Consider the following 72089-nt stretch of genomic DNA (forward strand, 5'->3'; position numbering starts at 1 on the left):
TGCTTATCGTACTATGTTTTACTTTCAATCGTAACCCTAGAGTTACCAAATAAGTCGTTAATATGGACTCCTTCTTCTTCTCAGGATAAATACTTTCCTTTATCTATTGTAACAAACCGATGGGTCGTGCTCTACTGACCTCTCATTGAATGATGCAATGCTTAGACTCAGGTCTCTTAGAGTTAAATTCCAAAATGGAATATACCTTCCTTCATATTCTAATGTGATATAATCACATTTCAGCATGTAGCATTTCTACCTACAAACTTCTTTTAACAACGAGCGCGACACTATCAATCGCATTAACTTCAACCTTCTGACTTAAGTCAGATGTTACATCTAACTTGGTCCTCTAGACCACGTAACATACCCCTCGTAGTCGAACTCACATTTGAATATGACCACTAGGGTCGGAACAAGAAACATCTTACTAGTCACTACCGAAACAAAGGTAATGACACACTTAAACAAAACGGAATCAATCACTAGCTTCTTGGTAACCTTGTGACTTTCCCTGATCCAAGTGTGAGTCCTGTGCTTCCGGTAGTATATGCATCTACTACCTTTCACACCTACTGATACTCGTCCCAAGTATTGTCCCGCAGTCAATCAACTCACCATACAAGAAAATCAGACAATCATTCAACGCATCAGTTAGCAAAACTAGGGTTTATATTAATTCCTTGAAACGATTACACAAAAGTTCAAGTTTTCCCTATACTATGCCTCTAATAGGCTACATACATGATACTTTTCATATCGCTACTTTATAACTTGATCTTTAGATATAAGATCCTTATTCCTGATTCCTTGCATTGCGATCTGCTTCATCAAGGATCATTTGAAATGCTCTTGCCTTTAGCTTTGGCGGTGCCTCTAGCCTTGCTGCTTGATTTTTCCTTGGGCAGTCTTGCTTGAAGTGCCCCTCTTCGTTACATTCGTAACACACCTTTTTGTTGAAAATACATTCATCGGCGTAATGCCCATGCTTTCCACACTTGAAACATGTCACCTCCACGCCACATTTTCCTGAGTGCTTCTTCTTGCACTTATCGCACCACCTTGCCTCATCCCTTCCTCCTCCTCCAGACTTCGAGAATTTTCTTTTCTCATTAGAACCTGAAGTTCCTTCTAACTTTCTCTTCTCGCCAACTTCAACCTTACTGTCAGTCCTCCCCTTGATCATATTCTCAACAGACTTGGCAACCCAAATAGCTGCCTCTAGAGTAGGTGCCTGACGCACTGGCACCGCATACTCCCAAGGGAGTCCCTTTGCGTACCGGTCGACTTTTTTCAGTTCGTCTGGGACGATGCGCAAAGCAAACTCCATCTTGTCTGTGAAGGCATTAGTGTACTCATCCACTGACATGCTGCCTTTCTTCAATATCAGAAATTTGTTCTCCAATTCTAGCAGGTTTTGGGCCGAGCAAAACTTGCGCTTGAATTGCACCAAGAACTCTGCCCAGGTCAGTTGTAGTGGCTCATTAGGACTTAGGATCTTCCCCAAGGTGTTCCACCAACGAACAGCCCCACCCCTGAACTGACGTACTGCGAAAGCGGTCTGCAACTTGCCTCTGCAACCACATGTCATGAAGGCTAGCTCCATTTCCGATATCCAATCCATAACTCCGATCGGATCCTCCTTTCCAATGAAGGTCGATGGTTTGCAAGTCAGAAAATCCTTATACTTGCATCCCATTCCATCATTCCTTCCATTCTGGTTGTTTTTCCTAACTATCGGTGGGTTGGCTTGACCAACAGATCCACTGAAGTTTCCTCCTTCCGAGTGCCCTTCATTTAATTCAGGCTCTTCCAATTGAATTGACATTTCTTCACGATTCTGTTGAAGCAACCGCCTGGTTTCATCCATCTGACGATCCAACATCGTCTGAATCATCAATTGTACACCAGCCATTGTTATCGGCTCAGGTGCTGCTGCTACGACAGGTATTTGCTCAACCACTGGTGGTCGATTCCTGTTTTCATCAGCATTTCCAACTCCACTTCTTGTTCTCACCATTTTTGATCTATACACCGAATAAGGTGAAATTAGATCCTCATTCACGATAGATATTCAAATCATCCTTATCACTCCGAAACGTTTACAGGCTAGTTCTAATATAGTAGACGTACGCTTAGAATCCTACACACATAAGGTTTCTAGATCCGGTCGGCAATAGACCATAGATCCGAACAAATAATATCATATATGGCAACATATAACATTTAGCACATAAAGCATTTTAGGCAACTTTCCTAAAATAAACTAGTGCTCGTGTCTAAAACATAACAGACACACATCTCAAAATTCCACTTAGCATTCTAAGTTTAAGTCTAGAAATCCTACAAATTCCTAGTTCGCTTAAACTAATGCTCTGATACCAACTGTGACATCCCTATTTTCACGGCCAGAAAAGACCGATTTGTTTATGCTTTGTTTTATAAACCAGAGTGATCGTTTAAAGAAAACGGTTGCGGAATTTGTTCCCAAAATAAAATACGATAACCATTTATCAAAACGTTTCTCAAACAGAATGTATTTTCATTAAATAATAAAACCTCGGGATGTCATGTTCCGATACAGACCAAAAGCATAAACAATATAAAATAGACCTTACAACAGTTATTCATAACTACTGGCCTATAATCCAAAATCTCTCGTCAAGTCCACCAACTTATACTCTTGTGCCATTACCTGTAATGCAAAGAAAACTGAGTGGGTCAGGCTTGGGAGCCTGGTGAGCATATAGGGTTTTCAACCCACAATAATATAATTATTATATTCAACCATCAAACAATCAACTCAATTACTCATCCCTATTATCTTTCTTAGGATTTTACCCTAGGAATTCAACTACTCGTCATTCATTCATTCCTAAGGATTGACCTAAGCAATTTACACAAACTTCCATTGCTACATAAGGCGCATCTGCCAACATTATCCTTTAAGCGCCTCTGCCAGGATTACGTCATACACTATGAGGCGCGACTGCCAGGTTTATGACATTCTCTTTTAGGCGTATCTGCCGACATTATCTTATAAGCGCATCTGCCAAGATTATCCTATAAGCGCATCTACTATTGTTATGACAATCTCTATTTGGCGCATCTGCCAAGATCACGACATTCACTACTTGGTGCATCTACCGATATTATTCTCAAGCGCATCTGCTAGTTTTATGACATTCTTTAATTGGTGCATCTACCAATATCATTCTTAATCATCTTTCATACCTCATCATTTTATCACATACCAACTATCTCAGCTACCCATGTTCTACCCAACATATTTGTAGATATAAAATACATATACAGTTTAACTCATTTAAAAACTATATAAAACATTCATTCCATACTCATCTCAAATAAACAACAATATATAAACACATAACACGTATTTTATAACAAATACTTCATATTTATGTGTTAGAAGAAAATAACTACACACTCACACGCATAAACCACAATATACTTAATACACTCAAACCATACTTGTATTATTATCGTGTTTATGAAAGGTAGTATACACTCACTTGATCAGAAGATGATCGGACAACACTACGACTTGCAGAAGTAGTATTCTTCGGTAGATCTGGAAGATCTCCACAAAAACCGGACTTCTCGCGGGCAGAGCTTCGGCTCGAGAATCGCACTTCACAGGATCTCGGGAGCGTAAAACTTCCTTCTTAACTTGGATATGAGATCCGGGGTGTCGGGATGGCTTCGAGGGTTTACACGCAGAGCTTCGGCACAAAAACGAGGAGAAATGAGCAAATAAGCCCGGAACCCTCGCATCCTATTTATAGGAGGCTGGAGCCTCGGAGTACGTGGGGCGTACGCCTGTACGCGGGGCGTACTGGTCCGAAATCGTCATTGCGTTCGTCATCCGAAGAACTCGAGTGCAAAGGTCGTCATGCTTCGCTGTACGCGGGGCGTACAGCAGTACGCTCGGCGTACTTCGGATATGCCCGGTGACCCCCCCTTCGGATAATACCGGGTTTTTTAATTAAATTTAAATATTAATTATTTAATAAACTTCGTAAATTCATATCTTCTTCATACGAACTCCATTTTCGACGTTCTTTATATCCACGCGTAGGTGAAACTACGCTCTACAACTTTCGTTTAGACTTCGTTGGCTAATTTTGACTTTATTTTTATTATTTATTTTTAGTAGGCCCGGACAGGAAAACTTCGTTATAAATTCATAACTTCTTCGTTTGACGTCCGTTCTCGCCTAACTTTTCATCGCTTCGATACCAACAACGAGATCTTCGATTCTCGTTTAGATTGTTTCGGCTAAAAACTGCTCGATCTCAAATCGAGTATTTCGGGCTGCATACTGCTAAGTCGAAACTTAGAAAAATCATAACTTCCTCATACGAAGTCAGATTTGGGCGTTCTTTTTATGCACACTCATGGTTTAACGTATTATATGACTTTCATTTAGATTGCTAAGGCTAAATATCACTCTAACATAAATTTACTTTTTACGTCGCGCTGTGTCGTGCCGATTCTGTCGCGAAACTTCAACAGGTCATAACTTCTTCGTTATAACTCGGATTTCGGTGCTCTTTATATGTACGGAATCCTTGTAACATATACTACAACTTAGTTAAGATTATTCATTATAAATAATCTTTCATCAAAAATTCATTTTTTGACGCCTATCGTCTCTAAATTGATTAGCCCTGATCTACGGGCGTTACATCTAGGCATTTGAAAAATTAAAACAAGAGAATATTATAGCATATGCAATCTATCCTATACCCAAAGCATATGGGATGCGATTCATAATGTCTAACAAAAAGACACGATACTTGATCAGTCTTTTGCTACAATATTTCTATTTGTTATGTTCTCACAATTCGAACTATAAAGAGGGATGACGTAATCATAATAGAATTTGAGAACGCAACTAACATTTCCATATATATATATATATATATATATATATATATATATAGAATTTCCTTATGTTAAACAATTCCAATATAGCATTCATATATATTCTTGATTAAATTTGATTAAAAAAAATCTCAATCTAAGTTCAAAGATTTGAAATTAAGGATGAATTCCTCTCCCTTAATTATAGCAAAACAACTTTTCAACCCTGCAACTTTGCGATTTGAAACTTTTGTTTTTTTATAATTTGTTGGATTAGGTGTCTAAGCCCATAACTATAATTGATATTTATTTGACCCGAGAGTAGCATAGTCCATTTGGGTTGCATATCACTAGGACAATTTGATAGGATGGACTTTGGAGAAGAGGTTATTTATAATTTGTTAATATACTGTAAGTTCTAATATATTAATATTAAATCATATGGTTAATTAGTATTGATCAAGAATTAATTTGGAATTAATTTTGTGATCAAAAGAGACTAATTAAATATATGGGGATTGATTTGGTAAATCATTCATTCTTATGGTGTGGGCTAATGATCCATGATTCTTTGGGTTGGGCTAACCTAATGTTACAACCCATGGATGATCCACAGAGGTTTAAACCCATGGAGCCTAAGGAATATGGAATGTCATACACATTAGGGTTTACATGGTGTAACCCTAGTTTTTCCACATTATATAAGGAGCCCCTTAGCATCCAAAATCATGCACTAGAGGTTCTAAAAGTTCATGAGCCAATTTGAGTGTAAGAATATTCTCTCAAAAGTCATCCTTTGTCCAAATGTGTGTTGTGATTCCATTTTAGGCGCAACACTTGGGGCACTAAGTTCTTAAGGCCAAACACAACAAGTTCCACAAGCCGCAACCAAGATGTAACTCCATAACTCAATTATATGTTGTTTATATCATTTTGTATGATAGTTGTAAGCTTAATGCATTGGAAACAATATTGCATGTAAAATTAGAGAAAACAAAGATCCAAAGCATTTAGGGTTGTATGTGCACCATAGGATGTTGTAGTATACTAAAACCCATCAATGCTATCAGATCCTAGGATTGTTTTCTATTATACTTGATGTTTTATTGGTTTTCAAAGTGAAAAAATCAAATTTTCTGCCTTCTACCCAGTGAACTCGCCGAGTCCACTGGGTGACTCGCTGAGTCCCCTCATAAAATGGTCAACTCGACGAGTCCAGTTCATGTACTCGTCGTGTTGGTGCTCCAGTGCACAGATTTTTGACTTTTGGCCAGAAATTGGATTAGGATCATTACCCCAAACTGTTTTTTGAACCATGAAATGTGTTTTTTCATAAGGTAATGATCATGCTAGTCCAATTAAAAGATAATTGTCATAGTCTCAAGATATGTATTAGTTTATATGATAGACTAATTTCTTGTAAATAGTTGACGTAAATTATCTGAACTTATGAGTTTAATCTAGATCAGAGAAAATTTATTTGATTATTGTGTTAATTGAAATATTTGATCTAAATGCCTCTTATGAATTCCATAACTTGTCCTCAAGTAATGGAAAATAAAAAGTTTTTCATGAATGTTTTTTATGAACTCCATAACTTGTCCTCAAGTTATAGAATTTCAAGAGTCTCATTTTAAAAGTCATCTTAAATGGTTTTAAGGTTTTCCATAACTTATCTTCAAGTTATGGAAATTGAAAAGTTTTTCCATAAAAACCTCATTAAACTCATAAGTTAGAGAAATGAAAAGTTTTGACAAGTTTCAAAACTTGCCCTCAAGTTTTGGAATTTGTGAAGTCTGACTTTTGAATACTTTAGTTCCAAACCCTAGAGTTTTAAAACTTAAAATTCTACCCGTATACTTTATATTATTATAAGTTTAATAATTATATATATCTATACGACAAGTCAGTCTTACCGTTAGTAGGCCTCATTCACGAAGTCGGTCTATAAAGGGAGTATAAGGTTACTGCCTATAAAATGGCAGTTTAATGGGTGTCCACTCTCACCCACCGCTTCCTTGACTGGTGGAGGGTCGTTAGCTACACTACTAGAAAAACAGCCTTTTACGACGCGCAATTAATGACACACACTGATAGAGGACGCGTATTTGTGTGTGCCCTAAAAGATAATGTCAGTTTTGCAAAATATGAAGGATAGAGGACACAGATTTGTGTGTGCCCAAAAATTAGTGTCAGAAAAGAAAAAAATAGAAATGCGGAGGGCGCCTTTCATAAAATGTGTGTCATCTAAGTGTGTCGTTTTATAATTTTTTAATGAAACACGCGTTTTAAGCAGGATTTCACCCGCCTATTGGATCCTAAAAATTAGAACCCTCCCTCTTCTAATTAGCAAGAAAAAGACCTAGCCTTCGTCTTCATAGCAGAATTGCTCTTGCTTTCGTGATCAAATGCCTTGCGACTACGATGAGATAGTGTGAGATCTATGAGAGATCCAATCCAGAGCATGCTTGTGATTGTGTGGCCATCCTTGGTTAACTCACACACTTTGAAACCCTAATATCATATCATGCCTGCCACTAGCGAGCATCATTTACAAGCTGAAACCCTATTCACATATGGAAACAGAATCATCCTGATACCCTCGTCCTCAAGCTCTTTTAACTCCTTCATACTTCTTCCAGTGGAGTTATTTTCCAAACTAGCAGCTCCTGCCGCTACACCACCACCAACCCTAGAATCTTAGTCGCCATCTATATCTGTTCCATCCCCGAGTTTGATCTCTACATCAATTGCTTTATCACATGCACCTATCGTTGGAATCCCACCTGTGGTACTGGTGATTCCACCTCTAGCTCCCACGATTCCCCCAATCGTAATATCTAGGGTTAACCAGGTGACTTGGGATGAACACATAGAGATGAGTGCACCATGGAAACAAGAGCAAAACGTAAGCTTTTTAAAGTAATTACATAGCATGAAACATGAATCGTGTTGTTAGTTTCAAGTATATGAATCGCTAATTAGTTTGGGATGAATTTTCGGTAATTATCATGCACCTGTCGTTGGTAAATTTGTTTGCAGTCTGCAATTCCAATCGCAATATCTAGGGTTAACCAGGTTAACGCACAGAGATGAATGCACCATGGAAACAAGAGTAAAAGGTAACCTTTTTAAAGCAATTACATAACACGAAACATGAATCGTGCTGTTAGATTCAAGTATATGAATCGCCAATTAGTCTGGGATGAATTTTCGGTAATTATCGTTCTTATTTATTTGACTATCATTTAAATCACTAATTAATTTTTTTTTTTGTAATTTTTGTTCAGGAAATGTTGTTGTTGCTTCTTCCCCTTGTCAATTTGTCTTCCATGAAGAATTTTCTTCTTCCATTCTCAAAAGATAACTCTTTAGGCTGTGCTGGAGATGAAACACTATGCCCTATCTGTCAGGCCAATCCAACAACCGTGTATCTCGCCCTTCATTGCCAGCATAGGTACTTTGCTAAATAAAAATTACCTTTTTACCCTTTACACTAGGGACCGGGACTGAGACCAATGCCAATGAGAATAAATGTGAAATATGGTGGGACGGGGACTTGCTCTTGATATCTCGTCTATGCAAAAGACATAAATGCCCTATGCAAAGAAATGAATGTCAAGGCAATTGATCTTTTCACCTTAATTCAACAACAACCTGACTGGTTGACAACTAGATTTATGTAAGTATATATGCATTATTTGTTCCTAAATTTTACTTTATCATTTCATTTATTAGTGTATGTTTAGACAAGTATGCTGCTACTTCTTTTGTTATCTTCAGGACTTCATAGGAACATGACCTAATATATGGTTTAGAGTATGGGATTGGATCCCGAGGTGCAGTCAAGGTAATTCATTCTACTTTGGAGTCACCTCAAGAAATAGGAAATGTATTTTCACATCATGATTTTAGGAGTTTAGATACTTGAAAAGTCCATATTGATGTGAATTTGATACTTACATGATGTGTTTCATGAATCATCGTGGTAAAGTTGAAGAACGTGTCCATTTCCAAGAGTCTGAACCCTTGATGACACATAGCAGAGCATCTGGATGGTGTCTAGATGATATTAGCTTAAGAAAACTTAGAGAGAACATGATGTGGTATCCTCTATCATTTATCATATGCAACACCAAACCAGTTGGTTATCAGGTAAACTCAACCAATCGTGTTGTGTTTCATGTTTGGGCGTGTTTAGATGGAGTATTACTTACTTTTGTAATATTATAATTATTTAATGGTGCGCAGGATCTTGTGGGGTTGGTGATATCTATTCTTCTTTTAGTAGATTTTATACTTGTGTTACTGATGTTGCTTCAGCTTTACTCAAATTCCATGGTGGATTTATTTTTGGTGTTATCTCTTCTCTCTCTCGGAATTCTCCTTCCATTTCTAGCTGGAATTAGCGCTTTATTTAAGCATACTCCTAAGTGTTCATCAGGGATTGCATGTTTTTATGCACTCTGGAACATCACATCCTTGGTCAATGTTGTAAGTCTAAGTCATTCCCTTCAACACTTGAAAAAAATAAATTACATGAGCCTTTGTAACTATAGTTTCTGAAACAGGTTGTTGCTTTCATATGTGGATATTTTCATTACAAGAATCAACTCCCCCTAAACAACAATCATCTAAATTCTGTCTTGGAGCTTAAGCTTGTAAGCTACTATTTTACTGTTATCTTATTTTATTTACCTTAAAAACCTAAGTCTAGTGGTGGTGGTGTGCAGGGATGATGGTGGATGGTGGATGCTTCCATCTGGATTGATGGTGTGTAAAATTGTACAATCACAACTAATTGATTATCATGTGGCTGATCAAGAAATTCAAGATCGAACATTATACTGTAATGATCCCATAGTTTTTTGGCAGTCATGAAACAAAACATATATCCACATTCCTTTTTTTAATTTATTTATTTGTGTGTGTAGTTTTATAGGAAAGAAAGTACAAAAAAATATAAATTTTAAAACATTAGATTTACCAAAAATCATGAATACACGCACGTATATGGAATGGATGTAGGTTTAGAGTATGGGATTGGATGTCGGGTTTTGAAAAACGAGTAAACTGCTATAATGATCCAATCTCACAATTTCAGGCTTTGATGTACCTCAAACCTGCAACTTGGTCAAAAGGCTGTGGCTGGAATCAGAGTAGGTTTTTTCTCACTACATAAATAAATGCTTGTGTATGAAATACAATTACAATCACAAACTTCTTTTTCAGAGGATGATGCAAGGCTGCTACTAGGGATCCACTAACATGGATTTGGGAACTGGGAAAAGATATGTTTGGATGAAAAGCTTGACCTTTTGAAGAAGATTGACATTAGGTAATGTTATCTAAGTCCTAACTTCTACAAACTATATTATCATTTATGAAACTCATTATTCTTTTTTACAATGATATCTTTGCATTACTACAATTCCAACTCCACTTGTTAACTATATATGTATATATTTGTACTTGATAGAGAGGTACTAGGAAGCTTCATGAACAAACAAAAGAAGTTCAATCTTTGCAGGGGTATAGCAAACAGGAAATATCTTAGCTCACAGAGCAGATGCATAAATCATATGAAGAGCACGTTAAGCAAATCACTGAAATGGTATTCCTATTGCTAAATTTGATATATATATATATATATATATATATATATATATATATATTGGTATAAATACATACAAGGAGGGGACTTATTTGGAATTTGTGATGTATTTATTGTACAGCATCATGCAAAGAAGAAAAAGTGTTATGTGTGCAATACGAAAGAGGATGGTTGCTGGAGGGAAATAATGAACATGTAAGTTTCAACCTTTTTCTTTTAGCTTTCTGATACATCTTATGTACTTTACTAGTGTTATGCAAATTAAATTCACTTTTTGAAGTTAATCAATCTTTGCTGATATGATGGAGTTTCACTTGATTGCTTTTTGTTTTAAATTAATTGCTTTCTACTGAATATTGCTTTGGACTCATAACAGCAGGTTGGGCGCAAGTTTTACACCAATGGGCTATAAGGTGGACTGAGGTGGACTGAGGTGATAGATCAACCAGAGGCGTCATCTTTTTGTACACATTGTGAAGATCCATGTAATGCTTCTTTACTTGGTGGATCACCTATATGGTGTTGTTTATAGTGTCACAGATTAATACATGTTGATTTTCATAGCAGCATGTATCGTGAAACAGGTGATATTTGAGACTTGGGTCCTTTTAAAAGATTGATTTTATCCCCTCTACATGTTAAAGGACTTGGTAGATCATCATCTAGTGGAATCTTGAGTTTCGTTACTTATGGAGCCAATGAGATTGCTTCTTCTGTTCTAGCAAGTATCACAAGTCAAAGTAAGAAAAACAAAGGGAATTTCAATCGAGTGAATTTAGATAAAGATAAAGGTATAGGGGAATCGTCTATCTTCTTGCATGCCTTCTAGAACCTTTTATGCCATTGGTTTCCATTGAGGCAAGTAAATTCCCACTAATCTGTTTCCAATCTGTAAAAATGCCGTTTTTATCCCTTCAAATAGTTCTTTCTATTTGTTTTATTGATACACAGGTACTCAAGCAGCTCAATTTGCCCCTTCAACTATCCTTCTGTGATGATAAGGGAGATATCAAAAAGGCCAAAACGCCTTGGGAGTTCATACCTATTGGCCACAAAATCGGGACCCCTGTTCCATTATTCAAGGAATTGGTAATTAACTAATTATCAATAACAAAAACTCAATATTAAAAATATTTCTTTTTAATTTTTTTTCGTGTGTAGAAAGATGAAGAAGTGGAGTTTTTCCGGAATAAATTTGCTGGCAGTCAAGCTGACCGAGCTGATTGGGCTGTTAAGGAAGAAGCTGAAGCAAAAAAAAAGTAACGTAAAAGTTGAAGAACACAAAAATTTCAGGTCATTATTATTTTTCCCTAAAAACCCTAAACCTCTGAATATTTAGTGATAAAGCAAAAGGGTTGGTAATTATTATTATTATTATTATTATTATTATTATTATTATTATTATTATTATTATTTTATTTAATTTTAATAATGTTTGCAGATAAAAGTGGAAAGAAAGAAAAGGGGGAAAGTCTAGTGTTGGTGAAAAAGCAAAAACAAAGGGAGCTGTTGTGGAAAAGGAAGTAACAAAGGGAGATGATTCTTTTCTATCATTAACTAAAATAACATGAATTATGCTTTGATTTGTTTTTTTTACTGATGTGTTGTTTTTTGGTGACCACCAGCCACCACCGGAAGACCACCGTTGAAGCCAACCCGGAGAAATCCCGCTGCCACTGCCATATAACATGTATGTTTTTTTATGTTATTTTATTTTGGTTGGATAATCTTATAAATTTCTGATATCTTGTATACCTCGTATGATTATTTGTATAATTGTTTGAATTTGATTATGTGAAAATCATCTACTAAAGCAAGGTTGGTGTAAGAGTTGATGACGAGAACATTGTTCGAAGACCTTCAGTGAGTTATGATGATGTCCCTTAATAGCAATGTAGTATTAGGTTATATAGTTAGCGATGATTATTTGTATTTGACATTTTAGTGCAACGAATTATCTTTCTTATTTATTATATTATATTTTGTATTTTGTATGACATTAATTTTTGTGCAATCGATTGTATTTTTTTGTATATGGTATTTTATTTTCTATTATGGGACATGAAATGCAAATTTAATTTTAAAATTACTAAATCTATAAATAATTTTTTTAAAAATAAAAAATAAAAATTACGATACGCAAAAATGTGTGTCATCTTCATTTATGACATGGCCTTTCTTGACAGTTGCTTTAATGATATGCAATGCGTGTCATAAATGCGCGTCGTAAATGCGCGTCGTCTATAGACGACGTGCAAAAGCGTGTCGTCTCTCGTTATGATAGTGCCTTCCTTGACGCGCATTTACGCGTCGTCTGAGCGTTTTACGACACGCAATGAGCGTCGTAAAAGGCCTTTTTTCTAGTAGTGCTAAACGGGTAGGATAGGACATTAATTCTCATTGTAAGTATAATTATAAAGTAACTAAACTTTTATTAAATTCCCAATCTTAGTTACTTTAGGAAAAATGTGAATTTGGTGCTAACCCATGAAATTGCACTTTACACCTTGTTAAGTCATTAGTAGAGTGTGTGTGCTTAACTGGCACACTAATCTGGGACTGACAATGTGTGGCGAAGGGTAGCATGATGTTAATCATAAATCAATGGAGTGTGTGTGGTTAACCGGCACATTGATTAGGTGGTTGTAACATTAAGTGTACCAAACTAATTTTCATGGTTATTCACACATTGTTTGCGATCCTCGGCATCCAAGTCACAAACTTGAAGGGCACAATCAAGATTTAAACATGCCATTGAAAAAATCGATGAATCTCAAAGGATCTAGGAATTTCAATCCAATTAAAACTTAATAATCACTTTCGTTTTTTCATGGTGGAAATTGGTAAATCGGCATTTACCTACCTTCAAATATTTTGCAATTAGATTACGACATCCCTCTTCCGAATTGTAAAATATTGTGTTGGGTCCTAGCCTTAATATTTCATTTGGGTGTTATATTAAGGACTTAAATCAACTAAATTGAATTTCTCCCATTGTAGATGCCTAGTTCAGACAACTATGGTCTTCCCAAGTCTTTTGGAATAAGCTTTCCTCTTGAAGATGATGTTCCACGGTTAGATCTTGGAAGTAGAAATCATACTTCACGTCCTCCACCTCCTCCAACTATTCTCCCTAACCTACAAGTTCAAAGACTTGAACAATTCAAGGTCAATCAAGCCCTATTGACTAGCAAACACCAAGATGGAAGGTATGTGTGTACTCATATCTTGGAGATGAAGTCACATATTGACAAGCTGAGAGTATTGGGTGTTATTGTCTCAAAGAAGTTGCACTACTAGAAAAACAGCCTTTTTACGACGTGCAATACATGTCGTAAAACACTCAGACGACGCGCGAATGTGCGTCAAGGAAGGCCCTGTCATAACGAGAGACGACACGCTTTTGCGCGTCGTCTATAGATGACGCACATTTATAACGCACAATGTGTATCATTAAAACCCGTGTCAAGAAAGGCCATGTCATAAATGAAGATGACACACATTATTGCGTATCGTAAATTTAAATGTTTAAAAAAATATTTATATATTTATTAATTTTTAAATTAAATTTACATGTAATGTCTCATAATAGAAATAAAATACCATATACAAAAATACAATCCATTGCATAAAATTTAATGTCATACAATTCTATTTCTTACAATATATAAATTTGCATTCATCTAATCTAATGTGTGTTTCATACTAACAATTCAATTGAAGAATGAAACCCTCGCATTTGTAACATCTTATCTATTTCAGCTTAAGATTTCTTTTCCTCTTCTAACTCCAGAGCTATTCGCTTTCATCAACCCTGTAAACGTCAACACAAAATCACTTGACATTTTCATTCTACTTTTAAAATTAATTCTTATCAGGACAATCTACTTTTAAACCTACCAATCTAGCAAAGCTTCCAAGATAATGAAGGGTATTTATGTTAATCTCTGAGCAACCTCCTTAGCAATAACCCTCTCTTTTGCTTTGGTTTTAGCCTGTGATTTTGACCCTATTATCCCAACACCCCACTTCTTTCTATACTCATCATACTTATCATTGAAATTGGCCTAAAACAAACAACATAAATTCATTCATCATATCAGAATCAACCATAAAATTTTCCATATAATTTTTGAATAAATAAATTTTATAAAAAAACAGATACCTTGATGGCTTCCAAGATTCTGATGAACTCCATCTCATCTTCATTCTTGACTGTAGTCAAGCACAGAGTTGCTGCAGTTTTCTGATGAACAATCTCCCATAACATCCACAATAAACATGTTAACTCAAGCAAAACAATCAAAGGATATTTAAGTAAAAATACGTGTAGTTCAATTCCCAAACGACATTTTCCCTTCACAGATGCATCTTTCTCATTTTCTTTCTCCAAAAACACTCTAAATTAGTGTTAAGGTAGCATCTTCTTTTCATCACCACACGGGTTGTATGATCAGAAGGACCTAAAGGAAAATGCAAAATAAAGACAATAAACAACCGAATCCAAAAGGTATTAATGGTATATGGAAAAAAATAGTAGATATACTTTGAGAAAGGAAGTAAGAAAATACAGAACCTAGAAGAATGAATGTCCACACATTGTCACAAAATCTGTACATACGTGTACAAATGCCCCTGTCGTTATATAAACCAAATCATCAGCATCCATACACCAAGGGTATAATCGTCATTTAACTCTTACATGCTTAAGCCAAATCCTAAGAGTGAATGTATCAATACATTATTAACTCTTTGCCTTATGTAACTTATCTCATGTTCAAAGTGATGATATTATGAAATTTTTTAACTGGAATGTAAAGGGTATAATGGTCATTTTCTCTCCACACGAGAATTAAAGAGATGAAAATGATTTACCTTAATAGAGACGTTGGTCTTAAACTGATTGTCCAGAGCTTCAGCCATTGACTACAACCAATGAAACATGAAGTGATAATGATATCTCATAGATTAAATAATCATCAAAACACATACTACCTTCATACTAAATTAACACATAGTTAAAAAAGAAGAATAATAAGAAGAAGCTCTGAAGAGTTAAGAGACCTTATCAAACTGAACAAGAACTTGAATAGCAAGCTCAGGACCAAGAATCCCACTTGATACCATCTCATCCAAAGTTTCAGTCAAACACCTTATTCATGATTCTAAGATAGTGGCATCACTACTAGAAAAACAGCCTTTTACGACGCTCATTGCACGTCGTAAAACGCTCAGACGACGTGCAAATGTGCGTCAAGGAAGGCCCTGTCATAAAGAGAGACGACGCGCTTTTGCGCGTCATCTATAGACGACGCGCATTTACGACGCACAATTATGACACACAGTGCGTATCAAGAAAGGTCTTGTCATAAAGGAAGACGACGCGCATTTGCGTGTCGTAACCTTACGACGCGCGTGTTTATGACACTCAATGCGTATCAATGAAGCCCCTGTCAAGAAAGGCCATGTCATAAATGAAGATGACACACATTTTTGCGTATCGTAATTTTAAATGTTTAAAAAAAAATATTATTTATAGATTTACTAATTTTCAAATTAAATTTGCATTTAATGTCTCATAACAAAAAATAAAATACCATATACAAAAAATACAGTCCATTGCATAAAATTTAATGTCATACAAATAGTCGATCCATGGAAAGATAAAACAAATCAATAGAAGTTGTTTTCTCCCTATACATGATTATCACATACTAAATAACAAACTTTATTTCATATTCATACATATGATTACATTATTCATTAAAAAAACATATACCTACATCTTTGCCTAAAATGTTATTACATGATGCAAGTTGGCCACTTAATTGATGGATCACCAAGAGGAAGACCAACAACTACCCTAAAATGTTCCATGATGTGTCCATACTCATGTCCTGTAACTTTAAATATTAAATAATGTAAAATACCTCCTAAAAATAAAATTGCACAAGAAACAACACATCATAATGAGAAATTACTAACATGAATGGAAGAAATACACTATAAATTTGTTTTACCAAGAGTGGCATGGACGATCAGGTGCTACAAGTTTGTCCAAGCTGCCAAACAAAAGCCAAAACATTGGAAACTATGCAGCTACAAAAGCCAAAACATTGGAAAAAGTTGAAGCAGAGCTTCTTAGAATCTCCATATTTTTCACAGTTCATGAAGGATTTGGCAGTGCCTGCAGATAGCTCAGAGGCAAAATTTTGACATAGAAAAATGTAGCATGCTTCTTTTGAAGTGTGACATAGCTCAGGGGAAAAAGGTAATTTGACAGAGAAACATGATTATCTTACCATGTATGAGCAGAAGGCAAACGATAAGAGCTTCCATAAACTTTGTGAATCTGGATGGTGGTGCTAGTCTTTGGAGTAGCTTGAAATCGATTCCCAAATCCAGGCGTCACCTCCTTTCATACAGCCAATAAACATGTTCGTATCAGAAACAACTAATAAACCATGTTAATTCTTCAAGAAAATTTAAATAAATACACAAAGTATATGGACAACTTTATATAAAATGTAGCTATTTGGAATTCCGACAGCCATGCAAGCTCTCTTATAATGGGGGTTACTCATTTCTAAAAAGAGACCTTGAAGATTCCTCCTTGTCTTACAGATAAAGGAAATGTAAGAAAAAAATTAAGTCTCACAAAGTATATGGACAATTTTATACAAAATTCTATTGAAACAGATAGAAACTTGGGAGTATTTATATTAGGTCATATCCTAAGAAGGCCCATAAACAAGTGATATGCTTAAACAATCCTTAATTGTTTTCCAGAGTGTGGTAGTTTGTTATTAACATGGAAGGCTCATAAACATCTATTATACATCATCCTACTTTCCTTTCATCTTATTACAACATTCTACTTTCAGAAATCTACCCAGTTTTAGCAAATGTATTACAAATACAAAGTGACTTCGCCGCTTAATTAGGAAAAAAAATTTAGAGTATAATGTCCTAATAAGCAAAACAATTATAAGTAGAATATCAGACATATTATATTCTTTAAGAAAATCCATGACATCAGGAGACAAGGGTGATGGCTAAGTTTGTCTGTTTAAATTTATCATCAAAAAACAAAAAAGTTTATTTGAAAAGACTAAATTCTAACATGTATTGCATGGCCAATATGTCGGACAACCACCATTTGAAACTTTCCCTGCATTTGTCCTATCGTGAGAGCCCTAGTACAAAAACTTACCATCTTACCCTTCCACCAATAATATTGACTTTTTATTTAACAATTATTATATATTATATTGTGAGGGCCCTGATGCAGTCATATTCTTAATTAAAATTTAAACATCATTTATCCAAACAACACTGAATGGGAAGAAAAAGAAAGAATCTGTCAAGTCTATCTATTCCAGCCAACAACAACAACTTTGGGACAGGAGATGACAAAAAATTTTCCGAGAGGCCTTCATACCTGAATACTTTTTATTTACAAAAATAGAAAGTTAAACATAATAAAAAAAATTCCTTCAATGACTACAAATATCAAAGAGTTCATTTTTACCATCCTCTTCAATATTGCTTTGTTTCCTCCAATCGTGCTCTGTGTCGATAGCTGTACATACAACAACAAGATCAGTTAATTTGCACAAAAGGAATTCAATATATTTGTAAAAAATATTTACAAGGGAGTTGAATTACTAATCTGTTAACTTTTGTTTCTAAATTCCAACAAATAATTTACAAGAATCAAGATATGTTGTATAAAAATTAGGAATGACAAAAGAAAAAAGAAATTAGTTTTCAAAAAATAAAAAACCTAAAAACTTACCACTGCTGTGAGTCATCGTACTTTACAGTCGTGGGAATTGATATTTGAGCAGAATCGATGTTTCTTAAAGGGCCTGATCTCACATTCCACTCAATCTATAAGTATTTACAAATTACAATTCAAATTTATATAAAAAAATTTAACAGTTTTTTAGATTCTTACATATATATGAAATAAGTGAAGTCAAAAGGCTGATTTTACAGCTTTCTTAAGAGTTGGAAAATGTTGCACTCTATTTGATAGAATTTTCTGCATATGCATCAATGAAGCCATAGTTGTCCCCTGAAATTGTAATTTTGAATTTTAATATTTTAAAAAAAGTTGAAAACAAAAAGTTTATAGTAAAATACACTTGATAGGAGTGAAACTACCTTTTTCTTTTTCATCATAATCTTGGCAGCAGCCTGAAAGAAATATCTACATATAGCTTCCATGATTAAGTGCATGCTTCTTTTTGACTTGATAGACTTAATATTTGTTTTTTAACCTGTTAAATAGTGTGTCAAATTTAAGTTGTTATTGATTAAACAGCCATTTACAATTTCAGTTTGTAAAAGTTCTTGATTAAACAATCAGTTCTTGTTTAGCATCACTTCCAAACAGAAAGGGTAAAATGGTCATTCACTAACATCCAGACGATTAATCTTAGCAAAAAAATTTGCTTGAATCTAGATTGGTGTTCTTATATGACTCACAGTTTTTTCATTCCACTCATCTGTACTGTGTACTAAGGTATTGAACTTTTAAGCAAGCAATTTCTCAAATGCCTGCAGAAAATTAATTAAAAAAATAATGTCAAGTTTCTGTATGAAGTTAATAACTACAATTATCCCCCTTTCTATAACATTGCCATGAAATCAACTTATAGTCTTACCACCCGTGTCTGGTTTTGCAGATTGGGAAAGGTTGTACTTGGTCCAGTCAAATCAGTTATCCTCCTGAAAACCAAAATGCAAAATTAAAGTAAGTTTCATTGGTGGATGAAAAATTAGTTAAATTTTTTGACAGAAAATGGAATCAGAATTCTTGTAAGTTTGTCAACAAAGATCTTGTAGAAGGAGTAGGTCCCTCCATCGATCTTCCTTGCCAATCACTGCATGATAAATGATTTTATTAAAATAAAAAACCAGAAATATTTGGAAAATGGAAAAGATTTATCGAACTAGGAACAAGAAAAGCAAGATAATATACTCACAGTCTTATGATCCTTGTCCAGTTTCCAATAGGATCAGGGGGGAAGAGATGTGTGCGAAGACCATCGATTCAAGAAGAAATACAATTTACAATTCAGTAATGGGAATAAAAACAGGTAGAATGCTATAACAATTAACAAAAACAAATCAAAGAATGTTTGTTGGCATTTCTTGTAGTAGCCCTAATGTTCTTACACACTCTTCATATTATCAACAATAGTTAAAAAAAATAGAAATTATTACATGTTTCGGATTGGAGCTGTAAAAGGTAGAACAAAAGGAAGATGATGTAGAACACCAGCCTAAAATTCTTTAGACTACCCATCCCCTTTAAAGAATCCTTCCTCTAAATTGAACCTACAATTACAATTTACAAGTAGGGTTAATGTCATAAATTGTGTTGTTTGTCACAAAACACCATTGGTTTATAAAAATGCTAAGCAGGCAACTGTAACTTTCTTTGTGCTCACAAAATAAAATTATTTCAATGGTGTTCTTTCAACAAAAACAAACAGTTTGCGACAGACCTGTTTATGGCATTTTGTTTTTTAAATCAAAGGTATTTTGTAAAAATGAAAAATAGTTGGTCACTTATTTTACTAACCCTTACAAGCATAATCAGTATGTGAATATACCAGAGCAGAGCAAAATACACTTTATTTTTTGTGGGTGCATGTGCAAGTTTAGTAACAATGTAACATGGATAACAAAGAACCCATTATTCTAACAACTAGAGTTAATGTGAAATAAGTTCACATCTAAAACTAAATGAGATTTAATTACAGCTAGGGGTGAGCATCGGAACCGGAACTGAAACCGCGTTGGAACCGTCGGTTCCGGTTCTGGTTCTTTTTTTTTCGGAACCGTTATCCGCTGGGTAACCATCGGAACCGGTTTATATATATATATATATATATATATATATATATATATATATATATATATATATATATATATATATATATATATATATATCATATTTGGAATTGAGGGATGTCATATTTGCTATTGCTGCGATGTCCAGATTAAAAAAGAGTTTACATAAATTCAAAATTAATGTATTGTAAGTGAGAAGCCAAAAGAAACTGAACTTGTTATGTTATTTTGGGATGGCTACTTATACTACATAGATGCTGCAACAAAGTAACATGACTTGTTTCTAAATAGAATGGAGAGACAGTACACGACAGTATATCATTCCCGCATAGTAAAAAGCAAATGGTTGGTTTGTGGTACTTAAAAACCAATGGTTAATTTCTAAATGATATGTTTATATAACTTTTTAATAATTAATGATTTGTAATTGTTGATTTATAATGGAATAATAATAATAATATTAAAAGCTTAAAACAACCGGGTACCGGAGCCAGTTCCGGTTCCAGTTCCTACATTCCATGAACCGCCGGCTCCGGTTCTGGTTCCGGTTCCAGACAATTAAGGTGGGTACCCGCCTATGCTCATCCCTAATTACAGCAAAACCACTAGACTTCATGCACCCACAACAAATAAAGTGTATTTTGCTTTGCTATTTTTAACAATTTATTGATAAGTTTGGGTAGAAGTAGAACTGGCTTTCCAAACGTAGCAATAATAAAGATTATAATTGCAGGGCCAATGTATTTTTCTTTGCTATTTTTTAACAATTTATTGATAAGTTTGGGTGAACTTACATAAAGTAGAACTATATGAAATGAAAGATCAAATTTGGCATGATATGATGTTCAAGTAGATATGTAACGAGTGTATACCTTCCAGTAATCCAAGGACCTAACGACGCATCTCGACACAAACCTAAGCAAGTAAAATGTAAAATTACATTTACACCATAAAAAAATAATCTGAAAGATCCCCTGGGTTGCAATTAATATATCTGTTTCTAGTGGTTGGGAGTCATATGTAAGCATGGCCTATAAAATATGGAAGGATGAGTGTTTAAATTTTGATTTAGCTATGTTGTATGATTTTCATGAAACCACGAGTAAATGAGCACCTTTAATCCATAAAGTAATCCCACGCATACATTTGTGACACTGGTTGAATGTAAAACATGTCTCCTTCCAGTTTTAAGAGACTGCTCAAGTATGCCAAGAAGTGATAACATCCCACTACTATCCTGGGGTGATTCTCAGATCAAGTTAAATTGAAATCCAGGAATCAATGATAATAAAGAGGAAAAATTAATGCACAAAATGATACAAAGAAAACACTACCTGAGTAACAAACATGACTCCAAAGCAAAGGAGCATTTGGTTCACCAACATCTTGCTAATAGTCTCTGGCTGCATATTCATTCACCCAATAAGTGTACATCAAAGAGTATGATTTTTTTTATTCTCCATTTGGATCAACAAAATATACCTGAGGGAAACTAGGGAGCTCATTCTCCCATACACATGGCAAAACGCCATCTTTTCCACCTTGAAATGCCCAAAGTTCATCTTCGAACCAATCCCTATATGCCAACAAGGATAGTATAGACATACTATAAACATACATTAAGTATCAAGCATTAAGGATCCATAACACAACCTGAATTCTAAATAGTATGTTGTTTCTTTTTCCTGTCTATATTTTATCTCCTTTTGTCATTAAATACTTCTTTTTTCCGATTTACTTTCTTTTTCAATTTGCCTACACTAAAAACATATGCAAACAAAAATGAAATAAGGATCAAAATTCTAAATCTCTTTTAGGGTGAAAGCACATGTCGATCAGTTAATTTGACTGTTGAAAGCAAACAAGTAATTAAAACCCCACTCATCTACTGTTCTACAATTAACAAGAAATAATAGGCAATCAAGATTCAAGAATTCAGAGAAAAAAAAACTATTAACCATAGAAAATGATCTTTTTAAGGAAATAACTTTATTAGAAACCAAGATTCAAGAATTTGGAAAAAAAACTTACTCAGATCTGTAAGGAGGGTCAACGGAAATCAAACTCAGGACTCAAGAAGTTGGATTCCATAAATATGAAATCTCATATGGAGATCAGGCATTCAAGTTTCAACGAGTTTTATACTTTCAGTCAATCACACATTTGAGTAATCGATTTTTAGCAATTCCAGGCTTTCAGCGGTTGATCCAGTTTGGTTTCCGTGATGGGCTGATGGCGACTGGAAGAAATCTTGACCTAAAATCAAAATTCGATGGAAGAAATCAGAAATTATAACATCAGATGGGAAGAAATTTGTGAAAAGAGTTGAATTCGTTTGAGATACCGATGTTAATCATTAGAAATACCAATCGAAAAGAGAACAGTGAGTCACTTCCTTTTTTGGCGTTGAATTTTTGGTAGGGCAATCTGATGAGAAGCGATTGTTTGAGATATCGATGTTAACCTTTGCTTCTTTTTTCCATCCTTGTACACATTATGCAGGGAAATATGGTCATTCTTGCTCTATAAGCACAAAACCAATTGATTATGAGGAGAAGCGAAGAAATGGTGAGGGAGCAAGGTTTGAATTATTTCACCACCAAACACCCTCGCACATACTGGGTTGAGAGAAAACGAGAGAAGAGGAAGCTTAGAATAAAATAAAACCCTAGCACATCCTAGAGAGAAGGGAGGTGGCGATGCCTTAGGGTTTGTAGAGAGAAGGGAGATCTAGAGGAAAAAGCGAAGAAGCGGGCACTTAAAATTTTAGAATTTTTGAGGATTTCATTCTCCGCCTTTAAAAATGCGCGTTTGATAAAAAAAATATAAAGCGACATTTCTAGAGGACACACATTTAAAACAAGTGCCCTCCGTGTTTGTATTTTTTTTTTGTTGGACATTAATTTTAAGGCACGTAAAAATGCGTGTCTTCTATCCTTCAAATTTTGGAAGGCTGACATTATTTTTAAGGTCACACAAAAATGCGTATTGTAAATCAGCGAGTGTCATTGTTTGCGCGTCATTAAAGGGTATTTTTCTTGTAGTGCATGTGACTCAGTTACATAGATATTAAAGAGAAGAATTTGGAGAAGTGTGAATCGAACACCTTATTCTTTTTGTCTAATTTACACTTTACCCAATCATTTGAAACTCAGATCCATTGGTGTATGCATTACTATCCCGCATCATTGATTTATCACTAAGACTCATAATTAGGCGTTACAGCGTGATACTAGATTGCCGCTTCCAGCTCCTCTGCATATGTAATCTAGAAACTAAAAGTATTAGGCTTAAAATTGATATGTAAAAGATGAGAAGATGAGAAGATAGATGTACCCTGGCATTAAAATTGATACAAACCTTTGTTGGTCAAGTATGGATGTTTGATATGGGTGTTCTGGTCATCAATCTCGTTTTCTTGATTTGTTAGACCATCTGCTGATAGACTCATGCCTGTTGCTAGGTCGGAATGTTCAGATGGAGCAGAGTTAACCCTACCTCCGGCGGCAGGAATGCGAGGGTTAGTTAACCTAGCCACGATTTGAGGTTCGGGAGTAGTGCTTCTAGACAAAGAACCACCGAGTGCAGATGCGTAAGTAAGAGAAGCTGATGACATTGCGTGAGGATGGTTTGGGCTCGAAATGTAAAGATTACATGGAAACCAGATCTTGGTGAAGTCCAAAATATGCAAAGAAATAGTGTGTTTGTCGCCCCTTATGTGTTTTGAACCAGGCAAGAGGGATAAGATGGAAATACGAGAGTGAGATAGAAAAAATTAGGGTCAGATTTAGGAACCCTAAATCATCGGCTCAAATTGATAACTAGGAGGTAAGAACCCTAAATCCTCAGCTCATTAGGGTCGAATTAAGAGTGTAAGAACTTGTTGGAACCGAGAATTAGGTTTTTGGTGGAGGTGATGGATCGAGGAATTGAGGAAGCTGTGGATGAAGACGAAGGCCCTAATTCGAAGAGGCGGGGAATTTTTAGGATAAATAGGTGGGGGTTAATTTTTTGGATTTCATTTTCCCCCCTAAAAACTCGTGTTTCCTTAAAAAATATAAAGCGACACAGTTACACAACACACATTTTTTTATAGGTGTCCTCCGTATTTCTTTTTTTTTCTTTTCTGACACTAACTTTAGGGCATGCAAAAATGTGTGTCCTCTATCCTTTAAATTTTGGAAAACTGACATTCATTTTTAGGGCACGCACAAATGCACATCCTCTATCAGTGTGTGTCATTAATTATGCGTCGTAAAAGGCTATTTTTCTAGTAGTGTTGGCTGTAGACTGGGTTCTTCAATCACTTCCCGAGTTATATAGTAAGTTCATTAAGGACTACTATGTGACAGACCACGACATGACCCTTATTAATCTTACCTATTTGTTTATTGCTGCTGAATCAGCAATGATTTGGCGCACTGTAAAAGAAAATTTGATTGGAAGATCTACTTCTCAAACTTCTACAGAAATTGACAATGGTAACATTGGAAGTCCAGAAAATATTTCTCTTCCCAATGGAAAGGGATCGGCCATAGTCAACCCGGATGGCCAAATGGTAAAGAGAAAGGCTAAGTCTGAGATTGTCTCATGTTTCAATGCAAAAGAAGCCATTTGTTTCTACTGCCATTTGAAGGGACATTGGAAGCGAATCTACCCTGACTACCTGAAAGATCTGAGAGAAGGTAAAATCAAAAAGTTTGACTATGCTTAGGTAATTCTACTGTCTGACTCTATTAAGTTCCTAATTGTTGATTCTTCATACATGATGTGACAAGGTTGCATTTTGATGTTTCGTAGGATCATGTAAAAGGAAGGAAGCTTAAAGCAAGAGTATGCTGAATCTGGTCACGAAGATGGATTTCAATCGCATGGTTCAATGATCGGAATTTTGAGTTGCCGCTTAAGAGTTATAATAGATTGCTTAGAAATTTGTAATAACATAGTTTTCATTTATAATTGCATTGTAAGGAAAATTTTTTGCACATTTTATAAATAAATAAAATGTTGTTTTTATTTTATTATATCTCCTTGCAATTACATTTGTGAAAATTGATGTTTGTATGTTTCTATGTTAGCAATATGAATTTGATTCTTTCGTTTGTGGTAGTGTCGAGAATTTGCCAAATAAGGAAAGATTCTCATCACCCAAGTTTCAATTGGATAGAAACTTGGAATCATGCAACTTGTATTGTGTAATGAATGAGAACTTTCATCTTTGGGAAATTAAGACTAATTCGTTGTTCATATGTATATGTGAGTCAAGTGAAGGACTAGCGGATCGGGTATACTTGGTTGTGTGCTGGTCAGGTCCACCATAAAGAACGATAAGAATATTTGTCATTATTTACTAAATTTTAGTAAATATGGTTATACTTATGAGTTTAAGTATAATTCTGAACATTAGAGAAGTTTCAATGTATGGCAGAACAAATGAGAAGAATCAAATTAGGCAGAAAGATAAAAGTCTCTCCAATCTAAAAAGATGGGAGAGTACTTTAGTATCGTGTTTTATGATGATATTAATGATTATGAAAAAACATATCACCATTGATCCCCTAAGGTTATCTTAGTGCATTTGTATGGCTAAGAAGAGGAATTGTGAATTGTTGAAATGGTTAAATCAAGAAGATGAGTCATACTTCGTTCCAAGAACAAGTCTTAGAGTCATACTCCAAGATTGTAACTTGAGTGACATAATCTTTAGAAAGGTTTATAACACTTGTCAAATGTAGAGTAAAATGCTTTTTACTCTTGTACATTTGAGATTGGTAAGTTGTGATGTTTTGGATAAAACAAAGACCAACTAAGACCAATGGTGTAAAGTGTTTGTCTTGATAAGAATCCGCACTGACTCTTGAAAATTTGTTTGTCAAGAAATGGTTCATGAAAAGAGAATCTTGTATGTCAAGAGGTCAGTGAGAGTCTTAAAGATCTTGAAAGTTTCAAGAACTAATCAAGAGTAAACCTATTGTTAAACACTAGCACACGACTTGAGGTTTGTAACCTATCGTGTTGACACATTCTTGTTTTTGTGCCCATTCCAGTTAATGTTGACTATGCATGTAAGTTCTATGATTTCTCAGTTGTTTGCATAATAACCTATGAAGCAATGGTAGGCCCTTGTGCTGCCAGGTGGCGAGAAATTAAGATTGAACAAGTTCAGTCCATATAAGTTTGGATTTGTCACTAACCTTGTCTTATGATTATGGTTTGACAAATTCACATGGATAGGAACACATGCACCATAAAATCTAAGTGTCATAAGGTTTCTCTCGAATTCATGAAAATGGTTGTGAGGAAACACACTAAGTAGATTTTAAATAGTTAGCAATTGTGACATTTGCATTCTTAAATTTGATTATGATTACAGCATCCCTCATCATAGTTTGAATTGTGAGAAATGACAAAGGTCTAAACATTTGAGACTTATTACTGTAAGTTCTAAAATTGTTTAGACACACATGTGAGCTATATAAGGAAAGGTGTATGAGTTTGAGAAGCCTAGATAAAGTCTTATCGAAGCATCTCGTATTAGAAATCTGAACTTTGGAAAGGACGTCAATAAGTATTGATTTCTAGAAGTCCACCTGATTTTAGAATACATGTCAAAGCTAGTGGGAGCATAAGTGTAACAACGTAAATTCCAAACCAAAAATTTCATTTTTGTCACAACCATTTTCACATAAAATGTTTTATAAAGTATCCAATATTAGTTATCAAAACATATCATATCCCAAGATCACAAAAATCAAATCCTCTCTCTAGTGTGTACGAGTCACGCCGGCGCCTTCCCACGGTCCTCGCTAGTACCTGAAACACATAACACAACAACTGTAAGCATATTGCTTAGTGAATTCCCCAAAATACCCTTACACACATATGCCTTTCTGGGCCATACTCTACACGACCTTCCGGTCCATGTGTCTTAGGGGACTTCCGTCCTAGTCCTAGTAGACCTTCCGGTCCTACTCGTATCGACCTTCCGATCCATGACTCCCTCACCTTCCGGTCCACGTCATAATGCCTTCCGGCCCATATCATACATAGCATACATATCACATACATAATGCATACAGAACGTGCAACGCATAGCATACAAAACATGCAACTCATAGCATACAAGACCTTCCGGTCACACATAGGTACCTTTCCAGGTACAGTATAGTGAGAAGACTCACCTCAGATATCTCGATAAGTCTTTGTCTCGGTAGAAATGTGATCTAGCCTATGCCTAATCACATAAAGAAAATACTCCCATAAATACAACTGAACTCAGCCCTAAAAGTCAACAAGGTCAACGGTCAAACTTTGACCCGACTCGGCGAGTGCACTAGGGCGACTCGGCGAGTCTACACGTGTCAACTAACTCACTCTTAGACCCTCTCTTGGCACGTCGAGTACTCCCCTGACTCGACGAGTTCCACCTGGCAAGAATCGCGGGGCCGCCCCGACTCAATTCGCTGAGTCCCAAGAACAACTCGGCGAGTTCCAACTTGAACTCAGACCCCTGACTCTCCCTGGCTCACCGTGTCATTCCCCCAAATCGACAAGTCCACTCACTGAGTGATTAACGGGCAACCTTCAAACTACTCGCCGAGTCTGTTCTTCGGACTCGGCGAGTTCATGCCATGCACAAACTCAAAACGACTTCTGAGGTTAGATCTATTCCATACAATCATAGATCTAGCCTCCCCAAGCACGATAAACACGTAAAGTTCGGACCTTGACCCACATATATCATAGAAATGGTCCAAAATGGTGATTTAGCTCCAAAAATGACATTCTAAGCTCATGACTTCCAAAATGGCTCATAAAGCTCCAAGGGTTAAGGTCTCTAGACCTCTTTGAGTCCAGATCCAAAGCACAAACTCGAAAGGGGACTAAATACTCTACATACTCTTCTTCTAAAGGGTTTAAAAACCCTAACTCTATGAATCAACACCCAAAACTGGAGAAGTTCCGAAGGAATACCTTAATATGAAGCCTTTGATCTCTGAAGACACTAGATTTGCACTTCCTTCAACCTTCTTTGCCTTGGTCACCTTCTCCTTCAAATTTCACCAACAAAAGATCAACAATAGCCTCTCTTCACCTCACAAACGATCTAAGACTCTCTCTAGGGTGTGGTAGCCGCAATGGACGACCATAAGGGCCTTTATATAGGTCTCAAACCCTGGAAATTAGGGTTTCATTAAACAGCATGGACTCGCCGAGTCCACTCATGAACTCGCCGAGTCCAGCTGTGAACTTGCATCCGAATCCACGACCATACTCGGCGAGTCTAGACGCCAACTCGCCGAGTTCCCCCACAAAACCCAAAAATAAAGGGACAAAATCTCATACCTGGAAATCCTGGTGTTACAATAAGTGTTATGCTAGTAAGATAATAATTATTATGCTAGTGGGAGCATACTTATTATGGAAAGTGTTGCAAGTTAGCAATGTTAATTATAGAAAAACAAAAGGTTTCAAATCGCAAAGTTGCAAGGTTTAAAAAGTTGTTTTCCTATAATTAAGGGAGAGAAAATTATACTTCATTTCAAAATCTAAAAGCTTAGATTGAGTTTTTAATCAAATTTAGTCAAATATATATGAATGGTATGTTGGAATGGTTCAACATAAGGAAATTCTATATATGGAAATGTTAATTGCATTCTCAAAATTTGATTATGATTACGGCATCCCTCTTCATAATCAAATTTATGAGAACATGACAAATAGAAATATTGTAGCAAAATACATGTCAAGTATCATGTATTTATGAATCATGTCCAATATGCTTCGGGTATAGGATCGATTGCATGTGCTATAATATTCATATGTTCTAAATTTTCCAAATGCCTAGGGCATTAAGAGGGAAAAAGGAATAGAATCGGGTATGACTAAAGTGGTTAAACATCTATTAAGGACAATCTAAGGTTCGCCAAAGATTGGTTGCTTGTGGACAGTTGGAAGTATATTTTGAATTTTAGAAGGACCATATTGACATACTCTGAGAAGAGGTAACTCTTGTTCAGAAATGATAGTCAAAATGGGAATATGGAAATGTTTCCATAAGAGGAAGTTATTCTTTAAATCTATGTAAGATTAGGAAACTTAATGCAAGAAGGATGTTCAAAGGAAGGTTTTGAATTTGAGACTTTGTTTCCATGGAAGTGCTCTCCATTGGAATACTTTGTAATGTCCGTTGCCAAGTCTCTATGACTTTTATGCATAGTCATTAAAAGAGGATCGTTGCATATAAGTTTAGAATCTAACAAATTACAATAAATGGTAAGAATTTGATATTCTTACATTTACAGTAAGGATTTGGAATTATGAAATGAGCATCATTGAAATGTTGTCAATTGATCTATTTCACAAAGTAAGGATCGTAGATAAACATAGTGTGCATGTTTGGAGCATGTGACGACTATTGTTTTAATTCAAGTATTAAGTTGATTATTCGAAACATTATACAATGAATAATGAGTAATCAATATGGCATTCAAAAGTTTTAGGGACATATAGGATTATTATTATTCTTGTGTTTCACTTTGCATGTTTTGACTTCCCAAATAACTACGTTATTTAAACCATCCACAGTCAATCATAATTTTGAAGTAGGTATTGAGGCAAGACTGCCATGAATGGGTTTGTAGTTTGTCTAGGTGTTTTATACATAGCTGCAGTGTTGATGAGTACTCATGGAATAAGATCCGAGTATTGGATTCAATCCACGCTCATCTGAATCACTTCATGGATTTTATCACGAGTTATTGTGAGACGATAATATGTTATATTCTTGAAACAGAGACATGTGAGTTGTAGTTGCGATTCGGTTGCACATTGACACATGTAAACGCACCAGTAACTTGGTGTTATAAAGCGTATTGGTGTGTGTAATTAGATGAGTAAGTACAAGCAATCATTTGGGTCGAATTTTATCCATTACATTTACCCCATGTGGATAAAAGTGATATCTGTGGGCCCCTCGATGATTTAATGACGACAAACCTAAGTTTTTAGCCAAGTCTGGACTAATTTGATTTGTTCAATTAGTCGGTCGTCAAGAATAAGAAATCAAGAAAAAATAGATGGAGATAGAGAATGATTATAATCCATGTCTCAGTCCATATGATATCTAGAATGGAGGTATATTTGATCCCTTATCTAATGGATGTGTCATTGACTAGGTCAGAGTTCGACAACGACTTTTAAGAGCTACGATTGCTAGTCAGGATTTTGGAGTCGTACTTGCAATAATAGTTATTAGACTTATCCAAGTGGGACACTATTGGATTAGGTGTCTAAGCCCATAACTATAATTGGTATGTATTTGACCCGAGAGTAGCATGGTCTATTTGGGTTGCATATCACCAGGACAATTTGATAGGATGGACTTTTGAGAAGAGGTTATTTATGATTTGTTGATATATTATAGGTTCTAATATATTAATATTAAATCATATGATTTAATTAGTATTGATCAAGAATTAATTTTGTGTTCAAAAGAGAATAAAATAAATATATGGGGATTGATTTGGTAAATCATTCATTCTTATGGCGTGGGCTAATGATCCATGATTTTTTAGGTTGGGCTTAACCAATGTTACAACCTGTGGATGATCCATGGAGGTTTAAACCCATGGAGCCTAAGGAATATGGAAGGTCATACACATTAGGGTTTACATGGTGTACCCTAGTTTTGCCACACTATATAAGGAGCCCTTTAGCATCCAAAATCGTGCACTAGAGATTCTAAAAGTTCATGAGCCGATTTGAGTGTAAGAATATTCTCTCAAAAGTCATCATTTGTCCAAAGGTGTATTGTGATTCCATTTGAGGTGCAACAGTTGGGGCACTAAGTTCTTAAGGCCAAACACAACAAGTTCCACAAGCCACAACCAAGAGGTAACTCCATAACTCAATTTTATGTTGTTTATATCATTTTGTATGATAGTTGTAGGCTTAATGCTTTGGAAACAATATTGTATGTATAATTAGAGAAAACATAGATCCAAATCATTTAGGGTTGTATGTGCACCACAGGATGTTGTAGTATACTAAAACCCATCATAATTAACATTGCTAACTCGCAAAACTTATCGTAATAATTGTGCTCCCACTAGCATAATAATTACATTCTTATTAGCATAACACTTATGCTCCCACTAGCTTTGACATGTACCCAGAAATCAGTTGGACTTCTAGAAATCAATACGTATTGACTTTCTTACCAAAGTTCTTATTTATGATACGAGATGCTTCGATAAGACTTTATCCGGGCTTCTAAAACTTAAACATATTTCCTTAGATAGCTCGCATGTGTTTCTAAACAGTTTTAGAACTTACAACAATAAGTCTCAAATGTTTAGACCTTTGCCATTTCTCACAATTCGAACTATGAAGAGGGATGTCGTAATCATAATCGAATTTGAGAATGCAAATACCACAATTGTTGTCTTCTTAAAATCTACTTGGTGAAAGCGTTTCCTCACAATCATTTTCATGAAGCGTAGAGAAACCTTATGATACTTAGATTTTATGGTGTATGTGTTCCTATTTATGTGAATTTGTCAAAACATAATAATAAGACAAGGTTTGTGACAAATCCAAACTCATATGGATTGAACTTGTTCAATCTTAATTTCCTGCTACTTGGTAGCACAAGGGCCTACCATGTCTTCCAATTTTTAAGCAGCTCACCCATACTGGTCAATGAAACTTTCATTGATCCAGGTGTTTTGCCTTATGCAAACAACCGAGAACTCATAGAACTCACATTCATAGTCAACTTTTAACCGGAATGGGCACAAAAACAAGAATATGTCAACACAATAGGTTTCAAACCTCAAGTCATGTGCTAGTGAAAAACAAGAGGTTTTATTCTTGATTAGTTCTTGAAACTTTTTCAAGATCTTTAAGACTCCCACTAACCTCTTGACATATAAGATTTTCTTGTCATGGACCATTCCTCGACAAAACAAATATTCAAGAGTTAGTGCGGATTCTTATCAAGATAAACACTTCACACAATTGGTGTTAGTTGGTCTTTGTCCTTACCAATACATCACAACTTACCAATTTCAAATGTACAAGAGCAAAAACATTTTAGTCAACATTTGATGAGTGTTTTAAACCTTTTTACGATTATGTCACTCAAGGCACAATCTTGGAGTATGACTCTAAGACTTTTTTTTGGAACGAAGTATGACTCATCTTCTTGATTTAACCATTTCAACAATTCACGATTCCTCTTCTTATCCATACAAATGCACTATGATATTCTTAGAGGATCAATTGTGATATCGTTTTCATAATCATTAAGATGATCATAAAACACGATACTCAAGTACTCTCCCTTCTTTTTAGATTGGAGAAACTTTTATCTTTCTGGTTAATTTGATTATTCTTATTAAGTCTGCTATAAATTGAAACTTTTCCAATGATTCAGAATTACAATTAACCTTGTAAGCATAACCATATTTACTAAACTTTGGTAAATCATGACAAATAGTCTTATCGCTCTTTTTGGTGGACCTGACCAGCGCACATCCAAGTGTACCCGATCCCCTTGTTCTTTACTTAACTTACATATACATGTGAACAAGGAATCAGTCTAAATTTCCCAAAGATGAAGTTCTTATTCACCACACAATACAAGTTGCATGATTCCAAGTTTTTATCCAATTGAAACTTGGGTGATGAGAATCTTTCCTTATTTGGTAAATTATGACAGTCCTACGAAAGAATCAAATCTATTTCCAATATTGCTATCAGTGGAAACATATAAGCAACGATTTTCACAAATGCCATTGTAAGGAATCTTAAAATAAGATAAAAATAAAAAAACTTTTCTTTATTTATAAATGTGCAGAAAAATTGTTCTTACAATGCAAATACATATGAAAACTATGTTGTTATCTATTCCGAAGCAATCTGCCATAACTCTTAAGCAGTAGCTCTAAATTTTGATCATTGAACCATGCGATCGAAATCCATCTCTTCACGATCAGAATCAAATTACTCTTCCTTTAAGTTTCCTTTCATTTCTTCGATTCTACAAAACATCAGAATGTAATTACATTATATCATGTATTAAGAATATCCAATTAGGAACTTAATTGAGATAGTGGATTTTACCTGAAGTAGAGTCAAACTTTTTAACTTTACCATATTTGCGATCTTTCAGGTAAATATGGAAGCTTCGCAACCAGTGCCCCTTCTCTTGGAAATAGAAACATATGGACTCTTTGGGAATGGTACATATGACTATCTCAAACTTAACCTTTCTCTTTACCATTTGGTCAAATGACTTGAGTATGATTGATCCCTTTCCATTGGGAAGAGAAAGCTTTTCAGGGCCTATAATGTTCCCATTGTCAATGTTCATGGAAGTTTGGGGAGTAGATCTTTCAATCAAATTTGCTTTACCAGTGTGCCCAATCATTACTGATTCAGCACCAACAAGCAAATAGGCAAGATCGATAAGGGTCATGCTGTGATATGGCATATAGTTGGCCTTAATGAACTCACTATACGACTCAGGGAGTAACTGAAGAACCCAGTCAATAGCCAACTTCCTCGACATCGACTCCTAACCTTCCCAACCTGTCAATGTGTGATTTCATCTCCAGGACATGTGCACACCCAAACCTTCCATCTTGGTATTCGCTAGCCAATAGGGCTTCAGTGACCTTGAACTTTTCAAGTCTTTGAACTTGTGGGTTAAGGAGAATTATTGGAGGAGGTGGAGGAAGTGAAGTATTATATTGTGGAATATCATCTTCATGTGGAAAGCTTTTTCCAAAAGATTTGAGAAAACCATAGTTGTCTGAACTAGACATCTACAAGGGAGATTCAAGTTAGTTGATTTAAGTTCTTAATATAACACCCAAATGAAATATTAAGGCTAGGACCCAACACAATATTTTACAATTAGGAAGAGGGATGTCGTAATCCAATTGCAAAATATTTGAAGGTAGGTAAATGACGATTTACCAATTTCCACCATGAAAAACGAAACTGATTATTAAGTTTTAATTGGTTTGAAATTCCTAGATCCTTTGAGATTCATTGAGCTTTTCAATGACATGTTTAAATCTTGATTGTGCCCTTCAGGTTTGTGACTGGGATGCCGAGGATCACAAACAAGGTGTGAATAACCATGCAAATTAGCTTGGTACACCCAATGTTACAAATCACCTAATCAATGTGTTGGTTAACCACACACGCTCCATTGATCTATGATTAGCATCAAGCTACCCTTTTCCAAGCACTGTCAGTCCCAGATTAGTGTGTCAGTTAACCACACACGCTCCACTAACGACTTAACAAGGTGCAAAGTGCAATTTCATAGGATAGCACCATATTCACATTTTTTCTAAATTAACTAATATTGGGAATTTAATAAAAGTTTAATTACTTTATAATTATCATTATACTTATAATGAGAATTAGTGTCCTATCCTTCCCATTCGGCTAACGACCATCCACCAGTCAAGGAAGCGAAGGGTGAGAGTGGACACCCATTAAACTGTCATTTTATAAGCAATAACCTTATACCCCCCCCCCCTATAGACTGGCTTTGTGAATGAAGCCTACTAATGATAAGACTGACTTTTCTGATATATATATATATATATATATATATATATATAATTATTAAACTTATAATAATATAATAGTATAAGGGTTGAATTTTAACTTTTAAAACTCTAGGGTTTGGAAATAAAGTATTGAAAAGTGAGACTTTACAAATTCCAAAACTTGAGGGCAAGTTTTGAAACGTGTCAAAACTTTTGGTTTCCATAACTTATGAGTTTAATGAGGTTTTTATGAAAAAAATTTCATGTTCTATAACTTGAGGACAAGTAAAACCATTTAAAATGACTCTTAAAAATGAGACCTTTCATTTTCCATAAACTATGAGTTTTATTAACCTTTTTAAAAGAAATTTTTTTCATTTTCCTTAACTTGAAGACAAGTTATGGATTTCATTAAGGCATTTAGTGATGGGTTTTATACAAAAGAACATCCTATGGTTTTAGACAAAATTAAGTTTTAAATGTATTGAAAACTCCTAGATCTTTTGAGATTCATTGAACTTTTTAATGGCATGTTTAAATCTTGATATGCCCCTCAAGTTTGTGACTGAGATGTCGAGGATCACAAAGCGGGTGTGAATAACCATGCAAATGTACACGGTGCCCTCAATGTTATAGTCACCTATTCGACGTACCGGTTAACCACACACGCTCCATCGAACTATGAAAACATCGAGTCACCCTTTTCCATGTTTTCTTAGAGCCCAATTAGTATGCCGGTTAACCACACACACTCCACTAACGTCTTAGCAAGGGTACAAAGTGTAATTTCATGGAATTGTATCAATTCACTTTTGCCTAAAGTAACTAAGATTGAGAATTTTGTAAAAACATTTAGTTACTTTATAAATTCATTATACTTTTATTGAGGAAAGGGTTGCCCTATCCTACCCGTTCGGCTAACAACCCTCCACCAATCAAGGAAGCGGTAGGTGAGAGTGGACACCCATTAAACGGGCATTTTATAGGCCATAACCTTATACCCCCTTACAAATCGGCTTCGTGGATGAGGCCTACTAATGGTAATACTAGCATTTAATTTATACATATATAATAATTATTCTTATAATATTATAATAGTATAGGGTGAATTTTAAACTTGTAAAATTCTAGAGTTTGGAATTTAATAATTTCAAATTAAACTTTTAAGTAAAAATTTAAATTCCAAAACTTGATGGCAAGTTTTGAACTTTTCAAAACACATAGAATCAAATAGCAAATAATTTAAATTAAACATCTAATTTAATGATTATCTAAATTTGACATCTTCCATTTTATTCACAAGATAATTCATCAAATAATTCAAATAATCAAATTTTATCATATAAGGAATTTATTATTCAATTAATTGGTAATTATCTTTTGTTTTGGTAAGGATAATCACATAATAATAATAAAATTTGGATTTTATTAGTCAAAAAGAGTTTTGGTAATCATCCTTCAGCAAAACAACAAGAAATCTCGAGTTTCCCTCTGTCTGACTCCCCAACTTGCCGAGTCACTCACTGGACTCGCCGAGTTGGGCCGACTCGCCGAGTCAGGTCGGGCAGAGGACAGAAAAAATGATTTTTAGCAAGATGAACATACAAGGCATCAATACAATAGAAACCAATCAAGGATCTGATACCACTGATGGGTTTTAGACAAATGAACATCCTATGTGCTCATACAAACCCTAAAGCTTGGGTCTAGGCTTCTCTATTGTACATGCAATTCATCCAAGACTTATGAACCCTAGATCTAGCATACATATTTCGAAATTATCATATAAGATCAGATCTAGATGATTACCTATTCAAGAATGGATTGAATCTTCTTGTCTTGGAGATTAGAGTCATAAATGTCACTCCTCTAATGGCTTACAAACACCACAAGCAAGTGGATGATATTGGAGAGACGGGAGGAGGCACAATTTCGGCTATGAACTCTTCTAGGGTTTTCAGTGCACCAAAACTGATGCCCTAGGGGTCTATTAGTACTTGTGCTACTAGGGTTTCAGTCAAAACCCTAATGGAAAGCTTAGGCCTTAAGCAGTCCAAGGAACCTTTTGGAATAAGGCCTCCTTGGATGAATTCAAGACGGGCTTCATCTAATTTCGTCCATGCCTTAGTCCATAAGGATTCTCAGCCCAAAACTCAATTATCTTATAATTCCAATCTAGTCCCCTATATTTAATTAATCTCTTTTAGCCACCAAATTAATTCTTAATTAACTCATGACTAATATTAAGTAAGTAATGTGATTTCTCTTTTAATATATTATTCTCATAATATATTAATAAACCATAATATCCTCTCTCTCTCTCTCTCCATAAATCACCCTGTCAAGTTGCTTCGGTGAAGGCAACCTAAAAGGACCATGCACAGCCGGGTCAAGTACATACCAAATATAGTTACGGGCTTAGACACTAATCCAACAATTAGATCATATTTTTAACTAACAAATAATTATCAAATAATTTATTCATGATCTATCTAAACTCATAAGTAAAAGATAATTCATATTATCAATCTTCAAGAAATTAGCCTATTCATATAAACTAATACAAATCTTGAAATTTTGAAAATTATCTTTAAATTGGACAAGCATGATCATTAGCTTATTAAAAAACAAAATTCATGGTTCAAAAAACAGTTTGGGTAATGATCCTAATCCAATTTCTGGCTAAAACTCAAAATTCTGCACATTGGAGCACCAACTCGGTGAGTACATGAACTGGACTCGTTGAGTTGGTCCATTTCTGAGTGGATTCGTCAAGTCACCCAGTGGACTCGGCGAGTTCAACAATTAGAATGCAAAAAAACGATTTTTCTAGCTTTGAAACTTAAGCAATGCATCAAATATAATAGAAAACAATCCTAGGCTCTGATACTACTGTTGGGTTTTGTAGACTACAACATCCTATGGTGCACATATAACCCTAAATGCTTTGGATCTATGTTTTCTCTAATTATACGTGCAATATTATTTCCAAAGCATTAAGCCTACAACTAGCATGCAATTGACATAAACAATATAAAATACTAGTTAGGAGTTTACCTCTTTATGTAGCTTGTAGAACTTGTTGTATTTGGCCTTTAAGAACTTAGTGCCCCAAGTGCGACACCTCAAATGGTTCACAACACACCTTAGACAATGGATGACTTTTGAGAGAGTTTATGCACACTAAAAATCATCTCCATCAACTCTTAGAACATTAGGGGTGTCGATTTTAGCTATGGGGTGCTATATATATATATATATGTGTGTGTGTGTGTGTGTGTGTGTGTGTTAGGAATCCAAGAGTCATGGGTAAACCCTAATCCATACTCTTGGGCTTATTATCCATGATCCATGATTCAAGTGGGCTAACTCTTTATGGATTCTTCCATAAACTTAGTCCATCATGTATCATAAGCCCAAAACATATATATATATATATATATATATATATATATATATATATATATAACTAATTTACACAATTAGTCCATATTAATTTAATTGATCTCTTTTGATCACTGAATTAATTCCAAATTATTCTTGATCAATACTAATTAAATCATATGATTTCATATTAATATATTAGAACTTATAATATATTAATAAATCATAAATAACCTCTTCTCAAAAGTCCATCCTATCAAATTGTCGTGGTGATATGCAATCCAAATGGACCATGCTACTCTCAGGTCAAGTACATACCAATTATAGTTATGGGCTTAGGCACCTAATCCAACAGTTATGTTCAGTGATCTGTAGATTTGCTTATCTACCTATAGACTGTTTATATGGTTATCTGTTATATGTCGGCATTTTGTGTTGGGTTGAGGTTGTACTACTCCGTGTTGTAGCCAACAAACCCTGGAGCATTCCAGATACGAGCTGAGGACCCGATGGTATGTCAGACTCGTACTAAGGGCTTAAGGGTATTCCATCCCGAGGATGATTGGAACCGTTATGTATCGGAATTCCAACCCGAGGGTTGATTGGGCCTGGGGTATTCCAACCCGATGGTTGATTGGACCCAATATGATAGTATGGATTGTGGTGAGACTGGACTGCTTTGTGTGTCAGTCAAGAGGCCTGGGCTATTCCAATTCGACGGTTGAATGGACCCGACACGTTTGGTATTCCAACCCAATGGTTGACTAGACCAACCTGCTTATGATACGAGGGTATTTTTAACACTCGTGTTTCTAGCCTAGGCATTTATATGGAGTTGATAGTGTAGGTTAACCTTTGTAACTCATTTTGAAGAAATGAAAAGGAATTATGTGAATATTATGTGAATTATGTGTTTTATGCTTAATTATTAAGGCTTAATTAATTAAGAATAAAAATAAGCGTCAAAATTAAAGTGTGAGATAATCCCGATATCTTTATATAAAGTTGTAGTGGTCGAAAAAAGGATTTCGGGGATATAAAGAATACCAAAATCCGAGTTATAACGAAGAAGTTATGACCTGTCGAAGTTTCGCAACAAAACCGGCACGGTGCTGAATGTCGTAAAAAGTGACTTTTCGATAAAATACTTTTTAGCCTTAGTAATCTAAACGAAAGTAGTAGTAATCATTAAACCGAGAAGTTCGATAAAAAGAACGCCCAAATCTGACTTCGTATGAGGAAGTTATGATTTTTCGAAGTTTCAGCTTAGCAGTAGACAACTAAAAACTCGAATTTTAGATTGAGCGATTTTTAGCCGACACAACCTAAACGAGAATTGAAGGTCTCGTCATTAGGAGCACAATGGTAAAAATTCTGACGAAAACGGACGTCGTATGAAGAAATTAAGAATTTTTAACGGATTTCTGTCCCGGTGTGTTAAAAATAATAATATAAAATTTAAAGTCAAAATTAGCCGACTAAGTCTAAACGAAAGTTGTAGAGCGTAATTTTAGCTACGCGTGTATATAAAGAAGGTCAAAAACGGAGCTCGTATGCGAATGTTATGGATTTTAGAAGTTTTGGCGCGAAAATCGAGAAAATTCGCATAGTCACGAGTTGCCACGTCACCCTCGCTGAAAAAGTGCCACGTGTCCTGCTGAGTCACCCGAGCTGCTGAGTCATCCGAGCACATGGCCTTATCCGAAGTGGTCCAGTGAAGATCCGACGCGTGTCTTCTCCCTCGTGTCCGAACCCTCGCAGAAGCCACGAGCTTCCCTTATCGGATCCGGACTTCGGTCCAATCACAGGCCACCAGCAGCCCCCTCGCACGCGCAGCCCTCGTGCGAGCCACCCCCCCCTGCGAAGCCTCTCAGCCGTCGGATCAGAAGACTCTCAGCCCTTGGATCAGAAGCTTCACCCTATAAATAGAAGGCTGCGAGCCTTCTCGGATATTTTTAAGAAATTGCCATATTTAGCCCCTTTCTTCATATTTTCTTCACCTTAACCTTCCGCGAAGCCCCGGTATCGATTGTAAAGCCCGGAATACTCCACGAAGTGCCCGTGAAGCCCGCAAAATTTATCTTTTCGGTTTCGAAGCCCGAATTTTGCAGAGCCCGGTTTCTCAATAAAACTCCTAGTTTTATTAGAAACGATCGTTTTAGGAAACGAATTGTTGCCCGATTTTCATCAAAATATGTGAGTGTGTAGTTACTTTTAATTTACACATAGATATTAAGTATTTACCTTGAAATACGTGTTATGTGTAAATATATTAATTGTTTAATTAAGGTGACTGTTGAATTGATGTTTTATACAAGTTTTAAACTGTATATGCTTTTTATCTACAAAATATGTTGGGTAGAACATGGGTAGATGAAATAGTTGATGTGTGTTAAAAAGGTGAGAGGCCTCGATGTTGTTGTTGTTGTTGTTGTTGTTGTTGTTGTTGTTGTAGTCATCTAGCGGAGTATAGATGACGACCACGAACTTTCTAGATAGTCTAGTGGAACACTAGCAGGTTCGCAACTTGTAGGTGTTGATGAATTAAATGTTGATTGTCGTACTCCATCCCCCTCATGGTTGCCTTAAGGACATGTATGGCTGAGGAAACCCCTTAGCAGTAGTGTCCATCCCGATGATAATCCTTAGGCTAGGTCCCTTGTGATAGGTGTTTAGGGACGTAAAGTGAGGACAACGGGAATGAGTAATCAGGGTTATTGTTGATTGGTGAACTTAATAAGTATATTATTATTGTGGGTTGAAAACCCTATATGCTCACCAGGCTCCCAAGCCTGACCCACTCAGTTTTTATGATTACAGGTAATGGACCTCGAGCATAGTCGGAGGACGACGAGAGATTTTTGGATTATAGGCCAGTAGTTGTAAATAACTGTTGAAAGGCTTATAATGTCTTGTTTATGCTTTTGATCTGTATCGGAACATGACATCCCGAGGTTTTGATATATATGGAAAATATATACCTTCTTAATGAAGGATTTTGATAAACTTTTATAATATGTTGTTTGGGGACCAATTCCGCAACATCTTTTAAAAAGATTTATCTAATTTTATTTTAAAAAGCATAAATTAAATCGGTCTTTTCTGGCCGAGAAATTAAGGGATGTCACAGTATTTCGTCCCAGGGATGACTGGGTCCATTGTAAACATGCCTGGTATTCCAGCCTGAGGCTGATTAGGCCAGGCATGAGTATTTGAGCATGCATATTGTATATGTTGTCTGTTTGTGTGGTAATATTTTGGGGGAACTCACTAAGCTTTGTGTTTACAGTTTTGTTTATGGTTTCAGGTTCTCCAGATGATTCGTGGCAAGGCGAAGGCGTGACCGTATACATCCTTGGTTTTACAACAAATTGGATATTGGGAGACTCTGATTTTAAATCATGTTCTGGAAACAATGTTTTTTGTAAACACGTTTGTTAATAAATGAGTTGTTTTGAAAAGTTTAATTTTGTTGAAATTTTCGGAATGTCACACAAAGGATATACATCATTCCGAAACGAGGATGAACAATAACATCCGAAGCATTCCGAAGATCATAACCAATCGGAATGTGAATAGTGAATTCTGAAACATTCTGAAGCTTGGAACCGTTCGTAATGTGAACAGTAAAATTTGAAACGTTCTAAAGCTCGGAACCATCATGAACAGTTACTTTCGCAATTACGAAGTTGATTTCGGAACTGACTCTGCTTCAATCATTCCTAACCCTTGTAAAATTTGATTGAATGAAGCTTCAGGAAGGACCTTTTTGAAGATATCAGCCAACTGGTCTGAGGATCTAACAAAATGAACTTCGATATTTTCATCCTCAACATGATCTTTTATAAAGTGATATATCAGTGCAATATGTTTTGTGTTGGAGTGTTGCACTGGATTGTGACAAATTCTTATAGCATTTTCGAAATCACAATAGAGAGGAATTCTTTTCATGTTAATTCCATAGTCTCTAAGTTGGTTTTGAATCCACAGTACTTGGGACGTACAAGATGATGTTGCAATGTATTCAGCTTCAGCAGTGGATAAGGACACACATGTTTGCTTCTTAGATTGCCAACTAACAGGCTTGCCATCTAGAAACTGACATCCCCCAGAAGTGCTTTTACGATAAGGCCACATCCTCCTAGACCAGCGTCGGAATAAGTTTGCACAAAGAATCCTGAATTGGATGGATATCAGATTCCGAGAGACGTTTTTCTTTTGAGGTATCGGAATATATTCTTTACAACTACCATACCAGGTTTACGGGGATTCGTTTGAAACTTGGCACAACCCAACACCAAGTTACCTGTCTTGGTGGACAAGTTGTTGATCAAGATGTCTCCAATTTGTCGGGAAATCTCCTTATGCTTGTCTTCTGTTTCCTCCTTGGATTTGGTGAACTCAACTTCCAAACTCTCAATCTTTTTGTTGGCCTTCTTCTTGTGAATAGCAACACATGAACAATTTCAGTCATAAGAAGTACGCTTACCCCATAATCTCTTATACCAATTTGATAAGAACTAGCCTCGAACGACGAACACGTAGGCTAGGTGCCACCAAACCTTGTAGTTCAAGAAACAGGGGAGGTTTCCAAGAATCAAATACTCAAATTAATTATTCATAACCATAAAAAAAGTTTCACAAGGTCCAAATCTGTCGAACCCTACCTACCAAAATAATAGCATACCAAAATAAAAAGATGACTATTAAGGAAATACTAATCTTAATTAACGATAAAATATAACTCCGACTTATTTGTGATGCGGATAAACTCGCCCAAATGCCACGTCGTATAGATAAACCAATATGTTACCAATCCAAACTCCATTTCACCATCTGTAGTCGATAATCAACAAACATTGAAGAACCCAGAGAAAGATCAAAGATTATGAAAGTCAACAAGAAGAAACACAAAAGAACTTGTTTTATACTATCAACCTCTCAAGTTACATATTCAAAAGTCAATCAACAATTGCATAGCAGCACTAATACCACAATCAAATAAACAACACTTAGGTCATCATTCTCCTCTCCTCTATAACATATAAATACCAAACCCAAATCACTAATAAAAAAATAAAAAATAAAAATACAAACCAAATCTAACCTACTAATTAACTTTCTTTACAAAAATACTTACACAATCAACCAAAGTCAAACCAAGTGGAAGAACCCAAAAATCAAAACACTTTCTCTCACATAATACTACAATTGCATTTAGATTCTAGTTTTGGAGGTCTCCTATTCTCTTTATTATTAGGATAAACAATACGCGGTTTTACCAAATCACTTTCCTCATCCGTATTTGTGTTGTTGTTGTTAGGAGGTTTTGTAGTCGTCACCTTTTTGTTTCTGTTTTTCTGAGACTTCGATGATGTTTTTTTTGTTTTTTTGGTTTGAATCTCTTTTGTAGGTTTTCCTATGGATGGAATAAGTTGCCCTGAAGATGAAGTATTGTTGTTTTCAGTTTGAGAAGCATCTGAATGTTGTTTCTGAATGGCTAAAGTTGCAGCTTCATAGGCTATGTTATGGACTATTGAGCTGCAAAAGAGTATTGTCTCTGTTGCTTCTTCTAGTGTTAGCCTTCTTCCTTTCGTTTTTCCTTCATCTTCGATTAACACCAACGATTCCGATTCCGGTTCCGGTTCCGGTTCCGATTCCGATTCCGATTCTATGTTGTCATCATCCATGGCTGAAACATTACATTGTGAAACAGGAGGAGAAGCACAACTTTGATCAATTTCTCCTTCCGAAATCACACTCAATTCAACTTCAACTTCTGCAACACAAACACTTACACCTTTATCTTCCTCTTCCTCACTCTCTTCAACATTTGAACATTCATGTCCTGTTTGATTATCCACATCTTCGTTTTCAGTCCACGTGTCGTTTTCACATGGGGTGGTTTCTTGAGGACATGTTATAGATGCCACGTCAGCAACATCTTTCACTACATGAACACTGGATACCTCGAATGAATCAAGAGTGCTTGTTCCAACGCTTGAAGGATGAAAAGCATGACTAGAGCTTCCAGAAAAAGATGACACACTTCGTTGATGCTGTTTTTTGTTACGATTTAAACGAGTGTCTGTATGTGTATTTGTGGTTTGACCAAAGTCAAATGAAGATGAAGCAGATAAACTCCCACGTCCCAAAGAGCTTCTCATGCTGTTTGTATTTGTACTATAGTATCTCACATATGAAAGATCATCTAAAGAGATACTACTAGCTGAAAAGTTCCCGCTTCTGACAACAATGCCCTTCATGCTGTTTGACTTTTTCAAGACTAAAGAGTCTTCAACCTTTGAATCTGAAAAGTCAACAGCATCAGTATAACTTGGTTGACTTATGACTTCATGGTTGACTTCTGTTGCTTCTTTAACCACATCTTCATGTAGTTCAAATGGAGTTAATTCTAGGGATTCAACTTCAACTTCAAGAACTGGATTCATTTGAGGCTTCATTGTGTTGAATGATTCATGATCTTCATCTGATATGTTGACTTCTTCTGCTTGAGGCTTCAATGATGGATACGAATTTTGGCAATTTTCACATAATTTGATTTCTTTTTCTGATTGTATGAAATCATCAGAGTATCTACAACCACATCTGGAACAAAGTAACATATCCTTTAGGGTTTCAACTTCCGTTTCTTTAAAATCATCATCTAAAACTACACACATTTCAGTATCACAATCTGCAAGATTTTCAACCCCATCTTTCAAATCACCAAGCTGAAGAGTTGGTGAAATTTCATGCGTTTCATTCGTCATATCTTCAGTCAAAGAATCGGTTTTTTCGGATATAAATACTTGATCATCAACAAAAGAAGAAGAAGAAGAATCTTGCAACTTTACACATGATCCACTTGTTGCTTCATCATCGTTTAGTTGAGTTTCTTGAATTTCATGTGCATAAGTTGTGGGAAGATCAGAACTTGCATTGCTGCTAGTTGTCACAGAAGAATTCCAAACAGGAGCTGATTTTCCAGCATAAAATGTTGAACTAGGGACACTGGTGAGTAGTGGTCTGAACATATTTTGAGGAACTCTTTTATTATCCTACACAACAACATTAAGACATTCAGCAACTTCATCATAAAACATAAAATGATACATGGATGTTTCTTTTTTACTTGATTCATCAATATTGTAAAACTTGATTCATGAAATGTAAGGGTAAAATGGTCATTTAATCTCATTCAGACAACTTATTCATTCTAGAAAAGAAATAGACCTTATCATTACCATTCAGCCACTTTATCCATACAGGATTTTATATATGCTAATGATAAAATTTCAAAGAAAAGGGGAATGGAATTAAGTCATTAACATCTACAAAGCAAAAACATTACCATTTGTCGAAGTGCCATGTCAAATGATCTTTTAGGAGCAGAGATAGAAGAAACTGTTCTGTTTGTCTTTTGAGAAAAAGAAGCTTTATTATTATTATGACTATTATTCTGAAATCCACCGAGTTTCCTTGAATTCAACCTTTGTGAGACATCAACAACAAAAACAGATGGCAGAGATTCAATTTCAACATCATCATCAGCAGAAGACGCAATTGACCCTTTACTCCTTGGGCTAAATCTATCTCTATCATGACTATGAGATGAACTAATGCTTCTAGGAGTAGGTGACATTGATTGTCTACTGCTTCTAGAAGCTGGTGAGGACCCACGTACATATGAAGCTGGCCTATCAGCCAAAGATGTCCTCAGATTTGGAGGTGCTTCTGTGGAAAAACCAGGAATGTTCGCCTGCCATGCCCTTATCTTGGGTGAAGCTGAGTTTCCTCTTGTTGTCTTCACAGGTGAAATACCCGAAATACCCTTGGTAGTAATGGAACTGGATCCTGTGCTTAATCTTCGTGAAGCTGGAGGTGGTGTTGAAGGTTTACTTGATGGGGAAGATGGTCTCTTTGATCTAGTGGGAGGCTGAAATGTGATATTACTAGATTGTGGAGATGGGGTTAGGCGATTTGGGCTTGGACTACTTCTACTACTTCTTTGATGCTTTTCCATCTGTAGTTAAGTTAGATTACACACATAAATTAAGGGTTATGATGAATATGTTTGAACACATTAGTGTGTGTTAATGAATAGTGATTAGCTTGGGATATATAAGACTTACTGTGGATGATCTTGAGAGTGAGATGGGTTGAGCACGTGGCCTTCCCCTCTGTGGAAGAATAACTTGAGGTGTCTCATCATCCAATGAGGAAAACAGAGGGGTATCAGGTGGAGTTATTAACCTTCATTAGCATAAAAGAAATTAGTATAAAGTGGAGAGTAATTAACTTGAGATGATCTGATGCAACAGTTTATATGTAGTTAAAGATAAGAAGCAAATGAATACCAACCATTCATAATCGTTCTTTTCCTCTTCTGTATTGAGGAAGTCGCTACTTTCTCCTCTAGCAGCAATGTTTATTCCAAGCTTGTGATCAGAAAAATCGCGTAACTTGGTCACTGCAAAAATGCAAGTAGACAAAAAAAGAAGAATGTATGAGACGCAATAAGTAACAAATATCTAATTCCCATATAAAAGTACGTTGTTTTGAATATACACATGAAGAAAAGCTAAAGAAATTACCGAAAGTATCTTCAAAATCATCATTAGACTGAAGCAAGAAATTGTCTTGTTCTCTAGTTTGCACCTCATTGAATAAAGCAAGATCATCATCTCTCTCTTTGAAAACTACTCCGTTCTCAAGACTACGACCTCTCTTGTGATTATCAGCCCTTGATTCCCTCCCTGGAGAAAATCTCATTGCTGGTGAAGCAGGCATTTTGGCTACCTAACTCTTTCAACGACCATTGTTCCCCAATTCAATCCCATTCCCGTAAAACACCATCAATTCAATTCCAACTTCTAATTTGATGCGATAAATCCTCAGAAATCAGCTTATTTCCGATGAAAACACTCCAATTTAATATATATCAACCGTGTAAGCATCAGAAACCTCACCAGCTAAGAATATTTCGAAATCACTAGATCCACTAATAGTTAAAGCATAAAATATGCCCAAACTGTTGTCAAATTCGAACCTAACCACAAGTTAATATTCTCTTCTATTCCTGTACGCCAACCTGTTGACTTACCCGTACGGAAGTCAAATTCGATAGAACGACAACCAGTAAACCAACCTGATTGGACGTAATCACGAAATCAGAGGCAAGTTGTAGTGCAATAAAAGTTTGGAAAGGAATCAATTTGTCGGATCTGCTTGGGATTTGGGCGGATCAAGGAAATCTGCCGGTGGAATGTAATCAAAATTGCAGTTGAGAAAACCCTAAGAAAAAGGGAAGAAGGATGGGGAGTCACGTGAAGAGAGGTGGAGTGTTGATGGAGAAACGGTGAGAGAGAGAGAGAGAGAAAGTGGAGGTGATGAAGGTAGCACAAGTGCAGCTGTTGCTTTGCTTCTTTCTTTCTTTCTGTAATTCTCTGTCCCAGTTCAGCATGTTTGCTGTTCATACTTTTTTTAATCTATTTTTTCAATAAAATAATCATATTACCTTGTAACCAACTTTTGTACAAATATATCATAAACAAATCAATAATACGTTCATGCAATTTAGAAAGCGATATAAATCAAAGTTATGTTTTTTTTTTTTTTTTTTTTTTTTTTTTTTTAATTTATTTTCAGTTAAACTATTATTTGTTTGTTAACCATAAATATTTATTTTCGAAAGAAATTTTCACATTGACCGTTCTGATCTTGTATTTTTGGTTAGTACGTGTTAAAATTAATACAATTTATCATTTACGTATGAAAGTTTTTTTTTTTTTTCACTTATCAGATTCTTATTTAATTTGACAAATGTTATTTTGTGGTTATTTTAAATTAATTTTTTTTACATATTATTTTATGATTTTTTCTATTTTATTAAATTTCATATAATATTTTAATAAATATAATAATAAATGGGTCTCACAACTAGTGTTTTTTATTTGACGGATTATATATATATATATATATATATATATATATATATATATATATATATATATATATATATATATATATATATATATATAAAGAGGTAGAGGCTCAAATGAGAACTTAAGAACCACTATTTTAAATATTTTCATTAAAAGCATTTTAGACAAATCTAACATTTATATTGTATTAAGCAAACTTTTTCATTTCATAGTTTACAAACTACTTGACATTTATCGACAGACCACCGTCGGACCATCTTAGGATCATCACCGGAGCGTGGCTGGACCGCCACCATATTAACATTAAATTCAATAACAGTTTTGTATCCATATTCACAGCTTAATAAAACAAATATTGTAGCTCCCATTTTCTTGGTAATACTTTTTAATTTTACAGCTAAAATATACAAATTTTAGCAAAAATTAGAATTATGATTTGAAAAAATCAATTTTCCTTTTTCTAAATTGTAGATTTATTTAGAAAATATACCGTGCATAAGAAATATTCACAGTTTAATAAACATAATAAATCACTAATACACGGTTTAATATTTTCATGCATACCTCCATACATAGTTTAACACAAAATTTATATAAAATATACAACTTAATACAATCCATTTTTAGTTAAATTCATAAAATTCATAACATGACATTATACAATCCATTATATACTAATTCATATATTTAAAGAAGTCAAACTCAGATTCGTCCGCCACCACGGCTAACTACCATACATCACCACCAAGCACTCGTGTCATTGTTGCAGTCATTATTTTTTCCAAATCAAATATGTATATAAAATCATTGATTGATATTTAAATACTATATTCACAATTTAATAAACCAATTAATTCACATTTTGAAAGTGTAATGGAAAATAATTATAAAAACAAATACATTTGTACATATTTATACAACAAAAAATAAATATATTCACTAGAAATTAGTACAAACATTCATACATATATCATTCATAATTTAACATAAAATTCATATAAAATTCACACTCAATTCACAATTTAAATAGAAAATTCATTGTTTAGTGCAGTCAATTCACAATTTATAACACAAAAATCACAGTTAAAAATACATAATTCACAGGTTAATAAAGTCAATTCACAGTTTAAACAGAAAATCTACAGCTTAATGCAGTTAATTCACAGTTTAAAACCTCAAAATCACAGCTTAACACAAAATTTATAGCTTAATACAAAAAAAATTCGCGGTTTAATACACAAATTATGCATTTACAATCATATTATCAACTTAAAACTCTTAATACAATTAATTCATAGTTTAGTACATAAAATTCACGAATTAATTGTAACGTCCAAAAAATTTCATAAAATTTAAACTTTTCAAAGCAACCATTTTTTCTATAGAACTGTTAACAAAAACCGTTGTCCCCAAAACATTATTTAAAAATCAAAATCTATTTCAACATAGTTTCTAAAATGTTCACATTATCAGAGTTTCCGAGAAATCATAAGTCTAATACGTGAGGATGTGTATGGCCATGCCTTCACCTTGTCAAGATCTACTGAAATGTAACATCTTGATCGATCATTTATGAATTTTGAGTTTTATTTGTGGAGCTTTGAGGCTGTGATATGTTGCTAGAAGTGTAGGGCTTCTCACCACCTTTCTGGGGATATAAGGTTCGTTGGAAACGGACTTGTAACGAAGGAGCTACGATAGTTTGAAGTTTTGGCAAGTTTAGTCCTCATTGTGAAATGTGTGGCAATTAAGTACGTGGGGCGTAATTATGTGCGTGGAAGGAACGTGAAGGCCACCTAGTACGCTGGGTGTACCAGAGGGTACGAAGGGCGTACTAGGTCCTGAAAGAAACCCTAATGTTTTCGAGTATCCCTATTTAAGGAACACTATATGTTCATATCCAGCCACCATTTCCAACATCCTACTTCTCTTAAAACCCTAAATCTCGTTTCTTAGCTTGTGTGAGCAATGGAAGCCTATGGAGTGATCTTGTGGGATTCTTTTGTGAAGAAGGAACTTTGAAGGAAGAAAGAGTTGACGTTCAAGCTTTTGGATATGAGTTTCCTTGTGGGTGGAGCATCATTCTGAGGTATCAAGCTCAAAACTTTGCTCTTATTTTTCATAGTTCATTTCATGGTCCATTTTAGGGTTTATGTCCCCAAAGCTTGAAGCTTTATGAGTTGGTTAACCCCAGAGCTTTATACATGTCCTCCTTGATGTGTTTAGATGTTAGAGTTCATAAAAATGGAGTCTTGGTCGTCAAGACCTCCCTATCTATGAGATATGTGGATTTTTATGTTGAATAAGTGAGAGTTTATGAGATCTAGACTTGTCCAGCCTTGATAAGGCTTAAAGTCACCAACTTTATGCTATAAGAGACTTTATTTGACCAAGATCTAAGATGGTAGCCTTTGTCTTAATGGGTTAACACCAATAGAGTGGAATAAGCAAGCCTAGGACATACGCCAAGCGTACTCCCAGCTACGTGCAGCGTAGCACTGAGCCACCCCGATGCATGCATGGCTGGCCGTACACCCAGCGTAGTGAGATGTACGCCCAACATACGCGTTGTGTGTTGACCCCTCCGTTGACTTTTAGGTTTTCGAGCAAATGTGGACTTTTGAGGGGTAAAATGGTCTTTTTACCCTCTTGGGATTTAGTAGAGGAGTTGACCTAACATTTATGGGATATTCATGTGATGTATTAATTGGTGGAAATTGTGACATATCTTAGGCGGGGATTAGATTAGCGGGTCGGGTGCAGGAGTTGCTTATTCTACTTGCGAGGTGAGTCTTCTCACTATACTTTACCTAGAGTGGTAATATTTGTGTGACCGGAGGGTCTTATGTGTTTATATTGAGTATTTTGATATCCTGCATTATGTCTTGGTGATTTATGTTGTATATTATTCTGAGCTTTACTGAGTTAGGACCGGAGGGTCCACCTGAGCTGTGGGACCGCAGGATCCCATTGAGACACATTGACTGAAGGGTCTTATTTGAGCATAGCCATGAGAGGCTAATGAGATATGTGTGGTATTTTGGGGAACTCACTAAGCTCTGTGCTTACCGTGTTATGTGTTATGTGTTTCAGGTACTTCTTAGGATCACAGGAAGGCGTCGGCTTGATTGTACACATGGGACTGAGTTATATTTTGTGGATCCTGGATTTTGTTATTATAGACATGTGGTTGATAAATTGAGATTTTGGAGATTTTGTGATTTATGTTAATGAGATTAATGTGATTTTTAAATAAAAATTTTGTTTGAAAATTTACGGTGTTACAAGTTGGTATCAGAGCCTTGGTTTGAGGGATTCGGATGCACCTTCGGGTATGTCTGGACTCAAACTGAGGATTTCAGAAAAGTTTTCAAAAGAAATGATTTTCTAAAACGATTAAGAGTTTCTAAGACAAAAACGAGAAGGAGCAGTGTGTACAATCAGCCAGAGCCCGAACGGTGATTTCCCAAAATACCTTAATTGTTTACTTTATGAGATATTTATGAGATGTTTATGAGATATTAGAATTGCATGCTATAGGATAGGCTAGGTATCTCAGATTTTAGGGCCAGAGTTGCCTGATTTGTGATTCCTTAGCCTAGGAGATGTTGTTATCTGTTATTTTCTCTGTGAATGTGCTTAGTAGGAGTACCTAGCAAGAATCTTTTAGAGAGAGGGAGCTTTGAGTAGCAAGGTAATCTAGGAGAGATACCTAGATGAGCATTTGAGGAGTCTATTGAGAAGAGTGATTAGATACCATGAGAGGTAAGATATCCTGAGTTCGGTGATGCTTTTTGAGTTGTGAATAGAGCAAGTGGAGTTGTGTGATCGAGTAGTGTTTTGTGTTGGTGAAGGTTATTCGATGTCCGAATGTTGCTTGCTTCGTGCTTTGTGGAACTCTTGATGATGGGAGTCAGCTACTAAGTGAATATGACAATATTCAGGAGGTAGATGGTTAGCATCATAAGGAGTTCTTCAACAGTTGATGGTAGAGAAGTGTGAGAACCTAGGAAGAGCCTAGGGAGTGACCTTAGTTAGATGAGTACACTAATAGAGGAGAGGATTTGCTGGAGAGCGACCAGGTATAACGAGATTGGTGACCGAGAAGGTTGAGCAACTACTTAGGAAATCTGGGATGATCCGTGTGGAAAGTATGGGTATATGTGGCAGGTAGTATGGGCCCGTACTACTGAAAGCAGAGGACCCATACTCGAAATAGGAAGAATTCCAGGAGTTCTAAGTAGCAGATTGAGGGGAGATAACATGGTTCGAGTACCATGATTCGTAGCAGATAGTGCTTCTAACTTTACCAGTTGTCCCGTTGTGATTGTTTAGACTGAGAACTTATATGATAGAGTGTGGAGCCAGAGGTCCATGTCGAGCAAGATTCAATTAGAGCATACCTTGAGGGGGAAATTGAGTTAGTTTTCGAGAGATTTTACTGGTGAGATGCCAGTTGGAGTCGCAAGACTTAGGGATAAGCAAAGATGGTGCTTATGGAGGATTGCAGTCTGAGTTGAGCAATCGGCCGATAGTTGAGATGTCACTTTTTGTGACCAGAGTTGCGTTATTTCTGTTTCCTGTGAGAAGCAGAAGAGATATTGAGCTTTCGGTTTCCGAGTCTGGAGGTAAACCTCGTGGGGTAGAATATGGTTGCGACCTTTTCACCAAAGTATGTGGGAAGTATGTCTGTTGTGAGGTATTTGTTATACCATGGGAGAGTCATCAGTAGGGACTGAAATGGATGAGGACAGGGGTATACCTTCGTTGAGTATAGTAAGGTATAATCAGTAGCAGTTCCCGGTTCAAGGGAACGTATCGGGGCGGTGGCCCTCATGGGTTATATCGGACATCGAGTGTGGGAGTAAGGTCTCTTGCTTCCATGATAATTCTCATGATGAAACATTGGTTGATGAGTCGAAGATGAGGAGTGTGATAGTTCATTATCTTCAGACTGAGAGTCATGGCTACTGCGGGACGGTTGAGATGCCCGGTAGTGTTTCGGTATGAGATTTTGGATGACTAGAGGCAGTCACGTTGGGAAGTTTCTGAGGATTTCATATGAGATTCGGGATATTTGGAGTCGCTTGGTCTCTATCGGGAAGATCATTGAGTGTTACGTAGTACGTTCCAAGAGTCAAGTGAAACAGTCTATGGAGTAGACTGTTGGTATGCCAATTGGTGATGGTTCGAACCCTGAGTAGGGGAGAACTGGGTATTTTATTGAGAGGATCAGAGATTTGTTCAAGTGTGGTTAGAGAACTGGTTATGGAGATCTGCGGTATGGATTCATGAGACTTGGGTTATTGGTTGATGAATCAAGGTGCGGAGCGAGAAAATGCATGTTGCACATGTTCAAGAAAGGATGGGTGTATCACGGCGAGTAGCCGTTGGTCAGGGACCTTATGGTGGTTAAGAACACTTCAAGGTTGTAATGGTTGAGTTCAAGGCGGTTGGCTCGTTAAGGATAGTTTCAACGGTTGAGAATTTATAGTTTGATGTATGGTTTGTTATGTGCACTTTGGGAAGGGCAGAAGTTGATTGGCAACCAAATTCAGAGTCAGTGTGAGTATTCTTTCTTGGGTTTTTGAGCAATAGAGGATGGGGTTTCGGATTGTCATCAACGTGTTGTGATTCATTGACGATTCCTCAGTGTTTCAAATTGAGAGTTGGAGTATTTCGAAGTTACGAGTTGTGCAAGAGGAAGATTAATGGTCGAGGAAAGACATTGTGAGATTCTGATAGGGTGCATTGCGGTATCTGATTATGATGTCGTGAGTGGGAGATCAGTGGTTGAGGAAAGACATCGTGAGGTTCTGTGATGGTGTACCGAGGTATCCGATCATGATGCTCTAAATTTTTGGATTATTTAGAGACTTGAGTTGTGAGATGGCAAGTGGGGTACCAAGTGACTATGGTTCCAGTGGGAGCCCTTCAGCTATTTTTCATCAAACGGTATTATCCAAGAATGTGAATTCCAGCGAGAGAAAGTGTTTTTTCATGACGGTTGTTGTTAGAAGTAGTGATGCTTAACCTAGGTGGGTGGGTGTACCTATTTATGCTAGACCATGGAGTATTCGATAGTAAACTCAATGGGGTGATGAATCGATGATGAGATTATGCGGGTGATAAGAGAGTGAGTGGATCTAAGTGGGAGTAATCACTTGAGGCTATCAAGGAAAAACCATGGGGTGAGCCCCTAGCGAGCGAGAGAGTATTGTGAAACTGCGGGGAGCAGTAGCTTTCACTGGCGAGCGAGAGAGTATTGTGAAACTGCGAGGAGCCGTAGCTTTCACTAGCGAGCGAGAGAGTATTGTGAAACCGCAGGGATCCGTAGCTTTCACTAGCGAGCGAGAGAGTATTGTGAAACCGCAGGGAGCTGTAGCTTTCACTAGCCAGCAAGAGAGTATTGTGGAGCTGCGGGGAGCCGTAGCTTCCACTAGCCAACGAGTGAGAGAGAGCGTAGAGAATCTGCGAGGAGTCATAGCTTTCACTAGCCAGCAAGAGAGTATTGTGAATCTGTGGGGAGCCGTAATGATCACTAGTCAGAGCATGACGCAAAGGAATTCTTAGGCTTGGGTAGCCTTACCCATCGAGTCTTTGGGAACCTGGTGGCCGGACCAGGGGAGGGACTGGGGTCTCCGTAATGGTCTGAAATCGTTATGTCCCAAGTCGAGGAGGGATTTTCGCAATCGGAAGGAATTGGAGAGATGGTGTGTGCATGAGTTTGAGAATCACGGGCCATGAGTGGAGTATCAGATTGCAGATGAGTGGTTCCAACTCTGTTGTTGAATCCGACTCTCGAGCTTGAGTTTGGATCCATGTGTGTATTGAGTAGGCATGATGAGATTCCGGATTCATAGATGGGTTTCATTTTTAGAGGTATTGATTTCCATCTAATGTCTTAGACCTGAGTGGGTCAGTTCGTTGGTATGGGAAGGACCACAAGATGCATAGAACTAGTGAGTAGTAGACGACAAAGGTCAGAGGTGAGGCGACTTTAGTTGAGATTGTAGTATTCGCTTGGGATAAAGCGAACTTCATGACTTATGTGTCGCAATGGGCCGAGATAGTTATTATGAGAAGGAAACCAATGATACGTTTTTGGTATGCAATGGGTAACCTTTGGAGGTTCAACTATTGGGTCGGGAGCTGACCTGGTGCTCAGTGTTGAAGGGGATATTTGAGAGGAAGCTGGGGCTTATGTCTATAGATGTCAGAGGATACTTCCAAGCTAGAATGATCATTTTCTTGTGTCTGAGGACAAATTTTTGAGGTTCATTCTTTTAGATGAGTTCTGATAGTTGTTCAGGCGGTGGGTCCTTGGTGGGACGTGACCTTTCCGTTCCTTTTGAGTTGTGATCTGGATCGATTGGTATATCTGGTATGAGTGATCGGTAGCCAATTGGTGGGTAATGACTTGTTTCCATCAGTCGCAACAAGAGAATCAGAGTTAACAATGTGTTCTCAGGGTCTGTTACTCGATGAACGATTATCATGATGATATCTTGCAAGGGCGGTCTGGCAGGCAAACAGACCACTAGAGTTCTCAAGTTCTGGAGAGTCAGAACGGGTACCGTAGCAGCAGAGGGTTTGTCTTTTCAGGATTAGGAGTTCATGTTTGGGTTCAGGTGTCTTTGGTGGGGGATTGTTTTGGATTAGTGTCTAAGTCCATAAATATAATTGGTATGTACTTGACCCGATTTGGCATGGTCCATTTAGGTTGTATAGCATCAGAACAATTTGGATAGACTTTTGTGAGAAAATGATATTTATGATTTGTTAATATATTATAAGTTCTAATATATTAATATAAAATCATATTATTTAATTAGTATTGATCAAGAATTAATTTGGAATTAATTTTGTGATCAAAAGGAGACTAATTAAATATATGGGGATTGATTGTGTAAATCATTAATTCATATATATATTTGGGCTTATGATCCATAGTTCTTCATGTTGGGCTAAACCCATGGAGTAAACCATGGATACTCCATGGAGGTTTTAACCCATGGAGCATGAAGAATATGGAAAGACATGAGTTACATGGTGTAACCCTAATAGCCACAATATATAAGGACCCTATGGCTCAAGAAATCGTACCAAGGGTTTCACTTATGAGGGCTAACCGATTTGAGCATAAGACCTTCTCTATCAAGTTATTCCAAGTTGTTGGTGGTGTTGTGTGAACCATTTGAGGTGTCACACTTGAGGCACTAGGCTCTTAAGCTCCATGGAATCAAGCTACAACATCAAAATGTATGTCATTCTACTAGATTCTTATAGTATAGTTGCTTCATATTATGCTAGTTACGATGAAACCTTGGAATATCAATTATTTGCATGTATAATAGAGAAAACATAGATCCAAGGTTTATAGGGTTGCATGTACACCGTAGGAGTGTTAGAATGCTCAAAAACCTTCAGTGGTGTTAGAGCCTAGGCTTGTTTTCATTTATACTTGATGCAAATTGCTGAAAATCGAAGTTTATATGTTGTCTGGACAGCTAACTTGCCGAGTCCATTAAGGGACTCGACGATTCCATGACTAAATTCATCCAACTCGTCGAGTTGGTTCATGCACTCGACGAGTTGGACCCCCTGACAACATATCTTCGCATTTTAAGGCTGGAATTGGTCTAGAATCATTACCTTAAACTGTTTTGGACTTATAAAACCTGTTTTTGATGTGGTAATGATTATGGTAAATCAATTTCAAGGTTATTATCAAAATTTCAAGTTTATGTGTGTTTATGTAATTCTTGAAAGTGTTGATATGATTGTTCATACACTTATGAGTTATGGTAGATCATAGGAATTATTTGCAAATTGTTGTTAGTTAATTCTTGATCTAAATGTTTTTAATGGAGTCCATAACTTTTCCTCAAGTTATGGATTACCAAAATTCATTTCTTTTAAAGATTCATTAAAATGCATAGGTTACACAATTGAAGAGTCTTTTTTGTTTTATGAACTCCATAACTTGTCGTCAAGTTATGGATGTTCAAGAGTCTCTTCATTAAAGTTTTTAAAACCTTAATTAAACTCATAAGTTATGAAAATCCAAAAGTTTTTGAATAGTTCAAAACTTGCCCTCAAGTTTTGGAATTTGTAAAGTTTCCCCTCATTAATACTTTAATTCCAAGTTAAGCCCTTAGAATTTTAAAGTTAAAATTCAACCCTTATACTTTATAGTATTATAAGTTAATTATATATATATATATATATATATATATATATGTGTGTGTGTGTGTGTGTGTGTATAAGAACAAAGTCAGTCTTACCGTTAGTAGGCCTCATTCACGAAGCCGGTCTATAAGGGGGGGGGGGGGTATAAGGTTACTGCCTATAAATTAGCAGTTTAATGGGTGTCCACTCTCACCTATCGCTTCCTTGACTGGTGGAGGGTCGTTAGCCGAACGGGTAGGACAAGGACTACAATTCTCCCTTCATTATGAGTATAATGATAAATATAAAATAACTAAACCTTTTATAAATTCTGAATCTTAGTTACTTTAGGAAAATGTGAATTTGGTGCTAACCCATGAAATTACACTTTGCACTTTGCTTAAGTCGGTAGTGGAGCGCGTGTGGTTAACCGGCACACTAGACTAGATTTAACAAGGTAGGCAAAGGGTAACTTAATGTTTATCATAGGATCGGTAGAGCGCGTGTGGTTAACTGACACATCGATAAAGTGATAAATATTAAGGGTACCAAGTATATTTGCATGGTTATTCATACCTTGTTTTGTGATCCTCAGCATCCCATTCACAAAACTTAAGATGGCACAATCGAGATTGAAACATGCCATTGAAAACTTCAATGAATCTCAAAAGATCTAGGAGTTTCAAATCCAATTAAAACCTAATAAATTATTTTGTTTTTCATGGTGGAAATTGGTGAATTGTTATTCGCCTACCTTCAAATATTCTATACCTTTGATTACGGCATCCCTCTTCCAAGTTATAAAATATTGTGTTGGGTCCTAGCCTTAATATTTCATATTAGGTGTTATATTAAGGACTTAAATCAACTAACTTGAATTTCTCCCAGTGTAAATGTCTGGTTTAGAAAACTATGATCTTTCCAAATCTCATGGAAATCATACTTCTCTTCCTCCACCTCCTCCAATTATTCTCCCTAACCCACAAGTTCAAGGTCACTCAAGCCCTATTGGCAAGCAAGGTCTATGTGTGCTCACATCTTGGAGATAAAGTCACATATTGACAAGCCGGGAAAGTTGGGTGTCAAAGTCTTGAGAAAGTTGGTTGTTGACTAGGTTCTTCAATCACTTTCTAAGTCACATAGTGAGTTTCCTTTGAGACTACTTTGTAACAGACTATGACATGACCCTTAATGATCTTATCTATTTGCTTGGTGCTGCTGAATCAGCAATGATTTGGAGCACTAGTAAAGCAAATTTTATTATAAGATCAACTTCTGAAACTTCCATGGACATTGACAACGGTAACATTGGATATCCAGAAAATCTTTCTCTTCCCAATGGAAAGGGGTCGGCCATAGTCAACTCGGTTGACCAAATGGTAAAGAGAAAGGCTAAGTCTGAGATAGTCCCATGTAACATTACCAAAGAGTCCATATGTTTCTATTTCCAAAGGAAGGGGCATTGGTTGCGAAGCTGCCCTTGCTACCTAAAAGATCTGAGAGAAGGAAGAATAAAAAAGGTTGACTCTGCTTCAGGTAAGTCCACTATCTAACTCTGTTAAGTTCCTAATTGATGATTCTTAATACAAAATGTGACTAGGTTATATTTTGATGTTTCACAGGATCAAGCAAAGGGAAGGAAACTTAAAGGAAGAGATCGCGAAGATGGATTTCAATCGCATGGTTCGAAGAGCGGATTCTTGAGCTACTACTTAGGAGTTATGATAGATTGCTAGGAAATATGTAATAGCATAATTTTCATTTAAAGTTGCATTGTAAGGAAAAAGTTTTTTCCGCATTTATAAATAAATAAAATTTTGTTTTATTTTATTATATCTCCTTGCAATGACATTTATGAAAAATTAATGTTTGTATGTTTCTAGCAATAATGGAAATATGAATTTGATTCTTTCATTTGTGGTAGTGTCTAAAATTACCAATTAAGGAAAGACTCTCATCACCCAAGTTTTCAATTGGACAGAAACTTGGGATCATGCAAGTCGTATGATGAATGAGAATTTTCATCTTTGGAAAATTAAGACTAATTCCTTGTTTACATGTATATGTGAGTCAAGTGAAGGACTAAAGGGATCGAGTATACATTCTTGTGCACTGGTCAAGTCCACCACAAAAGATCGATAAGACTATTCATCATGATTTACTAAAGCTTAGTAAATATGGTTATACTTACAAGTTTAAGTATAATTCTGAAACATTGGAAAAGTTTCGATGTATGGCAGAACGAATGAGAAGAATCAAATTTGGCAGAAAGATAAAAGTTTCTCAAATCTGAAAAGATGGGAGAGTACTTTAGTATCATGTTTTATGATCATCTTAATGATTGTGAGACCATATCACAATTCATCCTCTAAGAACATATTAGTGCATTCTTATGGTTAAGAAGAGGAGTCATCAATTGTTGAAGTGACTAAATCAAGAAGATGAGTCATACTTCGTTCCAAAACAAGTCTTAGAGTCATACTCCAAGATTGTAACTTGAGTGACACATCTTAAAGAAGGTTTATTAACACTTGTCAAATGTAAGATTAAAATTTGCTCTAATCTTGTACATTTGAAATTGGTAAGTTGTGATGTTTTGGATAAAACAAAGGCCAACTACGACCAATTATGTGAAGTGTTTGTCTTGGTAAAGAATCTGCACTATCTCTTGAATATTTGGCAAGAGAGTCTTATATGTCAAGAGGACAGTGGGAGTCTTAAAGATCATGAAATAATTTCAAGATCTAATCAAGAATAAAACATGTAGTTTATCGCTAGCACACAACTTGAGGTTTATAACCTATCGTGTTGACATACTCCTATTTCTGTGCCCATTCCAGTTAAAGTTGGCTTTGCAAATGAGTTTTGAGAATTCCCAACTAGTTGCATAACAACTTGGAAGCAATGGCAGGCCCTTGTACTGCCAGGTGGCAAGAAGTTAAGACTGCACAAGTTCCGTCCATATGAGTTTGGATTTGTCACTAACCTTGTCTTGTGATTATGGTTTTGAAAAATTCACAAGGATAGGAACACATACACCATAAAATCTAAGTGTCATAAGTTTTCTCTCCGATTCATGAAAATGATGGTGAGGAAATGCTTTCACTAAGTGGTTTTAAGTAGATAGCAATTGTGATATTTGCATTTTCAAAGTTGTTAGTGGAGCGTGTGTGGTTAACCGACACACTAACATGGACTTGTGAGGAATGGAAAAGATCTAAACAATTGAGACTATGATTATGGCATCCCTTTTCATAGTTCTTAAATTGTTTAGACATACATGTGTGCTATCTAAGGAAAGATGTATGATTTTGATAAAGTTTTATCAAAGCATCTCGTATAAGAAATTTTAACTTTGGTAAGAAAGTCAATAAAGTATTGATTTCTAGAAGTCCAGTTGATTTATGAGTACATGTCAAAGCTAGTGGGAGCATAAGTGTTATGCTAATAATCATCATGTTAGTGGGAGCATGATAATTATAATAACTGTTGCAAGTTAGCAATGTTAATTATAGGGAACAAAAGTTTCAATTGGGAAAAAATTGTTTTGCTATAATTAAGGGAGAATAAATTATACTTCATTTCAAATCTAAAAGCTTAGATCGTGAGATTTTAATCAAATTTAGTCAAGTGTATATATATATATATATATATATATATTTGAATGTTATGTCGGAATGGTTCAACATAAGGAAATTCTATATATGGGAACATTATTTGCATTCTAAAATTTGATTGTGATTACGGTATCCCTTTTCATAATCTGAATTATAAGAACATGTCAAATAGAAATAGAAATATTATAGCAAAAGACTGGTCTAGTATCATGTCTTTATATTAGACATCATGAATCGTGTCCCATATGCTTCAGATATAGGATCGATTGCATGTTCTATAATATTCATCTGTTCAAAATTTTTCCAAATGCCTAGGGCTTTAAGAGGGAAAAAGTATTAGAACTGGATATGACTAATTTGATTAAGTAATTGTTGAGGACAATCTAAGGTTTACCAAAGATTGGTTGCTCAGGGATAGTTGGAAGTATGGTGTAAATTTTTGCAGAGGACCATATTGACATATTCTGAAAAGAGGCAACTCTTGTTCAATAGTGATAGTCAAAATGGGATATGGAAATGTTCCCATAGGTGGAAGTTATTCATTAAATCTGTGTAAGATTAGGAAACTTAATGCAAGAAGGATGTTCAAAGCAATGTACTTTGAATTTGAGACTTCGTTTCCATGGAATGATCTCCATTGGAATACTCTGTAATGTCTGTTGCCAAGTCTTTGTGACTTTGTGCATAGTCATTACGAGAGGATCAATGCATATAAGTTTAGAATCTAACAGATTTCGGTAAATGGCAGGAATTTGTAATTCTTACATTTATGATAAGGATTTGGGTTTGTGAAATGAGCATCATTGGAATCATGTTCAATTGGTCTGCTTCACAAAGTAAGGATCATAGACAAACTTAGTTTGCATACTTGGTGTATGGCATAACTATTGTTTAGAAAACATAGTCTACATGTTTGGAGCACATGACAACTATTGTTTTAATTTAAGTATTAAGTTGATAAATTTGAAACAATGAATAATGAGTAATCAATATGGTGTTTAAATAAAAGGTGATCTATTTACTCTCAAAGGTGCTTGGGGCCATATTGAATTAGTATTATTCTTGTGTTTCACTTTGCATGTTTTGACTTCCAGAATAACTAGGTCATTCTTCCCGAATGACTAAGTTATTCAAACCATCCACATTCGGTCATATGTTGGAAGTAGGTATGAATCAAGACTGTCATGAAGTTGGCTTGTAGATGTCTATGGTGTTGGACATAGCAAAAGTTGCTACAACATTCATGAGTGCTCATAAGTTCTACGTATTGGATTAAACCCACGCTCATTTGACTCACTTCATGGATTTTATCACAGGTGATCATGAGACGATAATATTTTATATTCTTCAAACTTAGAGATATGAGTTATTGATTATGACTTGGTTAAACATTGATTGTATGAAAATGCATTGAAACTCGATGTTATAAAATGTGCCTTTGTGTATGATTTAACAAGTAGTAGAACAAGCATATGAGTCGAAGTTTATCCATTCCTTTTACCCTTAAAGGGATAAAAGCGATATCTGTGGGGCCCTCAATGATTTAGTAATGACACCCCTAAGTGCTTGGCCAAGTCTGGACTGATTTGATTTGTTCAACTAGCCAGTCGTCATAAATCGGAAATCGGGAAACAAAAAATGGACATAGAGAATGATTATAATCAATGTCTCAGTCCATATGATATCTAGAATGGAGGAATATATGATCCCTTATCTAATGGACGCGTCATTGATTTATTCAGAGTTTAACAACGGCTTTTAAGAGCTACGATTGCTAGTCGGGTTGCAGAGTCATACGTAATAATAGTTTTAGACTTATCCAAGTGGGAGACTGTTGGATTAGTGTCTAAGTCCATAACTATAATTGGTATGTACTTGAACCGATTTTGCATGGTCCATTTGGGTTGCATGGCATCGGAACAATTTGGATAGACTTTTGTGAGAAAAGGATATTTATGATTTGTTAATATATTATAAGTTCTAATATATAAATATGAAATCATATTATTTAATTAGTATTGATCAAGAATTAGTTTGGAATTAATTTTGTGATCAAAAGGAGACTAATTAAATATATGGGGATTGATTGTGTAAATCATTCATTCTTATATATGTGGGCTTATGATCCATACTTCTTCATGTTGGGCTAAACCCATGGAGCAAGAAGAATATGGAAAGACATGAGTTACATGGTGTAACCCTAATAGCTACAATATATAAGGACCCCATGGCTCAAGAAATCATACCAAGGGTTTCACATAAGACCTTCTCTCTCAAGTTATTCCAAGTTGTTGGTGGTGTTGTGTGAACCATTTGAGGTGTCACACTCGAGGCACTAGGCTCTTAAGCTCTATGGAATCAAGCTACAACATCAAAAGGTATGTCATTCTACTAGATTCTTGTAGTATAGTTGCTTCATATTATGCTAGTTAGGATGAAACTTTGGAATATCAATTATTTGCATGTATAATAGAGAAAACATAGATCCAAGGTTTATAGGGTTGCATGTACACCATAGGAGTGTTAGAATGCTCAAAACCCTTCAGATTGTTGTATGATATAAGATCCTTTCGGGGGTGATTCTCAGATTCTTGGGTTCGATCTATGTGTTGTTAAGGAGCGATTTCGAGGGTGAAATCAAATTAAGTGGGGGAGAATTGTAACATCTCGATTGATCATTTATGAATTTTGAGTTTTATTCGTGGAGCTCTGAGGTTGTGATGTGTTGCTAGAAGAGTAGGGCTTCTCACCACCTTTCCGGGGATATAAGGTTCGTTGGAAACGGACTTGTAACGAAGGAGCTACGATAGTTTGAAGTTTTGGCAAGTTTAGTCCTCATTGTGAAATGTGTGGCAATTGAGTACGTGGGGCGTAATTATGTGTACGCTCGCGTACTCATGTGCGTGGAAGGAAGGCGAAGGTTGCCTAGTACGCTGTGCGTACCAGAGGGTACGAAGGGCATACTAGGTCCTGAAAGAAACCCTAATGTTTTCGAGTATCCCTATTTAAGGAACATTATGTGTTCATATCCAACCCCCATTTCCAGCATCCTACTTCTCTCAAAACCCTAAATCTTGTTACTTAGCTTGTGTGAGCAATGGAGGCCTATGGAGTGATCTTGTGGGATTCTTTTGTGAAGAAGGAACTTTGAAGGAAGAAAGAGTTGACGTTCAAGCTTTTGGATATGAGTTTCCTTGTGGGTGGAGCATCATTCTGAGGTATAAAGCTCAAAACTTTGCTATTATTTTTCATAGTTCATTTCATGGTCCATTTTAGGGTTTATGTCCCCAAAGCTTGAAGCTTTTTGAGTTGGTCAACCCCAGAGCCTTATACATGTCCTCCTTGATGTCTTTAGACGTTAGAGTTCATAAAAATGGAGTCTTGGTCGTCAAGACCTCCCTATCTATGAGATATGTGGATTTTTATGTTGAATAAGTGAGAGTTTATGAGATCTAGACTTGTCCAGCCTTGATAGGGCATAAAGTCACCAACTTTATGCTATAAGAGACTTTATTTGACCAAGATCTGAGATGGTAGCCTTTGTCTTAATGGGTTAACACCATAAGAGTGGAATAAGCAAGACTGGGACATACACCAAGCGTACTCCCAACTACATGCAACGTAGCACTGAGCCACCCCGATGCATGCATGGCTGGCCGTACACCCAACGTAGTGAGACGTACTCCCAACGTACGCATCGTGTGTTGACCCCTCCGTTGACTTTTAGGGTTTTGAGCAAATGTGGACTTTTGAGGGGAAAATGGTCTTTTTAACCTCCTAGGATTTAGTAGAGGAGTTGACCTAACATTTATGGGATATTCATGTGATGTATTAATTGGTGGCAATTATGACATATGTTAGGCGGGGATTTGATTAGCGAATCGGGTGCAGGAGTTGCTTACTCTACTTGCGAGGTGAGTCTTCTCACTTTACTTTACCTAGAGTGGTAATCTTTGTGTGACCGGAGGGTCTTATGTGTTTATATTAAGTATTGTGATATCCTGCATTATGTCTTGGTGATCTATGTTGTATATTATTCTGAGCTTTACTGAGTTAGGACCGGAGGGTCCACCCGAGCTGTGGAACTGGAGGGTCCCACTGAGACACATTGATCGGAGGGTCTTATTTGAGCATATCCATGAGAGGCTAATGAGATATGTGTGGTATATTGGGGAACTTACTAAGCTTCGTGCTTACTGTGTTATGTGTTATGTGTTTCAGGTACTTCTCAGGATCACGGGAAGGCATCGAATTGATTGTACACACAAGACTGAGTTATATTTTGTGGATGCTGGATTTTGTTATTATGGACATGCGATTGATAAATTGGGATTTTAGAGATTTTGTGATTTATGTTAATGAGATTAATGTGATTTATAAATGAAAATTTTGTTTGAAAATTTACGGTGTTACATGAAATACCTGAAACCATAAACAAAAATTGTAAGCACGAAGCTTAGTGACTTCCCCAAAGTACCAACACCAAGACATATAACAGATACAAATAACAACATGCATACAAGGGCTTTAGCATGACTGGAACGGCCCACCGTACTATAGTCCATCTGGTACGCCACAAAGCCTTCAGTCTGACTGGAACGCCCCACCGGCCTACAGTCTGTTTGGTACGCTCACAAAACCTTCCGCATGACTGGTTCGCCTCACTGGGCCTTCAGCCTATCTGGACCGTTTTTCGGGCCGTCGGCCTGACTAGTACGCCCCACTGTCCTTCAGTCTATCCAGGAGGCCTTAGGTCTATTTCCCTTAAGCATAAAGCAGGCCCATCTCAACCCAACCGCACACAACATGTTGACATATACATAACAATTAAACATATAACAAGTCAATAGACAGATCCTACAGATCACTAAGCATATCATCATCCTATCTACCAGGATATAGATCTAATAGATCATAACAACATAGCAACATCCTATCTACCAGGATACTGATCTAATAAATCATAACAACATAGAAACATCCTATCTACGAGGATACCGATCTAACATATCATATCAACATAGCAACATCCTATCTACCAGGATACCGATCTAACAGATCATAACAACATAACAACATCCTATCCACCAGGATATCGATCTAACAGATCATAACATCATAACAACATCCTATCCACCAGGATACTGATCTAACAGATCATAGCAACACTCAATCGTAAGATAAACCAGGATAACAATCCATGAGGGTCAGCATTGGTGTCTTCGACCTATAAGTACAGTGAGGAAAACTCACCTCGAATGCAAAAGCTCCCCAAAAGAAATCCCTAGCTGCTGCCCTGCCGGCTTCGCGAGCTATCAATATCAATCAACACACTCAATTGGCAGTTGGGTTCCATGCGATAATCCATAATCCATACTTGGGGTAAAATGACCATTCAACCCCTGACCCAACATACACCAAAACTGAGGTCCAAAACCAAAAGATCCACAAAGGCCCACTAATGGCCCAATTGTCCAAATTAGGCCCAACCCCATATGGGTCTTATCCTAAGCCCATATTCTCCTTAAATCCAAATCAGGTTACCACAAACACCCTTAGGGACAAACTTGGTCAAAGACATAAGTCAAAAGTAAATGTCAACGATCCAAGTTGACCCAACTCGCCGAGTTGTCCTTCAACTCGTTGTGTTTCTCCATAAATCTGCACAGATCGAGAAAACCCAAGTCAACTTGCCGGGTTTACCCACCAACTCGTCGAGTTCCTCTATTAATCTGAAAATGTCGGGGAAAACTGAGCCAACTCGTCAAGTTTATCCATAAACTTGCCAAGTTCGCTCAAAGTCCAGAAGTTTAATTCATTAAGCACCTACTCCATAAGGACATGGCCAAAAAACATAGATCTAATTTCCTTCAGCTGGAAAACTACATAAAGTTACCGACTTTACGTTCATGCATGTCTAAACGAAGCTCTTAAGCTTCAAATGAACTTAACACTCGACTTCATGCATGCATGACATCAAGATCCTCCTAAAGTTTGTACCTTTAAGATCAAGGGTAGCAAAACAAACTCAGTTATGAAAGGATGAACCTTTACACCACCTAACTTATCCATAAACTCAAAAAGGAGGCCAAAATCACAATAAAACCCAAATAAGAAGATCTAATCATCTACCAATCAAGGTTTGAACTTGATACCTCGAAATCGCTACAAAAAATGAAGTGATTCTGGATCCAACGCTTCCTTCTCCAATCTTGAAACTTTAAGATCTTCTACTCCCCTTCACAAGGCACAAAATGGACACCCAACTCTTCTACAAGGTCCAAACACTTGATAGTGGAGGCTAAAATTCGATTTAGGGTTTTGGGGAACAGTGGAGGCTCATAAGGAGGCCAAAAGAAAGACTTCAGGCATTTAAATAGGGTGCAAGACCCTAAAAGTTAGGGTTTCTCAAACAACGTCCAAGTCGTCAAGTTGCCTTCACCAACTTGCCGAGTTGGTCCTTAGGAATGCGCGTGCCAAAGACCAGCAACACGTCGAGTCTCTCCCCCCCACCCAAGAACTCGACGAGTTGGTCTTTAGAAAAGAGGATTTATTTCCATAATTGACCTTCTAGATTCCGGATGTTAAAACTCTCCCCCACTTAAATTAGATTTCGTCCTCGAAATCGCTCCTCATTAATACTCATATCAAAACGACCAACCTAATGATCACAAACATAAATTTGGTGCCTAAGACAGTCTTCCCATGGCAACCGAAACCCGAACCAAAACTTCCATCCCGAAGACAACAATCAAAACTTCAGCCCATGAAAACTACTTCTTACCCTTTTGAGACCTGAAATCTATAATGGTCTGACTCCCATACAGACCCCCCCACTAAAGCAACTCCATGCCAAGCTCTCAACGAGCAACATACCAACCATAACACTTCCAACCATGATCATTCAACGGTCCAACCCGATCTACCGAAACCATCCGTAGAATAGTTCTTCAAGCCCGATGGAGAATGAATCCTCAATATTTTGGATAAAAACCAATCTTACCTCCCCTGAGATCTGAAACCTAAAGTCTTAATGGTCTAACACCCTGTTAGAACTCCCCCATTGAACTGTCACCAAGCCAACCTCATAGGGTCTCGCACCAAACAAAAAGCTTCCAACCCCTGATCAGATGCCACTTCAAAGGGAAACAAAGTCACTAACCATATATAGCGACATAACACTTATACTCGACAAGAGGCTCAGATAATCCTTTGAGTAGAAGATACATTCCTGCAATGGTTAGACTCAGACGAGAGCTGCGCAACAGGGTCAACCAATTACTCTAATATTATTTAATCCTGATGCGAGTGACTTATAATTTCCTAAACACCAAAAATCTCCACACATACGTGAAATCCCACGTCACTAATACCGCCCGAAACACGGATACCGCCCAAAACACTGGTACTGCCTAAAACACTAATACAACCCAAAGCACTGATACTGCTCGAAACACTAATACTAGGAGCCTAAAACCTCTTTACAAGCCCAACCTTCACAATGGTAGAACCATCCATTTCCAATCTACCCCCAGTCCCTAACTGGGTCATTACTAGAACCATGAACAATGATCCTCAAGACACACTGCTCGCTAACTTATCCCAAAATCAAACCATATGATGAGCCCAAAATCTTAACACCCTTGACTCTTTGCTATGCCATTACCAACCATTGTTAGCAATGACAATCAAACCATGAACTTTTGTGATACATCCAACCCTTACCGACGCCGATGCACTACCACCAGGGAACCTACTCGATACAATCACCAATAATTTTACAACTTACGACTGCATAAGGAATTTCCAACTTGAGAATCACAAATCTAACAACCGCTTCCGAACAATTGGAATTATTGCATACAATCTTCCGAGACTTTCTGATACCTGACTGATACTTCCCTCAATCCTTACTACTTCCTTTATCCAACCACAGATTTACGACTCTCCCGATCCCCATCAATGCGTCAACCCCAAAAACACTACAAACAGAAGAAATGAACCATATGATCTCTAGGCCCACAACCTATGACTGGAATGCTTCCGATAACACGCAGGCCTTGACGACACTCTCATAGCACCACTGAGCACCACATAGTTGCTACCCAAGAAATCCTTACGAAAACATAGTCGCACACGATCCGCAGAAAGGATAATGCTCGGATTCTTGATCCAAATCGGAAGCTGAAACCCAAGAGAACCATGCACATGATTTGAACCAAGAGTCCCAATGCTCTTTTACTCAACTCACAAGGAGCACCCCCATACACATACTTCAGAAATCCATAATTTCATCCAAAATGAAAAGAAACACCAGAGATAACCGAGAAGGCCACCTTGCTCAAAACAGGAAATATCCCCGTGATCGGTCAAACAAGACCCCATACTTGTGAGACTGAACGAAGTCCATCACTACCCCACTAGCTCGAGAAAACCTTCAAGATGATCCTAAAGGTTACCAACACCTGAGTCTGCTATAAACCAAGCTTCCACTCTACCATTAAGGGTAAGCACACTTGAAGACCGAAGGGACTTAGAATATACCGAACAACAGGGTAGCTGACACATTCCTTTACCTTTAACTAGCACCACTTAAACCCTTCGAAGAATTCCCACTAAAACGAACTCAACGACCAATGGGCTCGAATACCTTGACACCCATACTAGAGAAACCACAACCCACCTGGAGCTGAACATACCTGCTTCTGAAAAGGTTCCACCAACCAACATCTGCCCAACAGATTTGAAAGTAGCAAACCAACCAGCAAACTAACAGAACCCTCAATGAATGACGTTCAACCTGAGAATTCCAATTCTCCCCACTTAGAACTCGAACCACTGCTCACTGGTGATGAACCAAAACATAACCCAAGTAGCCCATCCAGGTACAACCATACCTAACCATGAAATGAATATCACCAACAAAATATTCCTCCAGGTACGGATCAAACGAAACCCACGAGGAACCTAAAATACAACTGAAGACCTCAGATCTTCCCATAATAACCACTTACAAAGCATAGGCAACTGTCCGTTTACGATCCACATATACATCCCTGCATGCAACCCACACGACAATCTGGCAATTGGCCTTCCCACCCCCCCCCCAAGGATACGACCCTTGCTCACATCACTAAGATACTCGTGGCACATCAAGCCACTTACACATACCGGCACATACATGCTATTTCCAACCACCACGACCAGCAGACCTCAAGCTGAGAATCCAACCTAACTCGGGAGGTTAAAAGCCTGCCTACTCCCTCTAACTCGGAAAACTGAAGACAAAAGTCCCTACCACAGATAGCGACAACCAAACCGACAATCTGCCACTTAAATCCCATATGCTATTCTAAACTGATCATGACAACCGCTTCCTCCCCCTAACTCAAGGCTCAAGGCGCGACCCCTAACAAAAACCCTCGAGACTTCCAATCAACATACTCAACCAGGTCTGAACCATTCAACCCATATCAATATCGCCACAGAGTCCTAAACAAACACAAAATCCATCCTCGCCTGGGCAGCCTAGTGCCGAAAGATTGACAGATACGAAACCACTAACTCGAACCGTGGTATTTAACCATGCTATCTACCCAGACCAATCCTTAGAATCTTTGAAGTGCTCCTTGATTTGATTATGGATCCTGTGCTTCCAGTAGTACGGGCCCAATACTACCTTCCACACCTATCCATACTCTCCTCAAGAATCATCTCGGGTCCTCTAAGACCTAGTCATAAAATACTCCTAAAACCTGCTTAACAGCGAAACAACTGCACCAAAATACTCTCTAGGCTATCCTAGCATTCACTCACACCCCCTCTGCCATCAGCTGCTGAGAAATTCCTCACAATATCAATTAGCCATTCCATAAATACAATCACATGCAACAAAGCTTAAATAATCCTTTGAGTAACAGTCTCATCCCTACAATAGTTGGACTCAAACAAAAGTTGCAAAGCAGGGTCAAATGTGTCACTATGAGATTATCCAACCTTTTTCACATATGACTTGACATATTCACTTAATGGCTAACTCATATCACTCATGAGTTCCACAAAGCACAAAGCAAGCAACAGTCGAGCAGAGAAGTTGACTAGCACTAAAATGCAATAAAATCAGACACATCCTCGAAATCCTCGATCTCGAATTCCCAGCTCCACAGGTATACCTTCGCACTTCCCTTACTCTCTCAAGAGTGGCTAATCATTCCTTGCGCTGACTCGCTATACACTGCACTTGCTCATGAAACTTCCACCAACCCTGCAGCACTCGCGTATGCTAGCCATACATCACACTGGATCCTATAGATAGTCGAATACTCAGTCCTACTCTAAGCCCACAACCAGACAAGGAACAAGATATAAAGCCAAACCAAATATTCTCAGGCTATAGAATCTTAGTTATGTACAACTATGATGCATACACTAAGAAACTACAGTAATGATGTCAATTTCATATAAAGGAGAATCCTAGGCTATCAGACATCATATAATCAGGGAATTCTATCATGCAATTCTTGAAGATCCTTATCCTATCATTAGCTTGCTGTTCTAACATATCATAATATCAAATAACAGTATGGTATTTTGGGGTCTACTTACTGGCTCCGACTGATCGTACACATTGCATCCTCCTTAAGTATTTTGAAAACTATTTGAAAATAATTTTAAAAATCTTTTTCCTTAGTTTGAGACTGGATTCACATGAGTGTTCCTCTAATTCATTAAAACCAAGGCTCCGATACCAACTTGTAACATCCCAAAAATTTCATAAAATTTAAACTTTTCAAAACAACCCTTTTTCTATAGAAGTATTTATAAAAACCGTTGTTCCCAAAACATTATTTAAAAATCAGAATCTCTTTCAACATAGTTTCCAAAACGTTCACATTATCAGAGTTTCCCAGAAATCATAAGTCCAAAATGTGAGGATGTGTACGGTCACGCCTTCACCTTGCTACGATCTCCCAAAATACCTGAAACCATAAACAACTACTGTAAGCACGAAGCTTAGTAAGTTCCCCCA

At 36.6% G+C, this 72089-nt stretch overlaps 3 protein-coding genes and 2 long non-coding RNA genes across 21 annotated transcripts; 3 read left to right on the top strand and 2 right to left on the bottom strand.

Annotated features, from left to right (window-relative positions):
- Positions 1–9624: 9624 nt before the first annotated feature.
- LOC145071426 (uncharacterized) lies at positions 9625–10211 on the top strand. The gene is made up of 3 exons (XR_013690453.1): positions 9625–9736; positions 9992–10046; positions 10120–10211. It is a non-coding gene; the product is annotated as an uncharacterized LOC145071426 (long non-coding RNA).
- Positions 10212–10369: 158 nt separating this feature from the next.
- Positions 10370–10927, top strand: LOC145070005 (uncharacterized). The gene is made up of 3 exons (XR_013689778.1): positions 10370–10501; positions 10623–10696; positions 10878–10927. It is a non-coding gene; the product is annotated as an uncharacterized LOC145070005 (long non-coding RNA).
- A 2-nt stretch (positions 10928–10929) lies between these two features.
- Positions 10930–12500, top strand: LOC145070004 (putative methionine--tRNA ligase). 2 transcript variants are annotated; one of them, XR_013689777.1, is made up of 4 exons: positions 10930–11590; positions 11663–11794; positions 11943–12191; positions 12316–12500. XR_013689777.1 is itself a non-coding variant. In XM_079016925.1 (3 exons), exons 1-2 carry the CDS (start codon positions 11339–11341, stop codon positions 11762–11764), a joined length of 354 nt encoding a protein of 117 aa, XP_078873051.1. In that variant the 5' UTR covers positions 10930–11338; the 3' UTR covers positions 11765–11794; positions 11943–12500. The 2 variants fall into 2 exon arrangements, 1 of the variants encoding a protein (XP_078873051.1); XM_079016925.1 differs by having other exon boundaries at positions 11943–12500.
- A 3650-nt stretch (positions 12501–16150) lies between these two features.
- Positions 16151–23115, bottom strand: LOC145069055 (protein SWEETIE-like). Of its 16 annotated transcripts, none has more exons than XM_079016031.1 (14): positions 21851–22389; positions 21703–21771; positions 21483–21605; positions 21241–21399; positions 19495–19849; positions 19174–19392; positions 18995–19066; positions 18671–18786; positions 18462–18581; positions 18300–18372; positions 18033–18083; positions 16804–16916; positions 16522–16563; positions 16153–16398 (listed from the first exon to the last, which is right to left on the bottom strand). In XM_079016031.1, exons 1-5 carry the CDS (start codon positions 21986–21988, stop codon positions 19823–19825), a joined length of 516 nt encoding a protein of 171 aa, XP_078872157.1. In that variant the 5' UTR covers positions 21989–22389; the 3' UTR covers positions 16153–16398; positions 16522–16563; positions 16804–16916; positions 18033–18083; positions 18300–18372; positions 18462–18581; positions 18671–18786; positions 18995–19066; positions 19174–19392; positions 19495–19822. The 16 variants fall into 16 exon arrangements, 14 of the variants coding, with proteins under 14 accessions (XP_078872155.1, XP_078872154.1, XP_078872157.1 ...); XM_079016032.1 differs by having other exon boundaries at positions 16153–16404; XM_079016029.1 differs by having other exon boundaries at positions 16151–16398; positions 16522–16916.
- A 20117-nt stretch (positions 23116–43232) lies between these two features.
- LOC145065739 (uncharacterized) lies at positions 43233–47834 on the bottom strand. Its single transcript, XM_079012797.1, has 5 exons — positions 46923–47834; positions 46690–46798; positions 46461–46581; positions 45680–46351; positions 43233–45386 (listed from the first exon to the last, which is right to left on the bottom strand). Exons 1-5 carry the CDS (start codon positions 47116–47118, stop codon positions 43521–43523), a joined length of 2964 nt encoding a protein of 987 aa, XP_078868923.1. The 5' UTR covers positions 47119–47834; the 3' UTR covers positions 43233–43520.
- Positions 47835–72089: the final 24255 nt, after the last annotated feature.

This window comes from Lactuca serriola, chromosome 8, assembly GCF_051521515.1.
Source record: "Lactuca serriola cultivar US96UC23 chromosome 8, Lser_US96UC23_V15, whole genome shotgun sequence".
Classification (NCBI taxonomy): domain Eukaryota; kingdom Viridiplantae; phylum Streptophyta; class Magnoliopsida; order Asterales; family Asteraceae; genus Lactuca; species Lactuca serriola.

What these genes read in the sequence shown, in the direction of transcription:
- LOC145069055 (XM_079016029.1), bottom strand. Translation starts at nt 21,988, where the DNA reads ATGTATGTTTATAGTATGTCTATACTATCCTTGTTGGCATATAGGGAT. An exon ending in AGCTCCCTAGTTTCCCTCAG is followed by an intron (nt 21,772 to 21,850) that starts GTATATTTTGTT and finishes ATGAATATGCAG; the next exon opens with CCAGAGACTATTAGCAAGAT. An exon ending in GAGTCATGTTTGTTACTCAG is followed by an intron (nt 21,606 to 21,702) that starts GTAGTGTTTTCT and finishes GAATCACCCCAG; the next exon opens with GATAGTAGTGGGATGTTATC.
- LOC145065739 (XM_079012797.1), bottom strand. Translation starts at nt 47,118, where the DNA reads ATGCCTGCTTCACCAGCAATGAGATTTTCTCCAGGGAGGGAATCAAGG. An exon ending in GAAAAGAACGATTATGAATG is followed by an intron (nt 46,582 to 46,689) that starts GTTGGTATTCAT and finishes ATGCTAATGAAG; the next exon opens with GTTAATAACTCCACCTGATA. An exon ending in CACTCTCAAGATCATCCACA is followed by an intron (nt 46,352 to 46,460) that starts GTAAGTCTTATA and finishes ACTTAACTACAG; the next exon opens with ATGGAAAAGCATCAAAGAAG.
- LOC145070004 (XM_079016925.1), top strand. Translation starts at nt 11,339, where the DNA reads ATGCCATTGGTTTCCATTGAGGCAAGTAAATTCCCACTAATCTGTTTC. An exon ending in TTCCATTATTCAAGGAATTG is followed by an intron (nt 11,591 to 11,662) that starts GTAATTAACTAA and finishes TTTCGTGTGTAG; the next exon opens with AAAGATGAAGAAGTGGAGTT.